Genomic DNA, 72,089 nt, shown 5'->3' on the forward strand with positions numbered 1-72,089 from the left:
TATGTTTCTCCATTCTCTATTTTATTTCTATTTTTGTTCTATTTTTCTATTTATGCAAATTTGTTTAAATTTGGTTTTCAAACCTAATCACTTTTAAAAATTCCGAAAATAGTTATGGGCACTAAATGAATTATTCTAGAGGCCCTCAACTAATTCCAAAATTGTTGGAGCATTTAAAAATATTTAGAGTATTTAGATGCCCCAATTCAAATACAATATGAGTTAATTCAAAAATCCAGAATGGCCTAGAAATATGTGCATCATTTTTTGGAAGAGGTTCTAGACCAATTCAAAAATGATGGGCATTTATGAAGGGCATTTTGGGTTCATTGAAAATATTTTTATTTTGATCCTAGTTGCATTTCATTTGGTGCTAGGGTTTGGACATCCCCATTTCAGGTTTAAGAAGATTTAAACATGATGCAACAACCAAGACTAGACCACAACTAGGCTGAAGCTAGGGCTGTGACAACTCGCCCCCACTAAACAAGAATCTCGTCCCGAGATTCAAGCGTAGGATAAAAGGAAGAGGGGACTCGAACTATCACAAACTTCATGATCCAACTACCTTTCCCGAAGATGTTGATCCATAGATCATCAAAACTCTTCATACCAGCCTAAGGCAATTCACAACAATCATTTGGCGGAGTAAGTAGGGATGGCATACCTAGACTAGAATGGATGATGTGGACTACCTTGTTGAAGACAATGCAATTGCGCGTGCTCTCAAGAACTTGAGCATTTCCATATTCATCAAGGTTCTACCAACACCCGTGCCGAGGATCCTGGCAACTCATCTTACTACCATGATGAATAGTGATGGTCAATGCAGATACAAAGGAGGACAACACTTTCTCAGATTTCACCTTAGCGATGCCAAGGGAACGAAATCGGGATGTTCGACCGAGAGACATTTAGCACTCCGCTTCTAATGTTCTCCTTGATGTGCTAGCGTAATCCATTTATAGATATGGTTTGGTATCTAGAACATCAAGTAAAAGGTCGGACTTTGGGAGCACAAGAATCCATAAGGAATAACTACTGGAGTAAATCCTATGAAATCCTTATGGGGAGGTGGCCAACTTCCTCAATCAAGATATTACAATGATAGGTCTTCCGGCTGGGTGTGTTGGCCACGACACCCACCTTACCGGTTTAGAAAGACCAACATTATAATTCCTGGGAAAAGGTCCAACCATCATATCTGCCTGAGATTCAGATCTGGTTGGTGTCAGGATATTCCAGACTCATCAAGTCTAAAGAGAAAAACGAAAGTTTGCAACACAAGTCGACGAGATAACGTTGCGAGACTCTCGGGAGATGAACTACGATAGCAAGCTCCAAAACATGAGCAGGTTTTGCTACACACCCGCGAACACACTGTCCTAGACAAAGCGTGACCACATGGCAGTCTTATACTAAAACACTACCAAAGTTCAGGTGAGGAACCATCATCGCGGATAACGAAGTCCTTGCATAAGTCATATGATTAGCTCTTATGAAGGAACTTCTTCTGCTTGAACAAATCAGTTAGTGGCTTGGTGTGCTAGGGATACATATGGAATGAAGGTTGCGAGCCTGTCAAACCATAGCATACTTGGCACATGCAGGACTGACTTGGGATGGTACCAGAGGAAATAAAAACAATCTTTCTCGAACTCACGGTGGCAACTTGCACCAAATGCACATGAATTCGAGGAAGTCACTTCTTCCATCCAAGCATAAGCTTCATGAACGGAACACGAAGGCATTGCTTGCAAAATTTTCAACACTAGGTTGATGTTCAACATGAATCATGGGGGAGACAAAATGCTACTGATGGGCTCAACAACAACTCATCGGAATTTCCATATCACTGGACTTCCACCATCATGTGAACACGGTGATAGCATTGGTCAGACCAAAATATGTAATGGTGTATGCTCGAAGGATCAACCACGAGTAAGACAACATTACGAACATCGTTGGTTCTGATTTGACTAGACGATAGCCCATACTCAAGTCAAGTTTTGACAAGACAACGGATCTAACAACTGATCACGAGGACCAAATCGATGGAGATATCATCTTCCTTCAACACACACACAAAAGATATTCCTTTGGAATGAACTAGGTCAGATAAAACTTTATCTTCCAACTCCCCAAATTGTTGTTTAGCTCAACCGACTAGTTCAGGGTACCAACACAGAATCTTGGAGAATGGTTGGTTCGGAGGAAAACCAACATGATCACGAACTCAACATAGCGGTCAGGTGACAACCTGGTAACACTTCCGAGAAGATATTCGGAAAATCACAAACCACCTATATGTTACTAAGCTCGAGAACAATCTTGCTTTTTCAAGGCAAGACGATGTGATCAAAAGAGCAAGGGATTGATACAATCCTAACTCATTTATCGAGGAGTGCACCAGGGAAAATGGACTAGGTCGCACATCACGATTATTGTCCATTAACTACCAAGTAGCGGAGTTGCTAGGAGTATTGATTTCACACATCACGATTCACTTGCCGGCATTCCGGTTGCAACAACACAGGACCGAGGAATGAATAATGATGGAGAGAAGTATCACTGCGTCAAAAATTCATGAGAGATGGTGCAATTCTCATGACAATCCTGACATAAAGGGGGTAATACTCCGAGGTAGAACAGAACAAAAGCTAGATTGGCATTTTGATCTGCGAAGTACAATTGCTTTGACCCAATCCTAGATATGGATGAGGTACTGGAGTTATTTTCTCCTAGTCATTCTGAAATAGAATGGCTTGACGGACCACTAGAGTAATAGGCATCGATAGACACGATTGCCAACTACTCCTTACTATCAATTGATAGATGAAGGTCGGAATATAACTGAAGGGGGACAACTCAAAGACCATATGATTTTTTTCTGAGTTGTGGATTCATGGATTAGCATGTCGAACAGGTTCAACATATTTCTTCCAGATAACCCATGCAGAAAGGAAGGACTAGCAGAACCACAATTTTGGAATGAAAAACTCATCAAGAGCACTCTTGTTGTGATCATTGGTTCAAAGATCTTCTGCCATAATGGTTCATGGTATTGGAAGAATGATATACCACGGACCTTAGAGGCTATCACAAGGTTACTAATATCTTAAGGGAACTAGCAAATACTAACAACATGAAGTAGGGTGAATCTCGGGTTCAAAACCCAGGAGTAGAATACCTACTACTAAATGGCATCACAGGATGCTTTCGAGAATAATGGCCAGAATCATCATACCGGGAACATAAAACATGGCTAGATTACTAGGTGATACTCTAGACACCTAGGGTCATAATAATAGCTCCAACACATATGTCGAGGAAACAGAGTACCTCAACTCACCAATTAGTGCGATTAATCTGTCCCAAATGGACATCAGGAACATGGAAAGGATTTGCAAATGCATCAGAATTTTTAGAAAACCTGGGATGACTCGGACATCATAACGGTTGTAAATGCTCAAAATGATTTGAGACATCCTGCAAAAATGGTGGCATAACCACTCAACATCACAATATCAAGGTTCTGAGGCTAGCTATGAACATATGGAAGTAGTAGGAACTGAACTGAGGTTTGAACTCAACAATCCTAGGCAACTACGGTTTAGTAACACGTCATCCTGAGAGATAGAAGAGAAGCATAGTTCTTAACGCCGTAGAAAAGATAAGATGACTCAGATCAGAAGGTCATGAGGATAAGGAGTAAAAAGAGCCTTACGTTCCCATCCACAATCAATTCCCTTATATAACTAAAGCATTTCTAGACACGACTTCGACCAGCTTGGCTTGGTAATCCAACAGACAGTCAGGCTCTGATACCAAAGGTGTCAGGACCCCGATTCCAAGTCACATCGATCTAGCCGGTAACACCTCATATCACTTTGTGGCCTCACGCACGGTAATCCCACGGGTGTCGCCTTACCATGGTCCGGGACCGTTGGCACCTTTTGGCTCACTATATGATAGTGTCGCTAGCATCCATATGACAGAGAACCCGGGCCGACATGGCTAGTCGTGAACCCAAAGCAGCACTAACCTATGGGGACAAGCATACATGAATCACATCGAGCATGTCGGTCAGTAGCGTGTGAATCCGGGCTGTAGCACTGGGCTAACAGGACTCCGGGAACCCGGGATGTAGCAGGCTAGGCAGGACTCCGGATGTCACCGCATGACATTTCCCCGAAGGGACAGACACAGGAACAAAGTGAATCACATGCCAGCCAGTCAAGTGCTCCGGAGCAGTAGTGCTGGGCTAGCAAGACTCCGGTGAACCGGGCTGTAGCGGACTACTATGTCTCATGGAAGCACCGGACTACATTTCCCCGTAAGGGAGGCTACAAAGGATAAACAACTAGGTTGTCGGATCCCACACATACCAAGCATTTCAATCATACACACAATATGCTCGATATGTGTAAATACAACATGTCATCACAACATAACTCTACGTCTCAAGTATTTATTCATTAGGCTCTGAGGAGCGAGATATTACAAACATGGGTCTCATGACCCAACATTCAGAGCATACAAGTCAAAGCACATGCGGAAGCTTAACTTGTCTGAGTACAGACAACTACAAATGAAGAAGGCTCAGAAGCCTGACTATCTACAAGACCCTCCCAAGGGTACAAGATCGCAGCTTAGGTAACAAGCTAAACGTCGAAGTCCACGCGGAACTACTAGCGAGGCTGAAGTCTCTCTGCAAAAAACATAAATTAAGCAAATGTGAGTACAAAAGTACTCAGCAAGACTTACATCAGAACTAACTACATATGCATCGGTATCAACAAAGGGGTAGTGGAGTTTAACTGCAGCAAGCCAGCTTTGACTCAGTGGCTAACCTGAACTACGACTGCAAGCAACTCTTTTGAGGTGGTGCACACGAGTCCACAAATTCACCATACCAATACACCACTATGAATCCACTCCCGTTAGCTTACGAGAGCGCCATCCATAGCACTCACGCTTATCTTACGCATTTTAGAGTATCCACTTTCACTTGTCTATGAACTATGCAAAGGGTCCAAGTTTCCATATCCGAGGAATCCAGCTATTCGAGTAGATAATGATAACCTTGCAGGGGTGTACTTCTTCACACACGCTCTCGCCACTTACCACCATGTACACATCGTGTATCTCGGCAACCTTCAAGCGGAAGCCTGGCGAGGGAGTTGGCCACGACCTAACTAACCAACAAGTCTCTAGTCCAGGTTTATCGCCTATTCGGATTCCATCTGCAAGGAGATCCGGCCGGGTTGTCTCTCAAGGCCCCAAATGATGTGAGCAGGGTTCCCAAGCCCACCATCCGGGTGCCACTTGGTACACCGTGCCACTGTGCCTAGTCTGTCCCAAGCCCACCTGTATGGGGTGCCACTTGGTAGACTACTAACACTACCTACAAACACCAGAAACTAGTTGCAACTCCTGGACAGAGATCAGGTTGATTAATAAGTCGAGAGGGGCACTTAAGCATTCCAATGTGTGGTAGTAACTGTTCATGGATCACCAAACACAGAACTCAGTTCCTGAGGACGGCTGCAATGAGACAACCCACCATGTACTCCTACATGGCCTCTCACCGCTACCTTTACCAAATCGTGTTCACACATTTAGCTCACACATAGTAGGACATGTTCAACACCATTCCAATTCATCCCCGATGAATCAGACCTAACTCAACCGTAAGCAGTAGCAGGCATGACAAACAAGCATGAATGAGTAGGCACATCAGGGCTCAAACAACTCCTACTCATGCTAGTGGGTTTCATCTATTTACTGTGGCAATGACAGGTCATGCAGAGGAAAAGGGGTTCAGCTACCGCGGCATGTAACAGTTGAAATGTTGTTGTCCTAATGCAGTAAAAGAGAGCAGGAGCGAGAGAGTGGGATTGTATCGGAATGAACAAGGGGGTTTTGCTTGCCTGGAACTTCTGAAGATAGTATAGCTCTTCATCGGTGTCATTGATCACATCGTCAAAACCACGTCTATCGAGAGGGGACAAATATTGGCAAACAGGAAAAGACACAATCAATGCAATGAACAATATGATGCATGATCAAGACATGGCAAAATGAGTGTGTTGGCCTAATGCAACTATAACCGGGGTGGTTCGAGTCATTTGAACCAAAGGTTCAACTTCAAACTCAAACTATGAATTTAAATAGTGCCTTATCATGTTTTGCACTAAACAGCAAGGTTAAGTTGCTTAAACATGCATGAAACCAGTACAGATGGATAGATTGGATTTTTCTGATCATTTTTCATATATAAATCTTTGTATTTGGAGTTATAGATTAATTTCTATGATCTTTACAAGTTTTAAACATTTTTTGGAATTTCTAATTATTTAGAATTAAACTAATTCCAGAAAATGAATTACTGCGTCAGCACTACATCAACATGATGTAAGCGAGTCAACGGGCAGCCTAGGTCAAACTGACCAGTGGGTCCCGCGTGTCAGTGATACAGGGTTAAAATGTTAGTTTTAGCACTAACTAAAATTACTGCGGCGCTGCGCCCACATGTCAGCGGCTGTGGGGGTTAGTTAACACCTAATCTAAACCAGCCACGTAAGCTAAACGGTGATTAGCTGCCAATGCTAAGCAGGACGCGGCGACGCTCCTCGTCCGGCCATCTCCGGCGACGAGAGCTTGCGCGGCTGGGCTCTACGGAAGCAGCGCGTCGAGGCGCGTCGGGTGGTGCAAGTGGCACATCACAAGGCTGCCTAAATCAACGCTGGTGACCACAAGGTCGGTGGCCGGAGCTACGGGCGTGCTCAGTTTGGCGCTACTGGGCATCTCTGGGCGGGATGGTGGTGTCAGCAGGTTGCTAGGGACATGCTGGGCATGGTAGCGTGCTCGGGCACGAGCGCATGAGCTCTAGCCATGGCGGCGACACGGCCGGCGGCAATGGATTCTTGGGTTCGACAGAAACGATAGTTACGTGGTGAAATCGAGCACAGGGAGACAGAGGGACAGCTTAGGAGCTCACAGCGAAGCCGTAGAAGGTCCCAACGGCGACGGGGAAGGCCTGACGACGGCATACGGCGGTGACGATCTCCGGTATCCGAAGGTTGAAGACGACATCGAGGACGATGCTGCAGTGCACCCCGGGACGGTTGACTCGGTGTAGAGGACGATGGAGATGAGGCGGAGCTCTCGGGCAAGGTGGGAAGGCAAAGGGGAGGTGGAGGCTGCGGCTACGGCGAACGGCGGCGATGGCGGTTCTCGGTCTCGCTTGGGGCCGAGAGACAGAGGAGGGGAGGAGGTCCAGGGAGAGAGGGGAAGTGAGAGGGGGTCGAGGGGGATCGCATGGCGACGTGCAGGACGTCGGGGACGCAGACAGGCTGGCAGGAGGTGGCGCACGCGCGCGTGGCTAGCACGCGCTCGGCGTCCTCCTAGCAGGAGCTTGAGGACGGTGGCGCTGGTGGGCTGGGCCAACAGTGCCAGGCCAGGTAGCTGGACTGCCAGGTGGGCTCTATTGGGCTGCTCAGAAGCTGGGCTGACTACAGTAGCAGGCCGCCAGGTACGTTTCTCCTTTCTCTATTTTATTTCTATTTTTGTTCTGTTTTTCTATTTATGCAAATTTGTTTAAATTTGGTTTTCAAACCAAATCCCTTTTAAAACTTCTGAAAATAGTTATGGGCACTAAATGAATTATTCCAGAGGCCCTCAACTAATTCCAAAATTGTTGGAGCATTTAAAAATATTTATAGTATTTAGATGCCCCAATTCAAATACAATATGAGTTAATTCAAAAATCCAGAATGGCCTAGAAATATGTGCATCATTTTTTGGAAGAGGTTCTAGACCAATTCAAAAATGATGGGCACTTATGAAGGGCATTTTGGGTTCATTGAAAATATTTTTATTTTGATCCTAGTTGCATTTCATTTGGTGCTAGGATTTGGACATCCCCATTTCAGGTTTAAGAAGATTTAAACATGATGCAACAACCAAGAGTAGACCACAATAAGGCTGAAGCTAGGGCTGTGACAGTTGCCTTGTTTATTAACAGAAAACAGGGTGAAAACTATCACATGAGGCCAGTAAAAACAAGGCACACTGGGTTCAGCGTCATCGTCACTATAGCTGTGCGCGCGTGAGAGAAGTCTACATATCGAGGGGGCTACCGAGCGAGGCACCGAGACACAATGTTTGAGAGAGAAACCAATTGACAGATTATGATCAGATCGAGTTGTCACCCTTCTGCTGTCATTGTTGGGGGGGGGGGGAGGGAGAGAAAGACGTATCGAGAGTGTGCGCGGTAGGCACAGAGGCACAACTAGCGAGTGTGTGTGTGTGTGTGTGTGTGTTTGAAAGAGGAGTAGATAGATTATTATCAAGATCGATGTGCCACCCTACTCCTTCGGTGCCGGGTAGTGTGTGTGTATGTTCCAGAGAGAAGCCAGTCGATAGATTAGTATCAAGATCGAGGTGTCACCCTACTCCTTCGGTGTTGGGAAGTGTGGGTGTGTGTGTGGGGGGGGGGCAGTGACACTCACATATCTCTACTCTTATAAAAAGTAGAGTTGGTGATGATGGTGTTCCTGCCATCCTGCAATATAGGCCATCCAATTTATATCCAACGGACAGGAAGGAAACCATGGCAGTTTTGCAAAAATATACCCACACCCCTCTCCGCATTGGCAAATAAGGCATTCCCTCGTTCATCCTTTTCTCCCACAAGATAAACTTCTCATACAAATGCATCTTGATGTTCCGTGCAACGCATGGGCATCTTGCTAGAAGGGAGAAGGAGTTTGTGTGACACATATCTAGCTATATTAAGGGATAGGTAGATAGCATATGTGTGAGAGACATTAGTGGCTGTGGGTGGGCGGAATTAAAGGGGTGGGCGTGTTAGACATAGAGAGCATGTGTGTTTCTGTGTGAGAGACTTGTAGGACGGGGTAGAAATACAAATTTAATCCTGACGGAGGGAGAGAAATACACGAAGTGCGCGTGTGTGATTCCGATGCCCACATGGAAATGAGATATGTATGCGTGTGAGAGAGATTGCAGAATTCATTCACGTATCACTATCTAGCGATCGTGGACGTGCATCTCTTGAACATAAGTCAATATCTACTTCGTATCGTGGCCAAAGGTACAATATCGATTCAACGCTATAAAGATTGGACACTCACATATCACATTTTTTCTATTTAAATAAGCCTTTTTAGTTGTGCATGCCAAAGTTACAGTGATGTTTCTTCAAACAACCAATGTAGCTATCATGAACATGCACCATTGTTACTCTCGCATTCAAATTCATTAGTCTTGGATGATTTAAGTTTCTATTTTGAAGTAATATATGTAATATTCATATATGAATTCAACGGGTACGCAATTTATGAAATGGAGGTTATGTAATCATATGAGGTAACACTTTTAAGTAGCTGACTACAATATCCATTTCTTTTTGTGCGCCTCTACACTAACACGTCAATGCATTATGTTTAAAGTAAATAACCAATGGCACTAAATTATCTATTTAAATGAGAAATACATAGGCTGAGCGTTTGATCCTTTTTTGTGAACGCGCCACTACACCCGTACGATTGGCCGCGCCCGTGTGAACGTCCAAGTTATCGGCGCATCATCCCGAGTTATTTTATTTTTTCTGGGGTGGACTTCACACCAATTATTAACTGCTGACGCGTGCCCCGTGTACATAGTCTAGCATGACCTTCCTGCTAGCACGGTCCAAAATTAGTTGAAACTGGATACGAACGATCCCGCGGGCGGCAAAATCTCCCGCCTCCTTCTAAAATTTCCGCCATCTTAGTCTTTAGCATGCGAAATCCCCCTTTTGTCCTTGGTACACGGAGACCGACAGTTACCATACCGCCCTCATCTACATGATAGGTCGGGGATGCTTTGGTAACTTCCGGTTCCCCCACTCATGGCACCACCATTTCCTCTCCCCCTCCCACAAAAATGACTAACTCCACAGCACCAGAGCATCTTACATCACGTCGTCCGTACTTCATCGCCCTTTCTCCCCTCCCCTCTCGAGACCCTAGACTGCTCATCCACCGGCGTACCATAGCCCATTCGCTGCCAGCGGCGTCCACCTCGCCGGATCTGCTTCTACGGCCGCATCTACCCCTCCCACCTCCCCTAGAAATAAGTAGACTGCTCATCCACCACTGTACCATAGCCCATTCAGTGCCGGCCTTGTCCACAGCGCCGAATCTGCTTCGCCGGTACTCTCGTCAACCGCCGCGCATCTGCAGCGGCTCATTCGTACTCCCCACCGGAGACGCTTCGTCCACACCCCCAGAGCCGCCCCACCGACGCCCCCGTCGACGGCCTCTGATCCTCTTCACCGACACCTTCCTCAACCCTACCGGAGCTGCTTCGCCGACACCTTCCTCAACCCTACCGGAGTAGCTTCGCTTATACCATTCTCAACCCTACCGGGGCCGCTTTGCCAACTCACAAGTCCACGGCCTCAGATCCGCTTCCTCGCACCCTCATCCAACCTACCGGAGCAGCTTCTGATGCCCCATGCACGGCCGCAGATCCGCATCATCGACACCACCCTTAACCCAACCACTAGAGCAGCTTCTGACGCCCCGTCCACGGCCGCAGATCCGCATCGTCGACACCATCCTTAACCCAACCACCGAAGCAGCTTCTCCTACGCCCTCATCCACGGCCATAGATCCGCTTCACCCACACCGTTGTCCACCCTACCGGAGCCGCTCCACAAACACCCTACTTGACAGTTCTAGATCTCCTTACCGGACCCCGACAGCCAGCGCAGCGTCATCACCCTTGACGTTTCTAACCTGATTCCCTCAGTCTGGAGAGATGCCAAGCACCCGCCACGGCCTAGGTACTTGTCACCTTTAAACCCGTCCAGCATCACCTGCCCGATGTACTTCAAATATACTAACCGGTCGCTGTTACCTGTTATGTAGCTGGCAAAAAAACTACAAGGAAGATGTTTCTTCTGGATCTAACAGCTTGGCCAACCAAGATCCTGGACTGAGGCATTGCTATGATCTTGTAAGCGCGTCTCTCTCTCTTGCATTATTCTGTGCCTGCCAGCGTGCTTTGCTAGGATTTTCGATCAGTAATCCCTTTGTGCGGACAATGATTTCTACTACTGGCTGCTAAATTAGATATGTAGATGTCATACATGATACTACCTCGTACCTCCGTTCCTAAATATAAGTCTTTCTAGAGATTCCACTATAGGCTACATACGGAGCAAAATGAGTGAATCTACACTCGAAAATGCATCTATATACATCTGTATGTGGTCCATACTGGAATCTCTACAAAGACATATATTTAGGAACAGGGGCAGTACATTACACAAAATCATAGGTGGCATGTAGGAATTCCAGTGCACTACATTAGGCTCCCTTAGAGTGCCTGCTAGTCCAGCATACAGAGTCATGTCTAGTTTATGGTATGCACACAATCGTTAATTGGTGGTTTAAATATGCGCAAGGGATATGCAATGTAGTATCATGTAGAGATGTCTGAAATTAGCCGCGTCAACTTGTAGATAGGGTTACACAATGAAAAAGTACAAGATGTAGTGCACCAGTGGCGACGGCTCGCTGGAGGAACCCTAGTGCTGCAGGCAGGGGATCGAGTTAGAGGGAAAGGGGAGAGGAGATGCAAGCGGGTAGGGCAATGAATGCTTGCGTGTTTGTTTTTACTTGAGGGTCAAGTGTGACACGGGCGTCAGCAATTGCATTTTGAGTGTAATATAGGCAGACAACAGAGTCATTTCACTATTCCCCTTCCCTTCAATTTTTAGTGAGGTTCTACCTGAAACACCCCCCTCCAAAGCGAAATTAGTTAAGCCCAAGCCCATAACTCAAAAATGACTTCTTTACATCTTTTATGGCTTATTTTGACAATATGCCCTGAAAAGGCAGAATCAAACTGGCCCTTAACCTGCAATTCAATTGTGCGTGCAATGATGAATCACTCCTGCCTGCTATCTGTACATTTAGGCATCATCATACATGACATAACCTAATACATGTGCATTTCATTGTAGAATCTGGAATATGCAATGTTTATGTTAGTTCATACGTTGCACATGATGTTTAAATGCCCCTTAAATCTGGTCAGTCAAGTGATGGTCTTTAAGCCTCCTTCTTTGCTTCTTTTCTTGATATGTAAGATTTGCTCACACGTCTGTTCAATTGCTTGTTTGCATCAGCCAGCCATACTAGGACTATTTGCTTTGATTACTTGCTATTCTTGACCTAACACTCCAACAGAGCTTGTCAACGATTTAAACACTAAGGGCTACTGTAGTGGGGCCTTGTCTAACTCATAGGTGACATAAAGGTTTGGCTGTACACTACAGTAGGCAAGTATGTTAGGAAAGTATGCATATTAATCTTCCAAGGAGACGAGTAACTAGTTGACATAATCATGTGGTGTTGTTTTGTTATAATCTCATCCTTTTGTGTTCACAGAATGGAAAATATGCATATTTATCTTCCAAGGAGACGAGTAACTAGTTTGTGTCACCTTGCAGAGGGGGTGCAATGAAGATAAGATTGAGGATTTCCATGTACAAGATGTTAGGAAGGAGTCTTGCAAGAGAAGTAGGAGCTGCGTTGAGCCTCTTCAACCTGCTAAGGTAAGTCACTGTATGCAACTCAACAGTTCAATTCCTTGTTTGTTTCAGGCATAGTTAATTTTCTCTTTTCAATTGCTTTATTTGTCCTCAGTTAATGAGATGCCCAAATAATCATGCGTGATGTTCGGTACTTGTATCACTATTAGTTGACATAATTAAAGGCCTTACCATTTAATTACTCTGCCGAAGTGTGCCTGAAGCTTTGAAGTGTTTTAACCAACTATTATTGCATGAGGCTCACAATCTAGTTTAAACTACGCTAATGATTGCATAGTTTTTCCTGCTGTAGTATGTTTGTATGAACACTACAAGAAATATGTCAACTAGTGACCTTCTGTCAGTGACCCTGGAAGAAATGGTCATAGATCTATGACCATTTCAGACCAATTGGTCAAAAGCTGTTCGGGGGGCTCCAAACCCTAAACCATTGTGACCATTTTGGTTAGAAAGGTCGTAATTTCCTTACATGAAATGGTCATAAAGCAAATAGCGCTAGTCCGCTGCCTTATTTCTAGTTGTTAACGACCAATATAGATGGTCATAGCCTTGTAAATTGTGGTGGGTTGCTATGACTAGGCGCCACCTCATCAGCTTTGCCTATGTGTCATGTCCATGTGGCAGTTTTTGCCCCAAGTTGTGAAGCAACCTATGTTTCTGTCATTCCCAAAATTCCCAAAAAAATATCATAAATTCTTTGGGTCATATCTTCGTCAAATATGTAAAAACCTTCCTTGCCTAGTTCAAAAAATATTCATTTTCCTATTCTGTTCAGAACAACAGTTTGTGAAGGAAGTACCACTTTGGCATGTCCAAATAGTATCCATTTTCTACAGTGCTTTCCTATGCCCAAATAACCATCCTCCACCAAATGCCATCTCAATCCATTCATTATTTTGAGCCGAGCTTCAACATTCGTATTTATGTCCAGTGTGGTAGTTTGCAAAGCAAGTACCACCTAGGCTCCTCCTTTTGAGCTGAAAATTTGTGAAGACAGTCTTCTTAGTAACTGATCATCCTCAGCTAAAACTCACGCCTATTAGCCATGTACATTTTCCGTACCGCTAATCAAACACTTGGCTACTAATTCATGTTTGAGCATCGATCGGTCTCCTCATGAGAATCTTATGTTGTAATTTTCTTTCTAGCACCTACCCGGGAGTTCCCAACCCACTAGACATGCCTAGGCTGCCCAGAACACATGGCAACGCCACGGTCACACGGTGACCGCGCGGCGGGCATGCGAGTTTACGTGCTCTAGAGTTGGGGGCCTCGGCCACCGCCCAAACCTCGACGTATCTCCACCAAACTATGTATTTATTATTAAATAGGTACTTATGTAACTATAAATGATTTTTGGAAAAAATAAATAGTAAACTATGAGGCAGCTGCAGTTCAAATTTGACCCGCTTCCTACTGAATCGGCGGGAATGTGTCTTTTTCACCATAGGTGGATCAAAACTTTTGACACCAAACCATTTTGTCAATTGTGCATTAAATATGGCCTAGTATTTTAGAAAATTGATTTGGTCCAATTTTGCAACAAATATATGGTAGGTCCTTCACAAAAAAAACTCATTTCGGGCACTCGGAAAATGGAAAATGTATTTTCATTGCAAAGAAAATGAAAACTTTCTTAGGCAACATTGTTTGGAATTCCAAGATGCACCCTTGTGCATAATATGAGATCATTTGAACAAACTATGCCAAGAATGTGGGCATAAGATTGATCATTTGGCTTGAAAGCCATGAATCTTCACGTATGATAGCTCATTTCTGAGAACACTTTTTTAAAATAATTGCCGTATTGCAAGTTTGTTATTTTTCCTGGGAACTTGGCCACATATAATGACACAATGCGAAGGTTTCCCAATTATTTGATTTTTTTCGAATTTTTTATGCTCGTTTCAAAATGCGGTTAAAACGGCGGGAATGACCGTTCCTAGCTAGTGGTTGAATCTTGGAATTGTTTTATGTTTCTATGATTAAATAGATACTTATGTACCTAGAAATGATTTTTGGAAAAAATAAAGAGCAAACTACAAGGCAGCTATAGTTCAAATTTGACCCGCTTCTAGCTGAATAGACAAAAAATTGTCTTTTTCACGAGATGTGGATCAAAACTTTTTACACCCAACCATTTGGTCAATTGTGCATTAAATATGGCCTAGTATTTTAGAAAAATGATTTGGTCCAATTTTGCAACAATTATTTGGTAGGTCCTTCACAGAAAAACCTCATTTGGGGCAATCGAAAAATCGAAAATGGTATTTTCGTGCACAGAAAATGAAAACTTCCTTAGGAAACATTGTTTGCCAAGATGCACCCTTTTGCACAATATGAGATCATTTGAACAAACTATGCCAAGAATGTGGCCATAAGATTGATCATTTGGCTTGATAGCCACACATGATAGCTCATTTCTCAGAACACTTTTTTAAAATAATTACCGTATTGCAAGTTTGTTATTTTTCCTGGGAAACCACATATAATGACACAATGCGAAGGTTTCCCAATTATTTGATTGTTTTTGAATTTTTTATGCCCGTTTCAAAATGCGGTCAAAACAGCGGGAATGACCATTCCTAGCTAGTGGTTGAATCTTGGAATTTTTTGGTGTTTCTATGATTAAATAGATACTTATGTACGTAGAAATTATTTTTGGAAAAAATAAAGAGCAAACTACGAGGTAGCTAGAGTTCAAATTTGACCCGCTTCGTAGCGAATCAGCGGGAATTTGTCTTTTTCACCAGGGGATCAAAACTTTTGACACCCAACTATTTTGTCAATTGTGCATTAAATATGGCCTAGTATTTTATAAAATTGATCAGGTCCAATTTTGCAACAAATATATGGTAGGTCTTTCACAAAAAAAACTCATTTTGGGCACTCGAAAAAATGGAAAATGAATTTTCCGTGCCAAGAAAATGAAAACTTCCTTAGGCAACATTGTTTGTCATTCCAAGATGCACCCTTGTGCACGATATGAGTTCATTTGAACAAACTATGCCATGAATATGGCCATAAGATCGATCATTTGGCTTGAAAGCCATGAATCTTCACACATGATAGCTCATTTCTGAGAACACTTTTTTAAAATAATTGCCGTATAACATGTTTATTATTTTTCTTGGTAACTTGATCACATATAACGACACAATGCGAAGATTTTCCAATTTTTTGTTTTTTTTTTGAATTTTTTATGCCCTTTTCAAAATGCGTCAAAATGGCGGGCATGACCGTTCCTAGCTAGTGGTTGAATCTTGGAAAACTTTTGGTGTTTTTCTAATTAAATAGATACTTTTGTACCTAAAATGATTTTTGGGAAAAATAAAGAGCAAACTATGAGGCAGCTGCAGTTTAAATTTGACCCGCTTCCAACTGAATTGACAGAAATTTAACTTTTTCACGAGAGGTGGACCAAAGCTTTGGACACCCAACCATTTGGTTAATTGTGCATTAAATATGTCCTAATATTTTAGAAAATTGATTTGGTCCAATTTTACAACAATTATTTGGTTGATTCTTCACAAAAGAACTCATTTTGGGCACTCAAAAAATGGAAAATGATTTTTTCGTCAAAAGAAAATGAAAACTTCCTTAGGCAACATTGTTTGTCATTCCTATACGCACCGTTTCTTCCTTGTCACATACGATGACACAATGCAAAGGTTTTTCATCTCGAGGAGGTGCTAGAACTGGCGAATGCTACAACTAAAGCACGTAGGGGTGATGCCGAAGGTGAGGCGGTAAACTACGGTTGTGCGCGACAGCGCAACGATGGGAGGGTCAACGATGTGTTCTATCTAAGGGAGAATAAGGAAGATGGGGAAGAAAGTATAACATGGGAGGTGAATCAAATGGTTAGAGATGAAAAAATCATAGGGTCATGAGGCGATCGGCCGAAATTTAGGCCGATTGACCGGCACCTATCAGCCGCCTTTTGGAAAATGGCGTGATCCAAATTTGCAACACAGATTTGTAGGCATTTAAAAAACCCGGAGATTTTTGAGTCCAAATTTTGGATATTCGAGGGCGAGACAGTCGGCCAATGAGAAGCGAGGAACCACCTCCACGCGGATCACCAAGCTGGACACGATCTAAGCCGTCCACCACACACCCATCCAACGGTGGATCTTCTGAAATACCAAAACCCTAATCCACCCACCCACCCACCCACCCTTTCTTTCTCGAGATCGGATCGAGGCCGCCCCGCCTACTCTCCCTCGTCTCCGCCATCCCCATCCACCACCGCCGCCACCATCCCGATCCACCACCGCTGCCCCCACCAACCCCATCCACCACCGCTGCCCCCACCCACCGACGACCTCGTCCCCGTCACACCCCTCATCTCGTCTTCATGGCGCGACCATGGCATCCCCCCTCCTCCTTCTCTGCTAGGGTTAGGATTTCCGCCTTACCATCCCCCGATCTGGTAGCCGTCGGCTGCTCCGGTCGCTTCGCTCCTCCTCCTCCACGCCCACCTCGTCCGCGTCCTCCCGCCGATGGTGGCGATATCTGCGCGGACCGCCCTAGCGCTGACGGAGTGCACGGCGCGCCCCAACTTAGACATGAGCCTCGGGCGGTCGGCGCAACACACCGACGCCCTGACGCGCTTGGCATCCCAGCGCTCCTCCTTCATGCCCACCTCGTCGCTCTCCCCTGGCACGGCCACGTCCGCCACCATGCAGCCGTCCGCATCTTCCCACAGCACCCGCACGTGCCTCACCACCTCGCTGAGCTCACCTGGGAGGCCGACGGGAGGAAGCTGCGCAGCGTGGCGAGGTGGGTGTTGATGCACTGCCACTGCTTTGGCTCTGCCTCGCTGTGGCTCCACCACCGGCGCAACCTTCCCCTCTGCGGCCGCCGCGGCGCCGTCCTCCCGAGATCCCGACCATGGTGAGCCTCCCCCTCATGCCTCTCCCCTACCCCCTCCAGATTTTTCTCTTAATTTTTGTGTCTCTCTGCAGGTACCCCGGACGCGAGGGTGGAGCGTTGACCGGAGTTAGGAGATGTGGTTGGACAAGCGCGACGAGGATCGACAGTAGGTCAGCAGACACCGCTCCTGCTATATATGCTAAGCTGCTGCTAATGTTTGTGCGATGGTGCCGGCCTAGAGCATCATATCCAATAGCTACTGCCTGTAGATGTGCTTGTTGTGGTGTCATGTGCTTCTCCTGAACCTGTTGTACGCTTAGCTGATTAAACATGCAGTTTTTTTAGTATTTTGGTCTGACGGCTTCAACGTTTCTTTTTTTGGCTCAAGTGCTTAACTGATGAGCTTATGTTGAACTTTAGTTTCCTCTGGTCCGAGATGTGCATGTCTTTGGCTCATGTGTGGATAGTGATTTATCAATGAGCTCGAGACCATAATAGTGTAGACTGGCGCTGGTTTTGTTTAATCTGGACAGTGTTGTGTTTAAGACTGTTAGTCCAGGGTCTGTGTAGTTGTAGAATGGAGCTATTTGATGTCAGAACATTTCATTTACAAGGTCAAATTTATACTCTCTATATGCTGATCAGTTTGTTACTTAATGTTCATGCAGTATCAGCGACAACAAGAAGGCCTGGAAGACCGAACACTACAGGAATGTGCAGTCGCTGCCAAGCTTTCTGATATTATTAGCCTACCAGATAATTTCTGATATTGCCTTTTGGTGATTACAGGGCACTGAAGATAAAGCTTACAAAAAGAAATAAAGATGGCCATATTCTCACATACTCCTGGATTTCATTTACATCAACTTCGCAAGAGAGGGGTACTCCTTTTTAGTAGTCTCATCTCAGTTTAAAGTAAATTAAATGAAAGGAGTACTCCTTTTTAGTTGTCTCAGTTTAAAGTAAATGAAAGGAGTACTTGCTCCCTGTACTAGTTACTTCTACTACTTATTTTTAGTTGTTTAGTACTACTCTGTAGATCTGTGATACTAGTCTTGTCGCTTGTATAATTTTGTTTATTAGTGTAACCTGAACCATGGAGTAGTACCCTATTTGCATATGTGTGATTATGTGTGTTCTGTAGTCTCTAGCTCCAGTACATGTGAACTATATGTTGTGGTGTAAATCATTTTCATTCTATCTTATAAACGTGTTTCTTCAATAGCTATTTCTGTTCAAGTCTTGTTGTCACTGATGTTAGCATTTAGTTTGTCTCAAGTAAAAAAATACTGAAAATACAGTGTACAAATCAGCCCAAATATGTGAGCCTCGGTTCTGAAAACTAAAGAGTTCATATATTGGTAGATAGACTGTGATTTAGGATATGCTAAACAGAAAGCTTTATAAGATGGAACTCTCAATATCATGACTTCACTTTGTCCTTTAATTTAATATGGTTAGAACTACCATGGTTTTTTAAGTAGTTGGGGCATTAAGAAACAGTATGCTGGATGTTTGGCCTTGCATCCGTCCTTCCATGAATTCATGCTTGTGCATTGCTAGTTATTGCTTTTTTGCAGGTCTTCTTCTTCCTCGATCTGATGCAGCAGCAATAATTCGAGGTCATGGTCATGGAGCAGCAGCCATATATTTTTCTTCTTATTCTTCCCTGAGATGACATGAGATGAGGTTTGTTTTCCTCAAGGTCAAGGTGCAGCAGCTCGATTTGATTTGATGTGATTGGATTCAGTTTCCTCATGCCTCTCTGTTTGCATTGCAGGCTCTGTTGGTCGGTCTTCAATTCTTCATGCTGCTGCTGCTACTGCTACATGAGGACCCTCTTCAATTCTGCATCCGTTGTGGCCGCCGCAGCTTCCACCTCTACCCGGCTGCATCCACAAGTGTAAGCTCCCCCTCCCTCCGTCCTAGATCTCTAGGTCTGTTTCTGTCATGCGCCATGTTCTTGATGTTGCGCGACCTCATGTGGATGCCACGAACGGCGCTGCTCCTGCGTGCAGATTTGATTCGCCGCATTAGTATGCGGTTGTTGTCTCGCCGTGGTTGTTCAAACTGAGATGTACCCAGTTGATTCGTCATCTCGGGTCATAAATTTTTCTGCATTCCCTGTTGTTGTAGCTTGTTGGATGCATAGTTTGATCTCCCAATGGGAATTATTAGTGAATGGTGATGTATGTGGTCACGAGAATGGTGATGTAGTAGCTGGTATGCTTGATGCGTGTATGTTCATCTCTTTACTGTTTGGCTAGAACCATAAATCCTGATGCGCAAGATGATCATGGTCTGGTTTGTTAGATCTATTCTGCTGGTGCTTAAAATTTGACATGCCTGGATTCTAAAACAAATTTTACATCATTCTATGTTGTAGCCAAACACTTGCTCTGTATTTTATATTAAAACCATGGTATTGTGTACCTGCCAACTACGAGTAAATTACTACAGTTTTAATACTTTGTTTTTTTTGATACTTTGCTATTTGATTTACTTTTATTCTGTCCCTAAACATTTTGTTCTACAATGTGCAGATGCTGGCATTTCATTGAAGACAAATAAGATGGATGAAGCATAGTTTTACCTCATTGAGCTAGTTTTGGGAGTAACGAACTCCTTATAGCAGAACTTGTACGTGTGCTAGTTCTGGGAGCTGATCCTATTTGTGTGTTATATGATGTAGCAGAACTTGTAGGGCTCCTGTGATAGACTTGGGATACTTGGTGTATGTGTGTTATCTAATTGTAAACTTGATGCTGATCACATTTTTATGTATGTTATATGATGTAGCAGATTGCTTCCTGCTGTTATTTCAAATATTGTGTCTGTTTTCTGTATTTGCATATTGAAATATGAAAGAACATGACCTTGACAGTAGGGTCCCACAAACTAGAACGTCACATTTGGGACCCACTTACCAGAATTTGACAATTGGCATGCATTAAAAAAGAGAAACAAAGGCTATGGCCCAAAGATAAAAATGCTATAATGTTGGGCTAGGCCCATGAAATCGACCAAAAATTGACACGAAAAAATATATAGAAAGGCTGAATTAATGGGCTCGGCCCATATAAACACCGAATTGGACTGGGTTGATTCTTGTGCCACATCAGATTGCCATGTAGGATGCCTACGTGGCCTGGGGAGGCTGCTAGTGACCAAAACAAAATAGTAGGCATATTTTGGTCATAAACGTTCACGACCTTCTCACAGCGAAGGTCGTTAATTTCAGTTTACGACCGCCAGCTTTTGACCTTCTGTTTTTGGTCAAAAAAGGTCGCAAATGAAAAACAATGACCTTTCAGTGACCAATAGTCAAGGTCACAAGTTGGCATATTTCTTGTAGTGGAAACCCTCTGTTGTTCATTATGCTCCCTAAGACTTTAATTGAGGCACAGAATGGCCAACTGCTTGCTTACTTATACGCAACGTGCTGTCTAAATTTGTAACTTGTCTGTGTTTTCGATTGGGCCTCAACATCATGCTCCTCTGGTGAGCTAAGAGGGATTTCTGTATGCAGGCTGCACAGACTATCTTTTTTATAATTTTTAAAATATCACCTTCTTATGCTTCACGACGTGTAACATTTTTTTAAAGTGACGTGTAACATTATTGGTAGTCCAGTTTTGCCATGTAGTACAAAATAGTGTCTTGTTCGCTTCACTGTTGTAACTATATTTTTGCCCTAGTCATGTGTACTTACAGAAACATTTCAGGATGAAGTGACATCAACACAAAGATCTGCGAGCAGTGTGGCATGGCCGTTACCGAATGATTATGGATTGGAATTGGAATGTGCTAATGTTCTCGAGCATCAAATAGAGGTGGCAAGACAACGTGTACATGATTGTCAACGTATAATCAACAAGTTGAGACTGGACATGCAGGTATTAGATGCAGGAGTCAAAAAAATGAAACAAGACACTGAGGTAACCATGAACGAATTGGATATTTTGCAGACTAAAATATGTGCTATCTGAATCCGGCCAATCCTATTTTCTGAAGAGATTATAGTTCAAATGGAGTTAAAGTTGATGCGCGTCCATGATGTATGAGTTGTATTTGCCTAGTGTATGTAATTTGCTGTTTGTGTATGCTTTATTATCACCTGTGCCGAACCATAATGCCTAGTGGGTATAATCGGTTGTAATTTCTTTATTGTACAGTGTAGGATTATTCTACCTTTCTATGCCTTGATCTCTTTGTTGTAATAGTGTAGGATTTTTAGAGGTGATAGTATTGAGTAGGATAATTATTTGAATATGGTATATCGTTCAAACGGGGGCCAATTCGCCCGACCATGGCCCTTCACGGGCCGTCGGATCCATGGGCCTTCTACGTCTCGTAGGATCCATGGGCCTTCTACATCTCGTAGGATCCATGGGCCTTGTACGTCTCGTAGGATCCATGGGCCGCCGGCTCATTTATGGGTCTTGTACGGGCCTTTAATGGGCCGTAGATGGGCCTTTAATGGAAATCGTACGTTTTATGGGCTAACCATAACGGGCCACTAATAGGCCGTATTTGGTGATGCTATGAAAATGGCCCAACAGACTAACATTCCACAAACGAGCCGACTGTAACGACGGGCTGAATTTGGCCCACAAACAGAAAATGACAGTAACGTGCCGTAAGTAATCGAATGCTGCAAATGAGCCCAAGAATAAATGGGCCCTTAGAAGGCCGAAAGTTAACTTGGGCTGGAAACGGCCCAATGGAATAACGGGCCGTTAATGGGTATAAAGTGATACACTGTTCATTACAGGCCAGTTTCACCACGGGCCGCTAATGGGCCAAGAGTTACAAAGGGCCTCATATGGGCCGAAAGACGTCATGGGCTATACATGGGCCAGAAGTGAAAACGGGCTGGAATCATATTGGACGGCCAGATGACGCTACTGGGCCTAATTCAGATAGGGCGTAACGGGCCTTGGGTTAGTGGTTTGTAAATGTGCTATATGCGAACAGGTCGTTAACAGGCTTTCCATGGGTCGGCCCGCCAGCTTTTGAACAAGTCAAATGGGCTGGCCTTTTCACAGGAATGGGCCACTGTTGGGCCGTGCCATGTGTCGACGTATCATAGGCGCCTTTTGTCCAGTGAGTGGATGACATCTGTCCCAACGATGAGCCGACACGTGTTTCCTCTAGCCAATGATGATTTTACACGTGGAAAATCCCCATTGGTCGGGGGTGTTAACGGGTTATCGGATCCAAAACCCGACCCGATAGCTTAACGGCGTTCTATTACGGTGGATGCGATGTGTCGGTCACCCTTGACGAAAGCACTTCTGTGATGCGCAATTTATTGTCATGGAAGTGGACACTTCTGTGATGATAATTTTGGTAATGTCATGGAACACTTCTACGACAGCACAGGTATGACTATCTTGATTCTGTCATAAATTTGTCATGGATGTACATGTATGTCAAAAAAGTGACCTACTGTGACAAACACGTATCATCACAGAAGTGTATTTTTTTGTAGTGGTGGCTCAAGTCATCGGCATCTGGTGGTTGCACATAAGTGCCCTGGAAGTTGTCGAGGAATGCGGCTTCCAGATCCTCCCAACAGCCAATGGATTCTACTGGCAGGCTGTTGAGCCAGTGCCGAGCTGGTCCTTTGAGTTTGAGTGGGAGGTATTTGATGGCGTGTAGATCGTCACCGCAGGCCATGTGGATGTGCAGGAGGAAGTCCTCGATCCATACCGTAGGATCTGTTGTGCCATCGTATGATTAGATATTTATGGGTTTGAAACCCTCTGGCATTTGGTGATCCATTACTTCGTCTATGAAGCATAGGGGGTGTGTGGCGCCTCTGTACTTGGCTATGTCGCGATGAAGCTCAAATGAGTCTTGTCCGCTGTGTTCGGCCCGGCCGGATTTACTTTTACTGTATCCGGCGTGACGGTTATCGTCTCGTGTAGTGGCGCACCCTCGTGATTCGTAGATCAATCTTGCGTGTTTTGCTTTGTCCTCCAATACGTCTCACAGGTCTAGCGTGTTTCCCCGTGCCTTGACATTTTTATTTGAGTGGCGTCGGGGTGCGGGCTGAGCTTTTGGCTAAAATGCCTCTCTGTCGCGGCCACGAGGTGGCCGATCAGCCGCGTCCTACGCTGGAGATGTAGGTTTTAATGCTTCCTCCTCCAGTCGGGGTAGCACCTGCGCTTTGGGTAACTCTTGGAGGGGCGTTCGAGTTCATATTCCTCGGCCGTGACGACTCAGTCCATCTGTCAGCTAGCAAATCTTGATCAGCTTGAAGCTGTTGTTGCTTTTTCTTAAGTCTATTTGCCGTGGCAATAAGCCGGCACTTGAAGCGCTCTTGCTCGACGGGATCCTCAGGCATGACAAATTCGTCACCGTCGAGGCTTACCTCGTCTTCGGAGGGAGGCATGTAATTATCATCCTCCGCCTCTCCATATGCCGCTCTCTTGGGAGGGCTGGCTTCTCCATCCTCCTGCTCTAAATCTTGCTGGAGGGGATTGTTTTCATCTCCGGCACTGTCCGGAGTGCTATTATCTCCTGTGCCGGTATCACCTCTTTTGCTTTGGCGAGACTTAGAGCAGCGCCGCTGACGTCGGCGCTTGGGTTGCTTCTTGGAGGGGTCATCCTCCGCTGTCCCATCGTCATTGCCTTCTTTGGGTGTGTCCACCATGTATATATCATATGATGAGGTGGTTGTCCAGTGCCCTGTGGGCAGTGGTTCCTGTTCGTCTCCTGCATCGTCGTCCATACCATCAATGTCTTTGGAGTGAAAGTTGAGCGTGTCGGTCAAATCATCGACAGTGGCTACTAAGTGGGTGGTGGGTGGGCGGTGAATTTCTTCGTCATCCGCATCCCAATCCTGCCGGACATAGTTCAGCTAGGACTCTCCTGACAAGGAGAGAGACCTTAATGAGTTCAGTATGTCGCCGAAGGGCGAGTGCTGAAAGATATCCACGGAGGTGAACTCCATGATCGGCGCCCAGTCGGATTCGATAGGCATGGGCGCATGAGGTTCGGAGTCCGTGGCCGGGGAAGAATCCGGCAGTTCGGCGTCACAGCTCTCGTGAAGGGTAAGGTCGATACTCGGCTCGATCGCCGCTGAGGATACGGCCTCCGTGGCGGGATCTATCCACCTGTCCATGGCTGGCGCAATTGGCTCCGAATTAAGGGTCGGAGCGGTTGTCGGTGCGGTCTCCTGAACACTGTCCGACGGTAGAGCTAAATCATGCTCATCGTGACTGTGCGGCACACTCGGCAGGGGCTCGAATCCGTCGAAGATCAAGTCTCCGCAGATGTCGTCCGTGTAGTTTAAGCTTCCAACCCTGACCTGGTGGCCAGGGGCGTAACTCTCGATCTGCTCCAGATGGCCAAGCGAGTTGGCCCACAGTGTGAAGCCGCCGAATACAAAGATCTGTCCGGGGAGAAAAGTCTCACCCTGGAATGCATCGCTATTGATGATCTAAGGAGCCATCAAGCCTAACGATGACGACACGGAGGAACTCTCAATGAAAGCACCAATGTCGGTGTCAAAACCGGTGGATCTCGGGTAGGGGGTCCCGAACTGTGCGTCTAGGCGGATGGTAACAGGAGGCAGGGGACACAATGTTTACCCAGGTTCGGGCCCTCTTGATGGAGGTAAAACCTTATGTCCTGCTTGATTGTTCTTGATGATATGAGTATTACAAGAGTTAATCTACCATGAGATCAGAGAGGCTAAACCCTAGAAGCTAGCCTATGGTATGATTGTATGTTGTCCAACGGACTAAAACCCTCCGGTTTATATAGACACCAGAGGGGGCTAGGGTTACACAGAGTCAGTTACAAGGAAGGAGATCTACATAACCGTATTGCCAAGCTTGCCTTCCACGCCAAGGAGAGTCCCATCCGGACATGGGACGAAGTCTTCAATCTTGTATCTTCATAGTCCAACAGTCCGGCCAAAGGATATAGTGCGGCTATCCGGATACCCCCTAATCCAGGACTCCCTCAACCACTACTTCTACTACCATCGTGGATCGACTACTTCCTCTACTTCCCTCGACAAACTCGAACCGCCCCGGAAATGCACACTTCGAAGGTATAACCAAGAGACGATGCCGTGGACCGTATGCATGTGTGCTGTATGAGATGCTCGTGTTTGCACTGTTTCTGAGATGTGGTTGCACGTTCCTCCTCGTTTTGCTGTCGATCCATGGGAACCCGGTATCCGAGATCACCCACCATCCTTGCATGACATGCCCCCGTCACATTTCCTTTTGCACCCGTATCTCCATGAGCTACCGGAACCGATATGTTGTCGTGGCATCATTTTCGGATTCGTTGCCTCGGCACCCCTTTCGTTTCCGCCACGATGAAAAATGCTTCATAACATGCTCTTATCAACATTTTCATAAATATTGCATAGAACTTGCAAATGTCATCCGCATCATGATAACCACATCAAGAATGTTTAAATTGTTTTTTGCTTCAATTGCTAAATGACATGTGGGGATTTACCGGAATGGTTATTTGTTGTTTCCGGCCTCACTTAAAATTGCCTAAAATGTGTAGTTTACTTTTGCCTCACTTCTTGCCATGTTTAATAACATTTAAAGTTGTTGGGTATATGCAGCTCGTTGCATATTGAGCTCCACTTAATTTGTAGTGTTATTTGTTGCACTTTGCCATGCCATGAATCATTAAACCATACATGCATTATCCTTGGTTGTGCATCATTCCATGTTTATGCTTGTGTGTTTACCATGTTGCTTTCTTCTTTCCGGTTTGCTTCTCTCGTTAGCTTCGGTTTCGCTCCGGAGTTGTGAGGATTCGTTCGACTATGTTGGGTCGTCTACTTCTTGGATTCGTTCTTCTTCCTTGCGGGATCTTAGGCAAGATGACCATACCCTCGATATCACTTCTATCTTTGCTTGCAAGTTGTTCGTTCTATCGTTATGTCGCACTACCTAACACTTGTTTATCATGCCTCCCATATTGCCATGTCATGCCTCTAACCCACCTTCCTAGCAAACCGTTGTTTGGCTATGTTTCCGCTTTTGCTCAGCCCCTCTTATAGCGTTCCTAGTTGCAGGTGAAGTTGAAGTTTGTTCCATGATGGAACATGGATATGATGGGATATCATATTATCTCTTATTTAATTAATGCATCTATATAATTGGTAAAGGGTGGAAGGCTCGGCCTTATGCCTGGTGTTTTGTTCCACTCTTGCCGCACTAGTTTCTGTCATACCCGTGTTATGTTCCTTGATTTTGCGTTCCTAACGTGGTTGAGGTTATGGGACCCCCTTGACAGTTCGCTTTGAATAAAACTCGTCAATCAAGGCCCAACCTTGGTTTTAACATTTGCCACCTAAGCCTTTTTCCCTTGGGTTATGCAGACTCAATGGTCATCTTTATTTTAACCCCCCCCGGCCAGTGCTCCTCTAAGTGTTGGTCCAAACTAGAGCCCTTTCTAGCGCCACCTCGGGAAACTTGAGGGCTGATTTTAGTTGTATGGATTGCTCATCCAGTATGCCCTGAGAATGACATATGTGCAGCTCCTATCGGGATTGGTCGGCACATTCGGGCGGCTTTGCTGGTCTTATTTTACCATTGTCGAAATGTCTTGTAACCGGGATTCCGAGTCCGATCAGGTTGTTCTGGGAGAAGGAATATCCTTCATTGACCATGAGAGCTTGTGATGGGCCAAGTTGGGACACCCCTGCATGGTATAAACTTTCGAGAGCCGTGCCCGCGGTTATGTGGCAGATGGGAATTTGTTAATATCCGATTGTAGATAACTCGACACTTGACTTCATGAAAATGAATCAACTGCATGTGTAGTCGTGATGGTCTCTTTTCGGCGGAGTCTGGAAAGTGAACACGGTCTTGTGTTATGCTTGAATGTAAGTAGTTTTAGGATCACTTCTTTATCATTTCTAGCTTCACGACCGTTGCGTAGCTTCTCATTTGACTCTTATTTGCATAGGTTACCCACCATATTTTGCTTAGGCGCTTGCTGTAGCTCCACTTTGGCACCCCGGCTCAGAACGGCCAGTTTACCATGCATTGCCAGCCCAGAGACCATGTCTTCTGGCAACACACAACAACTTGGTATAGAAATGACCGCTTTATTGATGCTAGCGGAACAGAGTTTACATTACAACAACTGTCGAGGCCAAGCGGCACACCCGGTGCATCTGAACAATATGTACATTATTTAGTGAACATAAAGGGGCATCGATCCGAACAACTACGTGGCAGCGGAATAACGTCGTGGCGGAAGCTCCATATCAGAGGGACACCAATGTGGACACGATCTAGACCCGAACAACGCTCCTCTCCAACGATACTTTCCTGAAATCTGGCATGACATGCCAGGTCAGTACATTGAATGTACTTGCAAGCTCAAAACAGGCATAATCATAATGGCAAACAATATCATGATATTTAACCAATTATTAATAATGCAACACTATATGTCAAACATGCTGTGATCATGCTCGAACATCCCTCGGGACAGCTTACCAACTGTGATCATCCCTGGAACACAAAGAAACCACCAACGTGGTCCTTTACCAGAACAACTCGTGATCCTTATGACGATCACAACCACGACTATCATCTGATCCCAAATGCCTCGATGGAATTTCTGCCATCCATCACCAATGCAAATTTCATAGCTTAGGGTGCATTTTTTTCTTAAATGTTGACTCATGGTGGGACCTATTACGAGGTGTCCGTGACCGTGGACTCGGCTATCGATAGATTATACACTCTGCAGAGGTAGCACACTGTACCCACAACACGGAACCCATGTCCCCGCGCTCCCATTCGGGTGGACCAACGGCATTTCGACAAAACCCTTCCATTGCCACATCACTCTCCCGGCCACTCCTACCCAATACCCAACGGGCTAGTCCTGGGTGGCCCTGTGTCTACCAAACACACCCCGACCACCGTCGTTGCCAAAACAATCCCACTTAGGGACTCGGTACCATAAACTCAACAACGGGCACACAAGATTATGCCTGCTTACCGGGCCAGGGTAAGCACGATAAAACCTTCCCTAGTTGGAGGCACCGACCAGAGGCCATGTCAATGGACCAAATCAAGGCCTTCCCAAAAAGGCAAATGTGGTTGCACTGGGAAAGAAACTCGATTCAGCGAAACCATGACCCAGTCAACGGTATATTCAAGTTGAGTTATATTCAGTGAAACCATGATCCATAAACACATCAAGCACAAACATCAACAACTCATATTACTTTACTGCTCAAAATGACTCACAACTTAACCAAAATATTCTACAACAAGTTTTATTAATTTCTCACAGAAGAAAGTAACTCCGATAAATTTCTCATATGCTTAACAAAAAGATTTCACTGTCAGCAACTCTTAATTTCTTTATCAACTAAGTTTGGTTCAAACATTCTGTAAGACAAGTAAAATGACAAAACAAGTATTTAACAGAATATTTTCTAGCAAATTTTTATCAAATTATGTATGCAAGAACAAAGCTTTAAACAATTACTAACATGCCTAACAAAATCATTTCTAACATCACCACAAATAAATCTTAACTTGCTTTACCCACTAAACTAGCTTCAATCATTCTACAAATCAGGCATAATAACTAACAAATATTTATCAGAATACAAATACACAATAATTATTTAAATGCATGGATTAATCATTTCATTCAAGTAAGAAAATCACAAATATTGAAATGACACCATCAAAATGTTGTTGTGGCTTGCCTTAGTGCAGATGAGGTTCACAAGCCTTCTAGTGATGCTCAAGACAAGCCTTGCCTTCTGAAAATAAATTTAAACACAAAAAGCAAATATCAAGAACACTTCTGAAATTCACCAGAAATTCAAAACAGCTCAGAAAAATCTCATCTTTGGTGAGATGCTAGATTTCTTTTCAAAGAACACAATGAAAAAGAATCAATTCGTTTGGACTTATGGTTGCAGAGTTATAACTGTTTGAAGTTCTCTGGAATATAAATGATTTTGAATTTAGATAAACAGCTGAGGGGGGTGACGTCGAAGGCGTAAAACCTTAGTGCGCCACCACTCGTACAGCTTCTGGCACGTATAGAGTGGCTGACTAGCGGGCCCCGCTAGTCATGTGGGGGAAGGAGGAGAAAGAAACAGAGAAGGCCGTGGCTTCACCGGAGCTCTCGCCGGCAACGAGGGCTTCTTGGCCAAAACGAGAGGGAGGGATTTAGAGAGGGGATGATAGCGCACCTGCCTGTACCCGTAGCGTGGCTAGGGGTGGTCAGACAGCGTTGGAAACAAGCTCGCAAGCGGAGGCAGAACGCGGAGGTCGCCGGAGTTGAGGAAGACGGCGAATGGAGGCCACTCCAGGGGATCCAAGCGGGCGAGACGACCTCACCGGAGAGAGGCGGAAGCCCTGGAGGGGTTTCCCTAGCCTGGGAGAGGCTTGAGCTCGGGGAAGGCGGCCCGAGGCCTGCCCGGCCGGGCTACGGCTTCCTACGCAATCATGGAGTGTGTGGGAGTGCTGGATGGTGCTCGAGGAGGCTGGGGGTGGCCCTATTTATAGGCGAGCAGCGAGGGGGTTTCGGGCTCCACCGGTGGACACTTGTCCACGGCGCCCGGCGACGAGCGGCGTCAGTGAGAGGGGGAGAAGGCGATGCAGGTCATGCCGCAACTATGGGCGAACGGAGACGAGCACAGGGTCGAGAGGAAGGCGACGAGCACAGTGCGCTCCGCACTGTTGGGCTAGCCGGACCTTGCCTGTGCTCGCTGCGGCGAGCTCCGGCATCGGCGAGGGCCAGAGGGAGCTTAAGGGCTTAGAGACGAAGATGGTGGTGCGGTTTGGCATGCTCGGGCAGGCGAGGGAAGCGAGCACGCGCGAACAAAGGGCTCGACGGCACTCAGAGCGCGTCGACACGCATGCCTACACCCCTGGACGAACATGGTCACCGTGTGAACTATGACATCAGGCCGACCTAAGCATAAACTTCATGTCTGGCATGTTGTTCGTGGTAGTTTTGAGTGTTACCACGATTTGGTTTGGATCCAGGTGCAGTAGAGAGGATTTTACAAGCCAGGTAAGTTTCTGATCAGTAACTTTGAACAGTTATTGTGGTCAAACGGCTGGGAGATTGAGGCTGTGCTTTGGAGGCTAGTTATAAGTTACTAAGGTAAAGAGGCACAAGAAAGTTCAGGTCAAATGGAGCAAGTAAAATGGTAGTTGCTGTAGAAACCACTATTTCTGTCAAGAACAGAAAATATTTTCTGTAGCAAAAATATTCCAAAAAGTGATGAAATATTTTTGCTCAGGAAGGTGCCCTAGGGTTCACAAAATATTTGTGAATTATCTCAGATTTTTGTGAGCCATAAAAATTAGGGTTGCTTTGAAGCAAACTGATCTGGCTAGGGTTTCTGAGAGAAAATGAATTGTAGCGACCAGACCTAAAGGCACCTTACTCGTCGTCTGAAAAGTCTGCAACATGAACGTTGCAGCCCGAAACGGGTCAGCACATGGAATATGCTGGCATGGTAACACATAGAGAACAATGGAAGAATAAAGCTATACTACATGCATATTTGGCTGGTGGAAAGCTCTATGGTTACAGTTTTGCGTAATGCCAATTTTTCCCTACTACAAAGCAATAAATTTTATTTAACTATCATGGTGGTTGTTAAACATTGAGAGTGTAGACACCCTCTCAATCCCAATTAAGCATCAACATTAAAACCCAACAATATTAATTAAAGTAACATGATGAGATTCACATGATAATCCAAGTACTAGATACTCAAGTTGTCCATAATCGGGGACATGGCTAACCATGATTAGTTTATACACTCTGCAGAGGTTTGCGCACTTTTCCCCACAAGACTCGATCTCCTCCGTTGGGATTCTCACACTACATGATGTTTGAGAAACGGATGACCGAGACATAGTCTTTCAGAAGTGCTAGCACCTTACGAACGGGTAGACCGTACCAACCTACATCCCCTACATCTGCTAGTCTACCACTGTAAGAGTTCGCACGACTTAGTCAACTATGATACAACCCATAGTAGATTGTGGCCGCACACGGAAGTTTCTAGTATGAACAATCTCATGATCCCTTTGAGCCTAGGTGGCGGTCCAAAAGAAAACAGGCAATCGCTGGAATACCCAGGTGCCTCAATCCACCCGATGTGTGTTTAAGTTGCCACCTTAGATAAACAATTAATTTAACAATCTCACATCTATCATGGATACACTCACCCAATCCACGTCTACTAGCATAGCTTGGCAATATAAGCAAACGTAGAAGTAACTCCCAAAGGTTTGATAATGAAACAGGTAATAGGTACTACCTCATCTACTTCCCAAAACCCACAATTTAATTTGATCCTAATCATGCATTTGTTTGAGGATTGATCTAATGCAATAAAACTGGGTAGTAGGAGGTATGATCAAAGTGTTAATTGCCTTGCTGATGATCCACGAAACCTAGCGATTCGAAGTAGCAAGCGGCGCAATCCGGGTACTCTATCGCAAACAAACAAGCATACAATAAGTACTCATCTAATGCACGGGTAAAACTCAAATAAGAGATCAAACCAGAAAGTTCAACTTAAGAACTCCGGTTGGCAAAAAGAATCAAATCGAACGAAGCAACGAAAAACAAACGGCGAAAGAAACAAACTTCATTTACTATTCTGGATCTAGGTCAAATTTTACAGAAGAAAAAACTTATTTGAGTTGGTTAAACAGAAAGAGGGTTTCGAGACGAAACTCCAGGCGCTTGACTCGCCTGATTCCGATAAACGAGCGAAAAGTTATACTAGAACGAAAATCGGATCAGAAATAATCGTGGAAAATCCGAGAAAAAGAAAAACGACGAACAGATTAACGAACGAACGTTCGTTTTCTGTAACTAAACGATGAATGTGTCCGCTAAAACGAACGAATGAGCGAATGCTCGCTAAATAAACTAAACCGAAGAAAACGATCTAACTAAAAAAACGGATCTAAAAAACAATCGAAAACCGGCGAAAAAACCGAACGGTTTTCCGGGAAAAACCGGCGGCGGCGGCTCCAGCGGCGGTGGCTACGGCACGGCTAGGGTTAGGGTTTGGCACACAAATTTGTCCACGGAATCGGAGGGTAGCGAATTTGTCCTTGGAGAAGTCAGGGGCCTGCTTTGCCGTCTAGCCCTTGGCGCATCTTTGTAGCTTGGCGTCAGCTGGTTGGGCCTTGCGGATCTCCATCTCAAGTGTGGGGGTAACTTCCAAAATATTAGCGAGGCCAGCATCCACGATGACCAAGTTGAGATGAGCGATCTCCTCTTGAAGTTCGGTAGGCAATGATTCCAATATGGCATTTAAGCTGACAGGCTTTCGACTGAGGGCATCGGCAACGACGTTGGCCTTGCCTGGATGGTAATTTATTCCAAGGTCATAATCCTTGACCAACTCTAACCATCTTCGCTGACGGAGATTTAAATCTGGCTGAGTAAAGATGTACTTGAGACTTTTGTGGTCGGTAAAAATTTGGCACCTTTTTCCAATGAGGTAGTGTCTCCAAATTTTTAATGCATGAACCACCGCAGCCAATTCCAAATCATGAGTAGGATAATTTCCTTCATGGGGTCGTAGCTACCGCGATGCATATGCTACTACCTTGCTGTCTTGCATAAGCACGCAACCAATACCTTGTTTGGAGGCATCGCAGTACACATCAAAACTGCGATAAATGTTTGGAAGAGTCAATACAGGTGCGGTTATCAGAAGTATCTTCAGTTCATTAAAACTCTTCTCACAATCCTCTTTCCACTTAAACCTCTTATCCTTTTTGAGCAGCTCCGTCATGGGTTTAGCAACTTTGGAAAACCCTTCAATAAAACGACGATAATATCCCGCTAATCCGAGGAAACTCTGGATCTGCGTCACAGTCGTGGGTGGTATCCAATCGAGCACATCCTTTACTTTGCTTGGGTCCATGGCTATACCTTCGGCGGTTAGTGCCTGTCCGAGAAACCCAACTTTCTTGAGCCAAAATTCACATTTACTGAACTTGGCATATAGCTGATGGTCGCGGAGCCGTTGTAGCACTGCTCGGAGGTGATCCTTGTGCTCTTCTTAACCCTTGGAGTAAATGAGGATGTCATCGATGAAGACTACCACGAATTTGTCGAGGAAGTCCATGAATACTTTGTTCATCATATGCATGAAGAAAGCAGGGGCATTGGTGAGACCAAAGGACATCACAGTATATTCGTGAAGACCGTACCGAGTAGTGAATGCGGTCTTAGGAATATCCTCCTTTTTAATCTTGAGCTGATGATATTTGGTCCGTAAATCGATTTTAGAGAATACTTTAGCCCAACCGAGAACAGATCATCAATCCTTGGCAGCGGATATTTATTTTTGATGGTGACCTCATTTAGCTAGCGGTAATCTATGCACATACGGAGACAACCATCCTTTTTGTCCACGAAAATAGCAGGTGATCCCCATGGTGAAGAGCTGGGACGAATATAACCTTTCTGGAGTAATTCGTCAAGCTATTTCTTTAGCTCCACTAATTCTGATGAGGGCATCCGGTAATACTTCTTGTATAGCGGTGCGGTTCCGGGCACATGATCTATTGCAAACTCCAGTTCCCGATCTGGTGGCATGCCTGGCAGTTCTTCCGGAAATACATCAGGGTACTCACTGACCACGGGAATAAATTCCAATTCAGCCACAATGGTGCAAACTTATTCTGGCTTGGGTATATTCTTGCGAGCGTAGAATTTGGTAAGCTGCCCATTCAGACTGGTCAAAGTGACTTCTCGGGTTGTGCAGTTTATGCAAACTTGATATCGGGTCAACCAATTCATACCCAATATAATATCCAACTTTTCATACTCAATGATTATAAGAGATGTTGGAATGTAGGCCCCGTTGATATTGATCTCTAGATCACGGCAGACCAGATTGCTCTTGATTATAGATCCCGGGGTTTGTACCAACATATTTTTGCCCAAAATCATGCAAGGAAAATTGTTTTGGGCAGAAAAACTCTGAGAAATAAAAGAATGGGAAGCCCCAGAGTCAAATAAAATTACGATAGGTATGTCATTAATAGAAAAAACATACCAATGGTGACTTCTGGCTTTACTTGGGCTTCATCGGCAGAGATATGATGCACGTGCCCAGTGAAGTTTTGCTGGGTTGGCCATGGCTCCGTAAAGTTGACTTGTGGCCTGCTTAGGGCATTCACCTTGTTGTTCTTGGGGCACTGTCGGGCATAATGTCCATTCTGCCCGCAGTTGAAGCAAGAATTATTGCACTGAAGCTCCTCATGTGTTGGGTTGGTCACAACATTCTTGACTTGAGTGGTGGTCTTGTTAACATTCTGCTGCCAATTTGGCTTGAATTCCACCTAAGTCTGCTGCCAAGTACGAGCCTTTTGCACTAGTTGCCCTTCCTTCTTTGGCTCAAACTTACGCTTGTTGTCATTGTTACAGGCCTATTATCTGCTATAAGCTTGTGCTCCCGTTCAGCAATGAAAGCCTTGTTCACCAGAGTTTGGAAGTCTGGGAAATCAAGCATACTGAGAGTACGTCGGAGTTGCGGATTTAGACCTCCCAGAAATCTGTCAATCTTCCTTTCTTCGGTGGCCATGTCATAAAGAGAGTAACGGGCCAGATGATTGAAATTTTGCAAATATTCTGCGACAGACTGATTTCCTTGGACGAGTGCGAGAAATTCACGCTGCTTAGTCTTCATAACTCTAGTAGGGATATGATATTTTCGGAATTGATCCTTAAACTTTTCCCAGGTGATTTCTTCATCAACCGGCCACACGGCCTTTGTATTTTCCCACCATATGGTAGTTGCGCCCTCAAGATAATGAGTTGCAAAGGGAACTTTATCATTTCCTTCAGTACAAGCAATCTCAAGCTTTTTCTCCATTGTGTGCAACCAATCGTCTGCATCCAATGGGTCAACAATCTGACTGAAGCTGGGTGGATTGGTCATCTGAAAATCTGACAGCTTTGAGTGACGACCATTCTGATTTCCATTCTGTCCAACCATAGCTTGCACACTTCTCAATATTTCGATCAGATCATTGTTCCTTTTCTCTTCAAACATACGCAGAATTTGCTCGGTGGAGGGAGGATTAGGCGGTGGAGGTGGTGGTGGAACGTACGGCTCGGGAGAATGTCCTGCCTGTCGTGCGGAACGACGAACAAGAGTTCCCTCATGAACGTTGCTACTGCTGCCTCCACACGTCATCCTGTTGTGGATTTTTTCCAAGACAACACAATCGAGATGAGAAACACCTAAGAATAAAATTGGGGAAAAGCCAGCGACAAATCTCGGAAGAAAGCAGAAGAGTGAAGAAAAATACGGCGAATAAATTCTCGACATAATTATACATAGACTCATACATGAAAGAAAACAACATGACTGGTTCACTACTCTCATACATGCAACGAAACATCATGACTCGTACGACTACATCCGTACATCATCCAGACAACTGCGAATACTCAAAGATACTACTGCTCTGCTGGTGCTGCGGCATCCTCCCCTGAAATGGTCTCGGATCCCGAACTGATGTGGTTAACGGAAACCTCCGGGTTAAAGGTAACATGACGGCGCTACCTCGAGGGCTCTTCCTCAGGGGCAGGGGTAGGATGAAGCATCGGGGCTACAGGAGTAGCGAGAAGTGAGACCCACTCGGCAGGAGTACTGAGAGGGTTCACGGCCGAGACGCCTGTGCTACTCGGAGGAGTAATCGGCGAAATAGGGGAGCTAGAGCTGACTGGAGCATAAGGGGTAAATCCCAGAGAAGACAGAGTAGTGGCGGATCTAGAAGTGACCAAAGTAGCGGCTAAAGCGGTACGGGTACGAGTCAGCTCTCGAGCCAGCTCGTGGATCATAAGATAGCTATCAGTGACATAATGAGCAAGGTGGCTAGCAACACTATCAGACTTCGGATCAATGAGAGGGAAACGGAAACGACCGAGAAGTGCGAGTAGTGCAGGCGTAATAGAAACCTGGGTGGTTCTGCATTCGGACCTCATTGTAGCGAAGCTCGACAAGGACATCGAATGCAGCAAACTGGACAGCCTGAGAAGTGGTGCAGGCGTAACCGCTCCGAGAAGTGCGAGTGTAAGAGCTGGAATTGGAACTAGTGCGCAGAGTGACCACTGTGTGATACTCATACACTGAATCAGCTGGATGCTCCCGGTACACACGATAAACTGGGTTGTCTCTGATAGGGTACAACTGACGCCACACGTTGTGATGGAGGTGGGGTGACGTGTACGACATCAGCTGCAACTGGCATGGATACAAAACTGGAGCCATCTACACCCACAAACATTAGTAGGTTAGCATAAAAATATATAAACCGAATGCAAGCAACGCAACAATTAGCACAAATTACTACCAGCACTCAACTTAAACTCGTATCTAACGTCCAGTTAACACATTGCAGTCTAGCGTGGCCTACAGTCAGCGCGGCTCTGATACCAAGCGTTGTGGCACCCCGGCTCAGAACGACCGGTTTACCATGCATTGCCAGCCCAAAGACCATATCTTCTGGCAACACACAACATCTTGGTATACAAACTACCGCTTTATTGATGCTAGCGGAACAGAGTATACATTACAATAGCTGTCGAGGCCAAGCAGCACACCCGGTGCGGCTGAACAATATGTACATTATTTAGTGAACATAAAGGGGCCTCAATCCGAACAACTACGTGGCAGCGGAATAACATCGTGGCGGAAGCTCCACATCACAGGGACACCGATGTGGACACGATCTAGACTCGAATAGCCCTCCTCTCCAACGATACTTTCCTGAAATTTGGCATAACACGCCAGGTCAGTACATTGAATGTACTTGCAAGCTCAGAACATGCATAATCATAATGGCAAACAATATCATGATATTTAACCAATTATTAATAATGCAACACTATATGTCAAACATGATGTGATCATGCTCGAACATCCCTCAGGACAGCTTACCAACTGTGATCATCCCAGGATCACAAACAGACCACCAACATGGTCCTTTACCAGAACAACTCGTGATCCTTACGGTGATCACAACCATGACCATCATCTGATCCCAAATGCCTCGATGGCCTTTCTGCCATCCATCACCAATGCAAAGTTCATAGCTTAGGGTGCAAGTTTTATTAAACGTTGACTCATGGTGGGACCTACTACGAGGTGTCTGTGACCGCGGACTCGGCTATCGATAGATTATACACTCTGCAGAGGTAGCACACTGTACCCACACCACCGAACCCATGGCCTCACGCACCCATTCGGGTGGACCAACGACAGTTTGACAAAACCCTTCCATTGCCACAGCACTCTCCCGGCCACTCCGACCCAATACCCAACGGGCTAGTCCTGGGTGGCCCCGTGTCTACCAAAGACACCCCAACCACCGTCATGGCCAAAACAATCCCACTCGGGGACTCATTACCATAAACTCAACAACGGGCACTCAAGATTATGCCTGCTTACTGGGCTAGGGCAAGCACGACAAAACCATCCCTAGTTGGAGGCACCGACCAGAGGCCATGTCATTGGACCGAATCAAGGCCTTCCCAAAAAGGAAAATGTGGTTGCACTGGGAAAGAAACTCGATTCAGCGGCACCATGACCCAGTCAACGGTACATTCAAGTTGAGTTATATTCAGGTTCAACTTTAAAATGAAAATAACCAGTGTCATAGCATGCCATGAAATGCAAAACTACACATGCATCACATAATAATAATAATGACCGATGTCATCCATAAACACACCAAGCAGAAACATCAACAACTCATATTACTTTACTGCTCAAAATGACTCACAACTTAACCAAAATATTCTGCAACAATTTTTATTAATTTCTCACGCAAGAAAGTAACTACGATAAATTTCTCATATGCTTAACAAAAAGATTTCACCATCAGCAACTCTTAATTCCTTTATCAACTAAGTTGGGTTCAAACATTCTGCAAGTCAAGTAAAATGACTAAAAACGTATTTAACAGAATATTTTCTAGAATTTTTTTTATCAAATTACATATGCAAGAACAAAGCTTTAAACAATTACTAACATGCATAACAAAATCATTTCTAACATCACCACAAATAAATCTTAACTTGCTTTACCCACTAAACTAGTTTCAATCATTCTATAAATCAGGCATAATAACTAACAAATATTTATCAGAATACAAATACACAATAATTATTTAAATGCATGGCTTAATCATTTCATTCAAGTATGAAAATCACAGATATTGAAATGACACCATGAAAATGTTGATGTGGCTTGCCTTAGTGCAAATGAGGTTCACAAGCCTTCTGGTGATCCTCAAGACAAGCCTCACCTTCTGGAAATAAATTTAAACACAAAAAAGCAAATATCAATAACACTTCTGAAATTCACCAGAAATTTTAAACAGCTCAGAAAAATCTCATCTTTGGTGAGCTGCTAGATTTCTTTTCAAAGAACACAATGCAAAAAGAATCAATTCATTTGGACTTATGGTTGCAGAGTTATAACAGTTTGAAGTTCTCCGGAATATAAATGATTTTGAATTTAAATAAACAACTGAGGGGGGGTGACGTCGAAGGCGTAAAACCTCAGGGCGCCACCACTCATACCGCTTCGCGCGTACAGAGTGGCTGACTAGCGGGCCCCGCTAGTCAGGTGTGGGAAGGGGGAGAAAGAAACAGAGAAGGCCGCGGCTTCGCCGGAGCTCTCGCCGGTGACGAGGGCTTCTTGTCCAAAACGAGAGGGAGGGATTTTGAGAGGGGATGATGGCGCACCTGCCCGTACGCGTAGCGTGGCTAGGGGTGGTCAGACAGCGTCAGGAACAAGCTCGCAAGCGGAGGCAGAATGCGGAGGTCGCCAGAGTTGAGGAAGACGATGAACGGAGGCCACTCCAGGGGCTCCAAGTGGGCGAGACGGCAAACCGGAGAGAGGCGGAAGCCCTGGAGGGGTTGCCCTGGCCTGGGAGAGGCTAGAGCTTCCGCCGCGACCAGAGGGGATCGCCGGCGAGCTCGAGCTCGGGGACGGCGGCCCGAGGCCTGCCCGACCGGGCTACGGCTTCCTATGCAATCGTGGAGTGTGTGGGAGTGCTGGATGGTGCTTGAGGAGGCTGGGGGTGTCCCTATTTATAGGCGAGCGGCGAGGGGGTTTCGGGCTCTGCCGGTGGACACCTGTCCGTGGCGCCCGGCGGCGAGCATCGTCAATGAGAGGGGGAGAAGGCGACGCAGGTCACACGGCAACTGTGGACGGACGGATACGAGCACAGGGTCGAGAGGAAGGCGACGAGCACAGTGCGCTCTGCACTGTTGGGCTGGTCGAACCTTGCCCGTGCTCGCTTCAGCGAGCTCGGGCGTCGGCGAGCGCCAGAGAGAGGTTAATGGCTTAGAGACGAAGATGGTGGCATGGTTTGGCACGCTTGAGCAGGCGAGGAAAGCGAGCATGCGCGAACGTATAGCTCGGCGGCACTCAGAGCGCGTCAACACGCATGCCAACACCCCTGGACGAACGTGGTCACCGCATGAACTATGACATCAGGCCGATCTATTCATAAACTTCATGCCTGGCATGTTGTTCGTGGTAGTTTTGAGTGTTACCACGATTTGGTTTGGATCCAGGTGCAGTAGAGAGGATTTTAAAAGCCAGGTAAGTTTCTGATCAGTAACTTTGAACAGTTACTATGGTCAAACGGCTGGGAGATTGAGGCTGTGCTTTGGAAGCTAGTTTTAAGTTACTAAGGTAAAGAGGCACAAGAAAGTTCAGGTCAAATAGAGCAAGTAAATGGTAGTTGATGTAGGAACCACCATTTTTGTCCAGAATAGAAAATATTTTCTATAGCAAAAATATTCCATAAAGTGATGAAATATCTTTGCTCAAGAAGGTGCCCTAGGGTTCACAAAATATTTGTGAATTATCTCAGATTTTTGTGAGCCATAAAAATTAGGGTTGCTTTGAAGCAAACTGATCTGGTTAGGGTTTCTGAGAGAATGAATATTTTTCATTTAAGAAAAATATTCCAAAGATTATTTTGGGGTGGATCAGAAGAGAAATGATGATTTAGGAGGGAAGTGAAGCACTTGGGTGAAAGCCAAGGATGCCCAAGTGGTTAAGTCCATATAAAAGAATTCAAGAACTCCAAGTTTCAGAAAATTTTTAAATGAAAGTCAAGCAAATAAGAGAGGGCAAAAACCAGGCTGTTACATCCACCTCATTACCTTATCCTACCCAGAAGCTTAAATAGTCTTGATCTCGCGGGTGTGAGATTGCTGAGTCCTCGTGACTCACGGATACTTCCAAACAGTTGTAGGTGCCGATGATACCAGTGCAGGTGACGCAACCAAGCTCAAGTGGGAGCTTGATGAAGATCTTGGTCGTTGTTCTGTGTCTTTTCCGGTTGATCCGTAGTGGTGCCCAGTTGGGACGTTCGGAGATCTAGCATTTGGGGTTTATCTTCCTTTTCTATTGGATTTGACCATAGTCGGTCTTTGAGTGTATTTGGATGATGTATGAATTATTTATGTATTGTGTGACGTGGCAAGTGTAAGCCAACTCTTTATCCCTTTCTTATTCAATACATGGGATTGTGTGAAATTACCCCTCTTGCGACAAAACCACCATGCGGTTATGCCTCTAAGTCGTGCCTCGACACATGGGAGATACAGCCGCATCGTGGGTGTTACAGCAGAACATTTGAGTTATTTGATACAGCGAGACTAGGCTTTTCGCTTCCATTTGAGGAGGTGTAATGGATCTCATCGAACTTTGTTAGTAGTTCCTTCTTCATGAATGAGATGAGGCAAAGCTTTTGCCTCCGTTTTAAAACAAAAAATCACATCAAGAGGAATTTCTTTTATAGAGCCAATAATGGAGTGAAGTCCATGCGTGCAACGCCACAAGCTATAGAGTAGTAGAGTACTAGCACTTTACATACATAGCCATATTGCATAGTTCCCAATGCCGCGCCGGGCTTTTCCGGCTCCTCGTGCTTAATTGGGAGGCGCTTGTTTAAATATTCTACTAGCTGATGAGGAAGCTGCAAGTGAGGTGCAGCTAGGGCGAGCACGCAAGCCACGAGATGATGGGAAGGAAAACCTGTTCACGTGGCTGGGATATCTAGTGCACCCAGATTGTGGTGCGACACGTCCGTTCGACTTCAAAACTCAAACTACCCGTGTACAATATTGGCTTGCAGCGAAGTTAGTATTTTAAAAAAATGCCGACGTGCGTTCGGCCGGGATCGAACCCACAAAACGAGGTATACACTCCGGCGACCACTAGTAGTACTCATTGGAGTACAGCACAACCTAGAATCCCCTTTTGTCGTAGTAGTACATTGTTCCTTACAAGAAACCACTAATAATGCCAAGAAACTACTACCGCTTGCATACGTGGCAGACTTAAGAAAAGACTACCTTATCAACCATTGTCCATGCCCTTACCAACCAGCCCTACCAAGAAACAACTACTCTACAAAGTGCCGTTATAGGCACGTTTCAACCCATGTCGCCCCTTAAGTCAACGAATTCTATTCGACCGGCAAGTTAGGCGTTATGACTTGTGGGACCTACATGTCAGTCTGCACAAAAATCCCCGAGTGACCTCCTACCTCCGGCCCGTCCACCTAGTCATCCTCGGCCATGGGATGCAGCTACCGCCGCCAGCAGAAGGCAAGGTTAAAACCGCCGGCGGTGCGGAGCCCATCTTGCGGCAGCCCGGATGCCAGCTCCGTCCGACGCTCGCGGCTGCTAGCTAGCCAAGATAGCTCCGTCCAGTTGCTTCTCTGCAAGGTTTGCTAGCTAGATTGGCGCGGTGGCTTGCTCGCGCGCGCCTCGCTAAGGCCAGCCATTTGGCTCGAGCGAAGGCCAACGCGGTGGCTTGCTCGCGCGCGCCTCGCTAAGGCCAGCCATTTGGCTCGAGCGAAGGCCAACGCAGTGGCTTGCTCGCGCGTGAGTTACGCTCGGGCCAGCCAACCAACTCGTGCAGAGGCCAGCGCGGTGTCCGGCCCGTTCGGTGGAGCGGCGGCCAAATTCCTCATCACCGGCGCCATCGACAAACACCCATCAGTATTGTTTTAAGTAATGTTTGTCGGATCACGGGTTCTGACAAAACCCTTAAGGTTCGAACTCTGGCGTGCGCACGAAGACTGCCCCCCTACCGATCCACGTCCTAGTTTTGCTAAGATCTTACGAACTAACTCGACAAACTTGCAACACAAAGGACACAAGATTTCTATTGGTTTGGGCCACCGTTGTGGTGTAATACCCTACTCTAGTGTGGTGGTGGTGGATTGCCTCTCGGTCTGAGGATGAACAATACAGGGGGAAGAATAGCCTCCTGAGGTTGAGGTGTTCTTGTGCTTGGTGGGTGTGATTGTGGGGATGAACTAGTTCTAGTCTAAGATGAGCTCGCCCCCTAGCTACGGTGGTGGCTAGTTCTAGTTATAGTGGACTTGGTCCTCTTCCCAAATATTGAGTGGGAAGGGAGCCAACAACAGCCAATTTGAAAGGGGACAACTAGTACAGCTTATCCTGACAAAAGTGGTCTTCGCCTGCAAAAGGCTCTGGTGGTGACACCGCCTTGGGCTCCATGGTGACCTCCGTCTTGCCGTCCTGCTGGTCTTGGTCTCGTTTCACCGATATGGAAACCTTTTCTTGATGCCTCGGTACTCCGCGCCTGCGCTTGCCCCCTTAGCACCAAAGAGGAAACAAGGACATTGTGCGCGCTGGCGCCCGCCTAGCGCCCCTGGTCTCGATCGTCATGGCTCACATCACGGGAACCTCGCGAGGTTTGCCTTGCCTTGATTTCTCCGCCCCTCGCGAGCCCGCCTGGCGAGGCCGCTCCTGAGGAGGTCTTGCGTCATCCGCCTTGTGAGGCTTGGCCCCTCGCGAAGGTCTTGAATGCCTTGTTGATGAAGATGGACTGTACAGGCCTACTAGCAAAGCCACGCCGTGGGCCGCAGGCAGGCAAGTCTGGGACCCCTGTTCCCAGAAAGCTGACAGTAGGCCCCCGTACTAAGGCGCGCTCGGGCTTGGCTTCGAGGCGAAGCCAAAGGTCAAGTGCAGAGCGCCACGGGCCCCAATAGCATGCGGCCTTGGTCGATGCGTGATGGTTGATTGGACGTGGGAGTCTCTGCTTCCCCATGCTGCCTCGGAAACTGCCCGACATGACAAGTCCTTGCGACATGCAAGGAAAACCATCATTACCTGTGATTGTGGGGGTGCCGGCTGGCCTTCTCCTGGTATAAATGGGAGGGGGTGGAGCACCCGTCGCCTATTTCTTCCTCTGCCTCTCCCGCTTCTTCTCCTTCCTTGCTCCACTCCTGCTTCGAATGGCGCCATCGAGGAGGTTCACTACCGCAGAGAAGGGGAAGGCCACACGCGAAGGGCCTGGCTCTCCGGTGCCCAAGCGTGGACGCGCCGTCCCCACAAGCACACCGCGACCCCCATCGCAGCCCCGCGCAGCCGTGGTGGTGCCGCTTCGCGGGGCAGGGGTCGCTCTGGTCGTGGCGGTCTCGTTGATGAAGGGAGACGTGTCGTGGTCGCGTGGCCTCCCCGGCCGCGCTTCCACTCGGCGGAGATGCTGCCGGAGTTCGTTGTCTGGTCGGAGAACCCTGCCGGGAACTGGCTCCAGCTCCTGCGCTTCTTCATCGACGAGCTGTCGGCCTCAGGTCTAGACGGGCTTTGGCTACTGTCAGACGGCTGCTGCAGTAGGGCTTGATGGGTCGCGGTCGAGGTCTCCGCCGCGGGCAATATAGCTCTGGCCCACGGTTGGCAGACGTTCGCCCGCGCGCGTGGCCTGGGCAGGCGATACACCCTCCACTTCAAGTACGACGGCGACGTGACCCTCTATGTGAGGGTGTTTGGGGAAGATGGTCGCCGCACCGGGTGCTGCCCTGAGGTGAACGACAGCGAGGAGGTGCTCGGCCTTGGTGACGGTCGTGACAATGATGAGGGCGAACCTGCCCTTGGTGCCGACCGCGTCTTGTCCGACTATGGCAGCTCTTCCCCCAGTGCAGCTCCAGCAGTGGTGGCTACGACCATCCACCATGCCGCCGTGCCCGCTTCAAAGACGAGGGCGGGCCATCTCGTCACCGTGCCTCTGTGAAGCACGAGGAGGGGTCCAGCTGAGCTCGGGAAGGCGCTGGGGCACTACAAGAAATATGTCAACTGGTGACCTTGACTATTGGTCACTGAAAGGTCATTGTTTTTCATTTGCGACCTTTTTGTGACCAAAAACAGAAGGTCAAAAGCTGGCAGTCGTAAACTGAAATTAACGACCTTCTCTGTGAGAAGGTCATAGACGTTTACGACCAAAATATGCCTACTGGTTTGTTTTGGTCACTAGCAACCTCCCCAGGCCACGTAGGCATCCAGCATGGCAAGCTGATGTGGCACAAGATTCAGCCTGGTCCAATTCGGCGTTCTACATGGGCCTAGCCCAACAATTCGGCCTTTCTATATATATTTTTTCCTATGCTTTTATTAGCTACATGGGCCTGGCCCAAGAATTCGGCCTTTTTATTTTCTAGGCCATGGCCTTTTTATTTTATTTTTTCCAAAAGACGAGCCCACTAGTGAGATGGGACCCAGTTGTCAGGTTTTAACAAGTGGGTCCCAGTTGTCACTGTTATATTCTTCAGATCTCAATTTTCTAGTAAATAAATAACAATATTTAAATCCAAACAGAGAGAAAACAAAATGCTTCAAACAGAGCATGATTAATCAGGAAAAATATGGTTCACATCACGAATATAATCATAAAGAGCCAAACTTGGCACATTATTACAATCAAACTTGTTCATCCTGGTAACACAATAAGGATGGTTCATCCTGGTAACACATTATTACAGAAAAATATGGTTCACATCAAGTTTAGAATAAAAAAATGTTCACATCAGTAACACAACTATCACAGTATAACTAGCTCCAATGCTTCTCCCAACTTGTTCATCCTGGACCTCACGACAAAACATGAATGAAGGCCAGCATATGCAAGTTATCAAGAAAAATGGTTAGAACAAGAAAAATGCGACATTTTTACCATTTAAGCATAGAAGAACAGGGTCAACAACATTTCGATCTTTGAAAATGAACTAGGATTTCAATCTTTGAACAGCAAAAAATTGATACAGTAGATCATTTGCGGTTTAAAACAACCCCTAAGGAGAGACATGTTGACACATTCATTTGGCAACATCTGTAGAATTTGAACCTCATAAACATGCAATGTGGAATTTGTATCCAAAGAAGTATACATACTTATCAGGTTTAATTAGCACATAAACATGCAATGTGGAATTTGTATCTCAAAGAAGTATACATACTTATCAGGTTTAATTAGCACACAGAAGCCAAATGCTAGTAGCTCATGATTAGTAAACAAGACAGGATTCAACAAAGTAAACAAGAAGGTGGCTACAGTGCAAAACTAAGCTCATCACACAGAATAAAATGATATTAAAATTAAGCTCAGCATAAGCATATGAGTTTTTTTGGCACCACCAGGTCAAACATAGCAACTCCAATGTGAACAGTTTCAGCATTATTGCCATATGTTTCCTTGGAATCATACTACACAGAGAAGGGTTCAACCTTAAGTCTGAACTAGCCTTAAATGGTGGAGTACAAATTTCCTTCTGTACTAGTGGACGTTGATGGTGTTCCCTTCTTTTACAAAGGAGGACCCCACATGCAGTGGCTACATAAACAAGAAGTGTCAGCTTAAGTTGCAACTAGGAACAGAAACACTTGCAAAAATTCAGGCACTTGGGGTTTGGCAGGAGTACTACCTTGTGGATGTCGCCCATGATGTTTGAGAGGAACAAGAGCGCTTCGGTCAGGTTATCTATAATATTCCATGCAGAAAAAACATGGCATATTCAGTACTAATTCAGTCAACCAAAAGAGATGTGCTGAAGTTCGTATGATGTAACTGAACATTACGTTGGCCGAAAGATTTAGAAGATGGTGATGGCGATGATGATCCCTAGGTGAGAAGCTGGGAGGTGTAGTTGTTGATGGCACCAACGACGCAGTGGACCTTGACGCCCTCCTTGTCCTTGCAGTCCCCTGAGACAACACACAAACCATTATGCTACAGTCAGTCTCAGTCCAACAAAACAGAGTGTTGGTTAATTGCTATGTACTGTTGTAGTAGTAGCTACAGACGTTGTCGGGGTCGTCCATGAAGTGGAGCGGCGCCGACTAGTAGCACCTGAACCTGACCTTATCGGCCCAGGAGCAGAGGCTGCTCAGGTTGCCGGCGGCGCCCGACGACAGCAGCTCGTTCACTGCCTTCGCCGCTGCGTCGCTCAGCCGGCCTTCCAAGGGAGCAGCATGGTGCATCGTGGTGCCTTCATCTGGAGTCGCAAGTCGGAGTTGTGGGCTGCTGCTTTGCTTCCCCATATAGCACAATCAGGTTCTCCTAAGATAGCGATCTGAAAACACAAAACATGATTAGGGAGTTGGTACATAAGAAAAGGAATTCATGCACGAATGACATATACAACTAAAAAACAATCAGGCATCACATATTATTTGAATTTCGTATTAGATGGCTGCACGGTAAGTGTTTCTTCATATAAAATAACTAGAATTAGCACCCAACAGGATCCATTCCATGTGCAGGATCCTTTGTATGTGGTTGCCTTTTTTGTTGCTTTATCACATATTCTGGCAGTAAAAAAGAACTTCATTGTCTGAATCTAATATTCAACTAGCCCGAACTTGAACAACAGATTGGGCATAGCGTACTAATCAAGGAGAGACCTGGCATGCACTGACCAAGTCCTACAGCGTTTTTCAACATACAGAAATTTCTTTATGTCCAAAGAAGCCCTAAATCATTTCACCTCGTAATTAATTCTTTTTTTGTTGGGAAAAATAAATATTTTGCAGGGCCACTTCTTAACTCCCGTTTCATCAGATGCAGTGAGAGTGTCTAAACTTGATGACCATTTTCAGACCTGTCCTTGAACTAAAGCGTATATTTAGTTGGTCTAGAAAAAGACCACGCCCAGATTTTGTAGATACAAAGTACCTCGCCACTATGGTGTGAAGTCACAGGTTGGCATGGTGTGAGAAGTATGCTATGGCGGCACACGGCACGTGAACCTTCAGTTCACTATTTCAGTTCTCAGTGAGGACATGCCTCTAATGCACTAGACAAAAGATAGGCCGTTGACAAATTTAGCCTGTAATGGCAACCAACACACACTTCTGCGGCCTATTTGGGGAGATAAAAATTCGTTTGCGAACTCTCAGTGTGAGCAGCACACAAAATTGTAGGTGAACTACACATTCACGTGTATAAAGAAGAGGAGCCACTGAATTTTAATCATGAACAGTTAAACAAAATTGTAGGTTGACAACACACATAATCTTATGAAGTTTCTCCAGTGACTGAAAATTGAATTCTATATGTAGGAAAAAACCAAGGCATTGCAATCATTCTCAATAAGTACACAACAATGTATCCTTACAAAAACATCCTAATATGGATCATGGCTGCTGCCTACCATGGTAAATGCTGGACTCTCTCTAATGGTCTAAATCACGCCAGGAAGGTTACTTTATCATCACTACCTCGCCTACACACTGGAATTGAATTCCACATAGAAGCGTATCACTAGTTCACCGCATCAGATGCAGAACTACACTACATCCACGGATCTCTCACAGATCAGACAAGACAAGCACAAAAGGGGGGAGAGAGAGAGAGACGAAAATTACCTGTGTACTCTTCCTTGCCGGAGACAATCCAGCTCCCTTGGAAGCCCTCATCGAAGGACTCGTGGAACAACTGCAAAACACAAGCAAACTGTCACAAATCTCACCCCCACAACCCAAAAACAAGCGGCAAAGAACCAGCTACCGAATCCGACGCGCGGGAGTGGGAGCGGGATGGCGGCGCCGAGGGCGGAGAGGTTGAGGGTGTCCTTGCCGTCGCTCATGGCCGCTGGAGACTCGGGCTCCTTCCTCCTGCGCGGGCGGCTGCGGGGGAAGGCTGGGTGAGAAACCCTAGCGTTGGCGACGCGTTGGATGGGGTTGGGCTGCTGAGATGAGCATGAACTCGTTGCTGGTCCGAGTGCAGGTGCACAATGGGGCACCGGCGGGTGCGCCTGGGCGAGCGCGGGGCGCGGGGTGGCGAAGCGAGAGGCGAGGTTGGAGAGGTGATACTGGAGGAAGGAGGAGGGGACTGCGGTGGATCTGGCCGGCGACAGTGTTCGGAGGGCAGGGGGAGGGGGTCGAGGCCGGCGGCGAGGGCCGGTGGGTGGCGGCGAGGGGAGGGGATGGGAGGGATCTGGATCGGGGAGCGCTAGGGTTCACTGCGCGGGGGAGAGAGCAGATCACGGTGGGTTTTTTTACGGGTAGCTCGCAGTGGGTGGGAGGGAGGACGATGAGGAGCCCGATGAGGAGCAGGTCAGGGCAGCGGCGCGTCGAGATCTAGAGGGAGGGAGTGGGTTGGGGGCGACTACGCATCGAGATCCAGAGGGAGGGAGAGGGTGAGAGCGCTAGGGTTCGCTACGCGTGGAGAGAGAGAGGAGTGGTGTGCGGTAGGTTTTTTTAAGGGGTAGATCGCGGTGGGTGGGTGAGAGGGTGAGCTGCGGGCCGTTGGATCCCGGAGCATCCAACGGTGATTTATCCGCGATCCGCGTGAGAGGCCCCTGGACCAATCAGAACACAGTATACATATATGATATTTTGACCATTTAAATTGGTCATAATTGACTAAAAGTAAGGTGCTAAATCATGTTAACTACTTTATTAATTATGACCTGAAATTTTTTTAAAAAAATTCTCATTATGTCAGCAAATTTGACTAGAGTTTTAAGGAATAATCACAAATTGAAATACGACAAATATTTTTCAAAAAAGTTATGAGAAATGAGTTTTTTTAAATCATTTTTTATTTTTCGAGTGTCCAAAATGAGTTCTTTTGTGAAGGACCTATAATATATTTGTTGCAAAATTGGACCAAATTAATTTTCTAAAATACTAGAACATATTTATTGCACAATTGACCAAATGGTTGGGTGTAAAAAGTTTTGATCCACCTCCCATGAAAAAGACAAATTTCCGTCGATTCAGTTATAAGCGGGTCAAATTTGAAATGTAGCTACCTCGTAGTTTGCTCTTTATTTTTTCCAAAAATCATTTCTAGGTACATAAGTATCTATTTAATCAGAGAAACACCAAAAAGATTCCAAGATTCAACCACTAGCTAGGAATGGTCATTCCCGCCGTTTTGACCGCATTTTGAAACGGGCATAAAAAATTCAAAAAATTCAAAAAAAAATGGAAACCTTCGCATTGTGTCTTTATATGTGGCCAAGTTCGCAGGAAAAATAACAAACTTGTAATACGGCAATTATTTTAAAAAAGTGTTTTCAGAAATGAGCTATCACGTATGGAGATCAATGGCTTTTCAATCCAAATGATCAATCTTATGGCCACATTCATGGAATAGTTTGTTCAAATGATCTCATATTATGCACAAGGGTGCATATTGGAATGGCAAACAATGTTGCCTAAGGAACTTTTCATTTTCTTTGGACGAAATAACCATTTTCCATTTTTTGAGTGCCCAAAAGGAGGTTTTTTTTGTGAAGGACCTATAATATATTTGTTGCAAAATTGTACCAAATCAATTTTCTAAAATACTAGGACATATTTAATGCACAATTGACCAAATGGTTGGGTGTAAAAAGTTTTTATCCACCTCTCGTGAAAAAGACAAATTTCCGCTGATTCAGTAGGAAGTGGGTCAAATTTGAACTGCAGCTGCCTCATAGTTTGCTGTTTATTTTTTCAAAAAATCATTTCTAGATACATAAGTATCTATTTAATCAGAGAAATATCAAAAGTTTTCCAAGATTCAACCACTAGCTAGGAACGGTCAAACCCGCCGTTTTGACCACATTTCGAAACGGGCATAAAAAATTCAAAAAAATACCAAAAATTTGGGAAACCTTCGCATTGTGTCATTATATGTGACCAAGTTTCTAGGAAAAATAATAAACTTGTAATACGGCAATTATTTTAAAAAAATGTTCTCAGAAATGAGTTATCATGCGTGAAGATTCATGGCTTTCAAGCCAAATGATCAATCTTATGGCCACATTCATGGCATAGTTTGTTCAAATGATCTTATATTATGCACAAGGGTGCATATTGGAATGGAAAACAATGATGCCTAAGGGACTTATTATTTTCTTTGCACGGAAAATTCATTTTCCATTTTCCGAGTGCCCGAACTGACTTCTTTTTGTTAAGGACCTACCATATATTTGTTGCAAAATTGGACCAAATCAATTTTCTAAAATACTAGGCCATATTTGATTCACAATTGACCAAATGGTTGGGTGTCAAAAGCCTTGATCCACCTCTGTTGAAAAAGACAAATTCCCGCCGATTTAGTAGGAAGCGGGTCAAATTTGAACTGCAGCTGCCTCATAGTTTGCTCTTTATTTTTTCAAAAAATAATTTCTAGATACATAAGTATCTATTTAATTAGAGAAACATCAAAAGTTTTCCAAGATTCAACCACTAGCTAGTAACGGTCAAACCCCGCCGTTTTGACCGCATTTTGAAACGGGCATAAAAAATTCAAAAAAAATCAAAAAGTTGGGAAACCTTCGCATTAGGTCATTATATGTGACCAAGTTTCCAGGAAAAATTATAAACTTGTAATACGGCAATTATTTTAAAAGTGTTCTCAGAAATGAGCTATCATGCGTTAAGATTCATGGCTTTCAAGCCAAATGATCAATCTTATGGCCACATTCATGGCATAGTTTGTTCAAATGATCTCATATTATGCAGAAGGGTGCATACTGGAATGGAAAACAATGTTGCCTAAGGGACTTTTTATTTTCTTTGCACGGAAAATTCATTTTCCATTTTCCGAGTGCCCGAATTGAGTTCTTTTTGTGAAGGACCTACCATATATTTGTTGCAAAATTGGACCAAATCTTTTTTATAAAATATTAGGCCATATTTAATGCATAATTGACAAAATGGTTTGGTGTCAAAAGTTTTGATCCACCACTTGTGAAAAAGACAAATTTCTACGGATTTAATAGGAAGCGGGTCAATTTTGAACTGCATCTACCTTATTGTTTGCTCTTTATTTTTTCCAAAAATCATTTCTAGTTACATAAGTATCTATTTAATCACAAATACATGGTTTGGTGCCGATACGTCGATGTTTGGATGTGGCCCAGGGCCCCAACTGCAAAGCGCGTAAACTCGCATGCCCGCCGCATGGTCACCGCGTGACCTTGGCGTTGTCATGTGTTCTGGGAGGCCTAGGCATGTCTAGTGGGTTGGGCACTCCCCCGGTAGGTGCTACGAAGAAAATTACAACAGAAGAATCTCACGAGGAGACTAACCTGTGCTCAAAGATGAATTAGCAGCCAAGTGTTTGATTAGCGGTACGGGAAATGCACATGGCCAATGCGCGTGAGTTTTGGTTGAGGATGATCATCTACTAAGGAGAATGTCTTCACAAGTTTTTATCTCAAAAGGAGGATGCTAGGTGGTACTTGCTTTGCAAAGTACCACGCTGGAGAAAAATATGAATGTTGAAGCTGGGCTCAAAATAATGAATGGATTGAGCTGAAATTTGGTGGAGGATGGTTATTTGGGAATAGGAAAGCATTGTAGAAAATTGATACCATTTGGACATGCCAAAGTAGTACTTACCTCACAATGCTCTTCTATGGACAGAAACTTGGGAAAACTAGTGGGAGAGATTGGATGAATGAAATGAGCTCAAAATTGGTGTAGGTAAGTTACATAGGTTTGGTCATGTGCTGGTAAATTTTCAGATCATTTGGGTAAGCCTAGCTAGTACTTACTTCACAAAGCTTCCCTCGAGGTAGAAACTTTGGAAATTTCATGAGAAAGATTTACTAGGAAAATTGAGCTAAATATTATCATGTGGCAATGATTTGGGTATGGAAGAGTGTCAGGACCCCGATCCTAAGTCACACCGATCTAGCATGTAACACATCATATCACTTTGTGGCCTCACGCACGGTATTCCCACGGGTGCCACCTTACCTGGCCCGGGACCGTTTGCGCCTTTTGGCTCACGTATATGATAGTGTCGCTAGCATCCATATGACAAAGAACCCGGGCTGACATGGCTAGTCGTGAACCCAAAGTGGCACTAACTTACAGGGACAGGCATCCATGACCCAGCATCGAACGTGTCGGTCATCAGCGAGTGAATCCAGGCTGTAGCACTGGGCTAGCAGGACTCCGGTGAACCAGGCTGTAGCGGGCTAACAGGACTCCGGTATTCATCGCGTGACATTTCCCCAAAGGGACAGACACATGAACGAAGAAGGACACATGCCGGCCAGCCTAAGTGTTCCGGAGCAGTAGCAAGCTACCATGGCTCGGTGGAAACACTAGGAGACATTTCCCGGTAAGAGAGGCTACTAAAGATAAACAACTAGATAGTCAGATCCCACACATACCAAGCATTTCAATATCATACACACAATATGCTCGATATGTGCAAATACAACATGGCATCACAACATGACTCTACGACTCAAGTATTTTATTCAATAGGCTCCGGGGAGCGAGATATTACAAACATAGGTCTCATGACCCAAGATTCAGAGCATACAAGTCAAAACACAAACGGAAGCTAATATGTCTGAGTACAGACATCTACAAATGAAAGAGGCTGAGAAGCCTGACTATCTACCAGATCCTACCGAGGGCACAAGATCGTAGCTGAGGTAACAAGCTAAACGTCGAAGTCCACGTGGAACTACTAGTGAGACTGAAGTCTCTCTGCAAAAACATAAATTAAGCAACGTGAGTACAAATGTATCCATCAAGACTTACATCAGAACTAACTACATATGCATCATTATCAACAAAGGGGATGGTGGGGTTTGACTGCAGCAAGCCAGCTTTGACTCGGTGGCTATCCTAAACTACGACTGCAAGTAACTCTTTTGAGGTGGCGCACACGAGTCCACATATTCACCATATCAATACCCCACTATGGATCCGCTCCCGTCTCCCTACGAGAACGCCATCCATAGCACTCATGCTTATCTTGCGTATTTTAGAGTATCCACTTTCACTTGTCTATGAACTATGCAAGGGGTCCAAGTTTCCATATCCGAGGAATCCGGCTATTCGAATAGATAGTGATAACCCTGCAGGGGTGTACTTCTTCACACACGCTCTCGCCACTTATCGCCCTGTACACGTCATGTACCTCGGCAACCTTCAAGCGGAAGCTGGGCGAGGGAGTCGGCCATGACCTGACTAACCAAACAAGTCTCTCGTCCGGGTTTATCGCCTATTCGGGTTCCATCCGCAAGGAGATCCGGCCGGGGTGTCACTCACGGCCCCAAACGATGTGTGCAGGGTTCCCAAGTCCACCATCCGGGTGCCACTTGGTACACCGGGCCACTGTGCCTAGTCTGTCCCAAGCCCACCTGTACCGGGTGCCACTTGGTAGACTACTAACACTACCTACAAACACCAGAAACTAGTTGCAACTCCTGGACAGAGATCATGTTGATTAATAAGTCGAGAGGGGTCGAGTTACCGGAACCCAATGTGTGGTAGTAACTGGTCATGGATCACCAACACAGAACTCAGTTCCTGAAGACGGCTGCAATGAGACAACCCACCATGTACTCCTACATGGCCTCTCACCGCTACCTTTACCAAATCGTGTTCACACACTTAGCTCTCAATGGTAGGGCATGTTCACACACCTCTGACTCATCCCCGATGAATCAGACCTGACTCAACTCTAAGCAGTAGCAGGCATGGCAAACAAGCATGAATGAGTAGGCACAACAGGGCTCAAACAACTCCTACTCATGCTAGTGGGTTTCATCTATTTACTGTGGCAATGACAGGTCATGCAAAGGATAAAGGGGTTCAGCTACCGCAGCAAGCAACAGATGAATCGGTGTTGTCCTAATGCATTAAAAGAGAGCAGGAGCGAGAGAGTAGGATTGTATCGGAATGAACAAGGGGTTTTTGCTTGCCTGGCACTTCTGAAGATGATATAGCTCTTCATCGGTGTCATCGATCTCATCGTCGGTGCAATGCACAATATGATGCATGATCATGACATGGCAATATGCTGTTGATTGGGCTAATGCAACTAGCAACAAGTTAAATGGAGTTGGTTTGAATCCAGGATTCAAATTCAAACTCCATATGTGAGGGTTTAAATGCCATTTATAAGATTTGTGCTAAACAGCAGCTATAAGTTGTTCTAACATGCATGAAAATGGTACAGATGGATAGATTGGGTTTTTCTGATCATTTTTCATATATAAATTATTTCATTCTGAGCTACGGTTGAATTTATATGATTTTTAGAAGTTTTAAATATTTTCTGAAAATAATAAATCATTTAAGATTTATTTAAATTCCAGAAAGGAATTATTGCGTCAGCATGACCTCATAGTGACGTCAGCAGGTCAACAGGTCACTGTCCGGTCAAACCTGACAGTGGGTCCCGCGTGTCAGTGTAATTAGTCTAACTAATTTTTAGTTAACACTAATCCTAACCTAATTAACAGGCCGGCCCCACCTGTCATGGACACAGGGGGGGGTCGCACCGTGGTCAAAGTGGGTCAAACCCGCCGGCGGCTTGACGCCGGCGAGGCCAGCCGCGGTGGCGAGCCTCGGGTTTTGCCCTCAGGGCTCGGTTTGGCACGCGGAGCACAGCTTCGGGATGCGGACGCTCGTCCGCATCCAACTGTGGTGGTGGCGCGGCCGAGGAGTGGGCGGAGTGGTGCCGGCGACGAGCTCGGCGGCGGCCGAAGCTCGGGTGCAAGTGGGGATGGGGCTGCGGTGCGCAAACGAGCGCGGCGAGGTGCCACGGAGGCTCTACGCGATGCGGGGAGCGCGTTGGGTGCATGCCCGGGACCAAATGGTCACCGGAGCATCACCGGCGACGAGTGCGGGCGGCGGCGCGTGCGGTTGGATGTGGTGCGGCAGCTACGGCGTGCGAGGGAGGGAGCGGAGAGGGGGAGCAGGAGCAGGAGCTCACGGCGGTTGCGACGAGGCGAACGGCGAGCTCGGGGAAGCATCGGGGCGAGCGGGGCGGCGAGGCGATCTCCGGCGGCCGAGGAGGAGAAAAGCATCGGGGCGGCGCTTCGGGGCCCTTCCGGTCGTGTGGCTCGGTGAGGAGGTAGGGACCGAGGTGGCGGAGCTCGAGGATAGCTCGGGGCGGCTCGGGGATGGCCGTGGCCGCGGTGGTGCATGTCGGCGGCGGTGGGCATGCTCGGCCATGGGGAGAGAAAGCAGAGGAGCAAGGGGGAGAGAGAACCAGAGAGTGAGAGAGCGTCGGGGGTCGCGTGGCGTCGCGGAGGGAGTCCAAGGCGATGAGGGGGCAGCAGGAGGTGGAAGAAGCAGGTGGTGCTCGGGCGCGGGCGCGTCGACACGCCTCTGCCTACTGGCAGAGGCTGAAGACGGTGGGGAGCTGGGCTGGGCCTCAGCCGCATTGCTGGGCCAGGTGGGGCGCTAGGTGGGCTGCAGGTAGGTGGCCCAGGTAGGCTTCCTCTCTCTCTTGTTTTCCTATTACTTTCTGTTTTCTAGTTTTTGCTATTTGTTTTGATTTAGTAATAATACCAAACCATTTCATAAAATCCTGGAAACAATTATGGCTGCTTTCTGAATTATTTCAGTGACCCTTAACAATTTCCAACATTTATTTGAACATTTAAATTATTTATAGTATTTAAATGCCCAAAGTCAAATACAATAGGATTTAATTCAAAAATCCAGAATGGCCTAAAAATATGTGCATCATTTTTGGCAGAGGTTTTCACCTTTAACAAGAATAATGAACTTTTCTAAAGGGTATTGTGGGTTCATTGGAAATATTTTTATTTTGATCCTAATTGCATTTTATTTAGTGCTAGGGTTTGTCATCCCCATTTCAAGTTTAAAAGAAATTTAGACATGATGCAGCAACCAAGCTAGCCCAAGTGCATAGCAAGGCCAGGGATGTGACAACTCACCCCCACTAAACAAAAATCTCGTCCCGAGATTCAATCGTAGGGTAAGGTGAAGGGGGAACGCAAACTAGCACAATCTTCACGATCCAGGTTGCACTTCAACTGAACGTTGATTCGTTCACCATCATTGTCTCGAAGTCTTGCTCTGAGAACTCCAACTATCATGACAACGAGAGGAAGGAAAGACCCTAAAAGAATCGTTCTTCTCGAAGGTCGAACAACTCAGGATTAACTCACGGAATGAGACATAGCAGCATCTCTTGAGCTGAGAGACGAAGCACACCTCTAGCGGAAAGGAGTGGAACAAATGACGGAGGTTTACCAGGTAGACTACAATTCCACACTTAACAGGGTGGTAAACGGTTGTCAGCGCAGCGAGGAGTTGAGTTGCCATGATACCACAACGAGGCACCTTAGGGATGGTGACTCGTAGATATATCCCCTTAAGTGGCAAAAAGAATTACCTTTGATTCAGAGATCATTGACACTCTTTAAACCAGCCTAAGGCAATTCTCGAGCGATCGTTTGGAGGGGGTCGGTAGAATGGCATACTCGGACTTGGATGATGTGGATTACCTTGTTGAAGACAACGTAATGGATGAATTTGCTTACCACCGGAAATGGAAGAGACCCATGGTAGAATGGGACATTGGTGGTGCAAGCTGGGAACAAAATGCAAATGCTGGGAATGATTCTGGTAACTGGGGAAGAACCCAGCAATAGAGAGTGAATTCACTGTTTGAAAAGATCATAGCATTGCCGAGGAAACTGAGAGCATCCCAATTAGTGTCGATGATAACACCTAGCGCTTGTGCGTGCTCTCAAGAACTTGAGCATTTCCATAATCATCAAGATTTTACCAATATCCGTGTCAAGGATCCTGGCAACACAACTTGCTACCATGATGAATGATGATGGATGATGCAGATGCAAAGGAAGATAACACTTTCTCAGATTTTTCATTAGCGAGGCTAAGGAAACAAAACCTGGATGATCGACCGAGAGACATTTAGCACTCCGCTTCTAATGTTCTCCTTGATGTACTAGCGTATCCCATTCCTTGAAATGGTCTGGTATCTAGAACATCAAGTAAGGGTCGGACTTCGGAAACACAAAAATCATAAGGCATAACTAGGGAGTAAATCCTACGAAGTCCTTATGGGGAGGTGGCCAACTTCCTCAAACAAGATACTACAATAATAGGTCTTTCGGCTGGGTGTGTTGGCCACGACATCCACTTTACCGGTTATCGAGGGACCAATATTATAGTTCTTGGGAAATGTTCCAACCATCATATCTGCCTGAGATTCAGATCTGGTTGGTGTCAGGATATTCCAGACTCATCGAGTCTAGGAAGAAAAATGAAAGTTTGCAACACAAATCGACGAAATGACGTTGCGAGATTCTCGGGAAATGAACTACGATAGCAAGCTCCAAAACATGAGCTGGTTCTGCTACACATGTGTGAACACGCTGCCTCAGACAAACATGATCACATGGTAGTCTTACAATAAAACACTCCCGAGTTCTGGTAGGGAACCATCATTGAGGATATAGGAATCTTGTGCATGAACTAGTATTTGCACAACAACTCCTTTTCCTTGAACAAATCAATCAGTGGCTTGGTGTGCTAGGGATACATAGGGAATGAAGATGATCAGTCTATCAGACCATAGAATACTTCGCACATGCATGACTGACCTGGGATGATTCCAGAGGAGCAAAAACAAACTTTCTCGAATTCACGACGGCAACTTACATCAAATGCACGTGAATCAAAGGAAGTCACTTCTTTCATCCAAACATATACTTCATAAACGGGGCATGAAGAAAATGCTTACACAAGTTTCCAACACTAGCTTAATGTTCAACAAAATCATGGAGGAGATAAGGATGTTGTCAATGGGCTCAACAACAATTCATCCAGGTTTCCTTTTAAAAGGAATTCCATAGTTAAGTGAACACGGTGATAGCATTGGTCAGACCAAAGAATATAATGGTGTATGCTCGAGGAAAAACCACGAGTAAGACAACATTACGAATATCGTTGGTTCTGATTTGATTTGACGATAGCCCATACTCAATCAAAGGTTTGGGTAAGATAATAGATCCAACAATTGATCACAAGGACCAATTGATGAATATATCATCTTTATTCAACACACACACACACACACAAAAAGATATCCCTTAACATGAACTAAGTCGGACAAGCTTTTATCTTCCAACTCTCCAAGTTGTTGTTTAGCTTGACCAACTAGCTCAGGGGTATCCCACACAGATTCTTGGAGAAGGGGTGGTTTACAGGAAACCATCTTGATCACGAACTCAACATAGTGGTCAGGTGGCAACCTGGTAATACTTCCGAGAAGATATTCGGAAAATTACAAGCCACCGATATGTTACTAAGCTCGAGAACAATCTTGCTTTTCAGGGCAAGACGATATGATCAAAGAGCGAGGGATTGACGAAATCCTAACTCACCGATCGAAAAGTGCACCAACAATAAGGACTAGGTAGCACAATCTATCTTAGAATGATGATTCAAGAACCAACACACTAAGAATGAAATTATTGTCCTTTAACTACCAAGCAACACGGTTGCTAGGAGTATTGACTTCACACATCATAGTTCACTTGTCGGCATTCCGGTTGCGACAACATGAAATCGAGGAATGAATAATGATGGCGAGAGTATCACTAAATCAAGAATTCATAGGATGGTGTGCCATTCCCATGATAATCTTAATATAAAGATGGTAACACTCCAGGGTGGAACAGAACAAAAACTGGATTAGTATTTGATCTGCGGAGTACAACTGCTTTGACCCAATCCTGAATATGGATGAGGTACTGGAGTTTGTTTCTCCTAGTCATCCTGAATGGAATGGCTTGACGGACCACAAGAGTAATAGGCATCGATAAACGAATGCACACATACTCTTGACTATCAATTGATAGACGAGGGTCGGAAGACAACTAAGAGGGACAACTCAAAGAACATATAATTTTCTGAGTTATGGATGCATAGATTAGTATGTCGAACCAAGTTCAACATGTTTCTTCCGGATAAGCCATGCAGAGAGGTAGGACTGGCAGAGTCATGATTTATGAATGGAGAACTCCTCAAGAGTACTCTAATTGTGATCTATTGATCCAATAAACATCTGCCATAAGCGGTTCATAGTATTTGGAAGAAGGAGATACCACGGACCTCGAGGACTATCGCAAAGTTACTAATATCCTAAAGGAACTAGCAAACACTATCAACATGAAGTAAGTAGAGTGAATCTCGGGTTCAGAACCCAGGAGTAGAATGCCTACTACTAAGTGGCATCACGGGATGCTTTTGGGAATGATGGCCAGAATCATCACACCGGGATCACAAAACATGGCTAAATTACTAGATGATCCCCTAAGACACCTAGGGTCATAATACTAGCTCCAACATATATGTCAAGGCAATAAAGTACCTCAACTCACTGATTTGTGTGATTAATCTGACCAAAGGCACATCGGAAACAGGAGGAAGGGATTTGCAAATGCATCCGACTATTTAGAAACCTGGGATGACTCGGACAGCATAACGGCTGTAAATGCTCAAAAGATTGGAGACATGCTACAAAAATGGTGGCATAGCCACTCAGAAGCACAATATCAAGGTTCCGAGATCAGTAGTTAGCATACAGAGGTAGAAACTGAATTGAGGCTTGAAACTATCAATCCTATAAGTCTCTAACATAGTAACTCGTCATCCTAGTAGATAGATGAGAAGCCTAGTTCTTAATCCCCGTAGAAGAGAAGAGGTTGACTCAGATCAGAAGGCCACGAGGTATAAGGAGTAAAAAGAGCCTTACGTTCCCATCCCACAATCAATTCCCTTATATAACTAAAGAATTTCTAGACTCAACTTCGACCAGTTTCGCTTGGTAATCCTACAGGCAGTCAAGCTCTGATACCAACGCTGTCAGGACCCCGATCCTAAGTCACACCGATCTAGCATGTAACACATCATATCACTTTGCGGCCTCACGCACGGTATTCCCACGTGTGCCACCTTACCTGGCCCGGGACCGTTTGCGCCTTTTGGCTCATGTATATGATAGTGTCGCTAGTATCCATATGACAAAGAACCCGGGCTGACATGGCTAGTCCTGAACCCAAAGTGGCACTAACTTACAGGGACAGGCATCCATGACCCAGCATCGAACGTGTCGGTCATCAGCGAGTGAATCCAGGCTGTAGCACTGGGCTAGCAGGACTACGGTGAACCGGGCTGTAGCGGGCTAACAGGACTCCGGTATTCATCGCGTGACATTTCCCTGAAGGGACAGACACAGGAACGAAGAAGGACACATGCCGGCCAGTCTAAGTGTTCCGGAGCAGTAGCAAGCTACCATGGCTCGGTGGAAACACTAGGAGACATTTCCCGGTAAGAGAGGCTACTAAAGATAAACAACTAGATAGTCAGATGCCACACATACCAAGCATTTCAATATCATACACACAATATGCTCGATATGTGCAAATACAACATGGCATCACAACATGACTCTACGACTCAAGTATTTTATTCAATAGGCTCCGGGGAGCGAGATATTACAAACATAGGTCTCATGACCCAACATTCAGAGCATACAAGTCAAAACACAAACGGAAGCTAATATGTCTGAGTACAGACATCTACAAATGAAAGAGGCTGAGAAGCCTGACTATCTACCAGATCCTGCCGAGGGCACAAGATCGTAGCTGAGGTAACAAGCTAAACGTCGAAGTCCACGTGGAACTACTAGTGAGACTGAAGTCTCTCTGCAAAAACATAAATTAAGCAACGTGAGTACAAATGTACCCAGCAAGACTTACATCAGAACTAACTACATATGCATCATTATCAACAAAGGGGATGGTGGGGTTTGACTGCAGCAAGCCAGCTTTGACTCGGTGGCTATCCTAAACTACGACTGCAAGTAACTCTTTTGAGGTGGCGCACACGAGTCCACATATTCACCATATCAATACCCCACTATGGATCCGCTCCCGTCTCCCTACGAGAACGCCATCCATAGCACTCACGCTTATCTTGCGTATTTTAGAGTATCCACTTTCACTTGTCTATGAACTATGCAAGGGGTCCAAGTTTCCATATCCGAGGAATCCGGCTATTCGAATAGATAGTGATAACCCTGCAGGGGTGTACTTCTTCACACACGCTCTCGCCACTTATCGCCCTGTACACGTCATGTACCTCGGCAACCTTCAAGCGGAAGCCAGGCGAGGGAGTCGGCCACGACCTGACTAACCAAACAAGTCTCTCGTCCAGGTTTATCGCCTATTCGGGTTCCATCCGCAAGGAGATCCGGCCGGGGTGTCGCTCACGGCCCCAAATGATGTGTGCAGGGTTCCCAAGTCCACCATCCGGGTGCCACTTGGTACACCGAGCCACTGTGCCTAGTCTGTCCCAAGCCCACCTGTACCGGGTGCCACTTGGTAGACTACTAACACTACCTACAAACACCAGAAACTAGTTGCAACTCCTGGACAGAGATCATGTTGATTAATAAGTCGAGAGGGGTCGAGTTACCGGAACCCAATGTGTGCTAGTAATTGGTCATGGATCACCAACACAGAACTCAGTTCCTGAAGACGGCTGCAATGAGACAACCCACCATGTACTCCTACATGGCCTCTCACCGCTACCTTTACCAAATCGTGTTCACACACTTAGCTCTCAATGGTAGGGCATGTTCAAACACCTCTGATTCATCCCCGATGAATCAGACCTGACTCAACTCTAAGCAGTAGCAGGCATGGCAAACAAGCATGAATGAGTAGGCACAATAGGGCTCAAACAACTCCTACTCATGCTAGTGGGTTTCATCTATTTACTGTGGCAATGACATGTCATGCAAAGGATAAAGGGGTTCAGCTACCGCAGCAAGTAACAGATGAATCGGTGTTGTCCTAATGCATTAAAAGAGAGCAGGAGCGAGAGAGTAGGATTGTATCGGAATGAACAAGGGGGTTTTGCTTGCCTGGCACTTCTGAAGATGATATAGCTCTTCATCGATGTCATCGATCTCATCGTCGGAACATCGTCTACTGAGAGGGGACAAATACTGACAAACAAGGAAGAAACACAATCAATGCAATGCACAATATGATGCATGATCATGACATGGCAATATGCTGTTGATTGGGCTAATGCAACTAGCAATAAGTTAAATGGAGTTGGTTTGGATCCAGGATTCAAATTCAAACTCCATATGTGAGGGTTTAAATGCCATTTATAAGATTTGTGCTAAACAGCAGCTATAAGTTGTTCTAACATGCATGAAAATGGTACAGATGGATAGATTGGATTTTTCTGATCATTTTTCATATATAAATTATTTCATTCTGAGCTACGGTTGAATTTATATGATTTTTAGAAGTTTTAAACATTTCCTAAAAATAATAAATCATTTAAGATTTATTTAAATTCCAGAAAGGAATTATTGCGTCAGCATGACCTCATAGTGACGTCAGCAGGTCAACAGGTCACTGTCCGGTCAAACCTGATAGTGGGTCCCGCGTGTCAGTGTAATTAGTCTAACTAATTTTTAGTTAACACTAATCCTAACCTAATTAACAGGCCGGCCCCACCTGTCAAGGACACAGGGGGGGGTCCCGCCGTGGTCAAAGTGGGTCAAACCCACCGGCGGCTTGACGCCGGCGAGGCCAGACGCGGTGGCGAGCCTCGGGTTTTGCCCTCAGGGCTCGGTTTGGCGCGCGGAGCACAGCTTCGGGATGCGAACGCTCGTCCGCATCCAACTGTGGTGGTGGCGCGACCGAGGAGTGGCCGGAGTGGTGCCGGCGACAAGCTCGGCGGCGGCCGGAGCTTGGGTGCAAGTGGGGATGGGGCTGCGGTGCGCAAACGAGCGCGGCGAGGTGCCACGGAGGCTCTACGCGATGCGGGGAGCGCATTGGGCGCATGCCCGGGACCAAATGGTCACCGGAGCATCACCGGCGACGAGTGCGGGCGGCGGCGCGTGCGGTTGGATGTGGTGCGGCAGCTACGGCGTGCGAGAGAGGGAGCGGAGAGGGGGAGCAGGAGCAGGAGCTCACGGCGGTTGCGACGAGGCGAACAGCGAGCTCGGGGAAGCATTGGGGCGAGCGGGGCGGCGAGGCGGATCTCCGGCGGCCGAGGAGGAGAAAAGCATCGGGGCGGCGCTTCGGGGCCCTTCCGGTCGTGTGGCTCGGTGAGGAGGTAGGGAGCGAGGTGGCGGAGCTCGAGGATAGCTCGGGGCGGCTCGGGGATGGCCGTGGCCGCGGTGGTGCACGTCGGCGGCGGTGGGCATGCTCGGCCATGGGGAGAGAAAGCAGAGGAGCAAGGGGGAGAGAGAACCAGAGAGTGAGAGAGCGTCGGGGGTCGCGTGGCGTCGTGGAGGGAGTCCAGGGCGATGAGGGGGCAGCAGGAGGTGGAAGCAGGAGGTGGTGCTCGGGCGCGGGCGCGTCGGCACGCCTCTGCCTACTGGCAGAGGTTGAAGACGGTGGGGAGCTGGGCTGGGCCTCAGCCGCATTGCTGGGCCAGGTGGGGCGCTAGGTGGGCTGCAGGTAGGTGGCCCAGGTAGGCTTCCTCTCTCTCTTGTTTTCCTATTACTTTCTGTTTTCTAGTTTTTGCTATTTGTTTTGATTTAGTAATAATACCAAACCATTTCATAAAATCCTGGAAACAATTATAGGTGCTTTCTGAATTATTTCAGTGACCCTTAACAATTTCCAACATTTATTTGAACATTTAAATTATTTATAGTATTTAAATGCCCAAAGTCAAATACAATAGGATTTAATTCAAAAATGCAGAATGGCCTAAAAATATGTGCATCATTTTTGGCAGAGGTTTTCACCTTTAACAAGAATAATGAACTTTTCTAAAGGGCATTCTGGGTTCATTGAAAATATTTTTATTTTGATCCTAATTGCATTTTATTTAGTGCTAGGGTTTGTCATCCCCATTTCAAGTTTAAAAGAAATTTAGACATGATGCAGCAACCAAGCTAGCCCAAGTGCATAGCAAGGCCAGGGATGTGACAAAGAGTGCCCAGAAAGTTTGAGGGTAATAGGAGGGGTCTAGATAACACTTGCTTTGCAACGTGCCGATCTGGCCATAAAATATAAATTGAACCTGGGCTCACATAGATGATTTGACTGAGCTGCAATTTGGAGTAGGCTGATAATTTGGGCATAGGAAGGAACTGTATAAATTTCATGTCATTTCGATATATAAAAAAGGTACTTCCTTCACAATGCTTCTAGGTGGACAAAAACTTTGGAAATTTGCCGAGGAAGTTTGCTAGGCAAATGGAGCTGAATTTTGTCATGCGGTAATGATTTGGATAGGAAATAGTGCCCAAAAATTCCGAGGGCAATCAAGAATATATAAATAGCACTTCCTTCATAAAGTGTTGTTGTGAACAGAATAGGAAAATGAATATTGTTGAATTAGTTTTGAACTAGGCAAGGAAGGATTTTTACATATTTGATGAAGATATGACCCAAAGAATTTATGAGATTTTTTTGGGAATTTTGGGAATGACAGAAATATAGGTTGCTTCACAACCTAGGGCAAAAATTGACACATGGACATGACACATAGGCAAAACTGATGAGGTGGAGTCAAGTCATACCAATCCACCACAATTTACAAGGTTATGACAATCTATATTGGTCATGATCAGATAGAAATAAGGCAGGGGACTAGTGCTGTCTGCTTTATGACCATTTCGTGTAAGGAAATTACGACCTTTCTGACCAAAATGGTCGCAATGGTTTAGGGTTTGGAGCCCCCCGAACAACTTTTGACCAATTGGTCTCAAATGGTCATAGATCTATGACCAATTCTTCCAGGGTCACTGACAGAAGGTCACTAGTTGACATATTTCTTGTAGTGGGGCCTGCCCCTGTGGGCCGCTGTAGGCGTCGCTTTTATTTTGTTCTTCTTTTCCTTCTTGCATTAGAAAGACACCAGAATGGGCCCCGGATGGACGTGTGCCGAACTATGATCTTAATTGTTATGTTATGTTTGCCATTCCTGTGCTATGTCGCGACATCGTTGTTTTATGTAGGGATAACTTAACTCGACATGTTTTGAGTGGCCTCCTCCTCACGGGGCGCTTGCTTCCTAGTACCCGTCGAGGCCTCCTTGACCTGATATGCGCTTAGGAACTACAAAAATTTTGTCAAGATGTTTATCCTTCACCCAGGGCTTGGTCATAGGCGCCGCTGGCCTTGACCCGGCGCTTCGCTCGCGATACCCATGGGGCACGGATTAGGAGAGGTGCGCCAGCTTGCGGGCTCGAACAAGGGCACCTCGCGAAAAGACAGAAAGAGGAAGCTCACGAAGATACCTGTTCAGCCCCCTCGCGAGGGACGCGAGGGAGAGTACAGGTCGACCAAAGTGGCGAAGGCAGAAAGCGATAAAACAGGACCAGCAAGAGACACCAAAAAGCAAATTTCAATTAAAAGAGGGGTGAGCCAACTTTGAAAAGCAAATGAAAAGCCGCGTCCAGCACCTAGTCTAGTCTTCAATGTCCTCTCACTAGCGCGGAGCTAAGTGGTGCCACTCGGCGTGGCAGGGAGCCCTTGAGGCCCAAGGGCGGCACTCCGGAGGCTCCGGGGCGTGTACAGCCACACTCATTATTACGTGAGAGTGTCATGGGTGGTGATTCTTCACAGGCACGGGGCCGTGCTTCACAGGCGCTGGGCCTTTCTTCACAAGAACCGGGCCTTCTTCATAGGCACTGGGCCTTTCTTCACAGGCACCGGGCCTTCTTCACAGGCACTGGGCCTTTCTTCACAGGTGTTGGATATTCCAGGCGTTCTAGATGGGTATCCCGTCCTGCGTCTTCAGGCGCGCGACGCCAGGCCTGGAGACGTGGACGACCTTGAACGGGCCCTCCCACATGGGTGAGAGCTTATGCAGCCCCTCCCTAGAGAGCACCCACCTTAGGACGAGGTCACCCACCTCAAGAGTCCTAGAGCGGACACTGCGACAGTACCCTGCTGGTATCTTCCCGCCCGTAGTGCAGCTTCGCGGCGATGTTCCACCCCCAGCACGAGGTCCATGCCCCGCGTGGCATCCTGCTACATCTCATCAAGCACCAGGACCCATCCGGAGCGATGCTTGACCTCGTGAGGGAGGACTGCTTCTGCTCCATAGACGAGGAAGAACGGGGTTTTGCCCGTTGGCTTGGTGGCGGTGGTGCGGATCGACCATAGCACGGACTAGAGCTCGTCATGCCAGCCCCTGCCGCAGGCTTCGAGCTTCTGGTCCTGGTCTTGAGGCCCCTCAGGACCTCCGCGTTGGCGTGTTCGGCCTGGCAATTGCTCCTGGGGTGTGCTATCGAGGCATAGTAGATCTGTGTTCCAAGGTTAGCACAATATGACTTGAAGAGATTACAAGTGAACTGCGAGCGGTTATCGCTGATGATGCGGTTGGGGCGCCAAAACGGCTCATGAGGTACTTGATGAACTTGACCACAGAGCCAGCTGGGATGGCGTGGACGGCTTCAACCTCCGGCCACTTAGTGAACTTGTCGATGGTGAAGTAGAGGTATTGATAGCCCCCAGGCGCCTGAGGAAACGGGCCCAGAATATCCAGCCCCCAGACTGCTAACGGCCACGAGAGTGGAATGGTCTGGAGGCCCTGAGCTGGATGATGGATCTTCTTGGCGTGGAATTGGCAGGCCTCGCAGGACTTCACCAGCTCAGCTGTGTTGTTGAGCGCCGTAGGCCAGTAGAATCCACTTTGGAATGCCTTGCCGACGAGGGTTCGCGACGATGATTGGTGCCTGCAATCCCCGCCATGTATGTTGGCTATCGGCTCTTTCCCCTGTTCCCTGGAGATACAACGCAGTGAAACATCATTTGGTCGCTTCCTGTATAACTCACCATCCCGGATGCAGTATGCTGTGGCCTGACGGGCCACACGCTCCGCGTCCTCCTCCTTCTCCGACAATGTCCCTTGCATCAGGTATTCCTTGAATTCCTTGGTCCAGCATCCCTCTTGGGGCTCGAGCGCTAGGAGTAGGCGCGCTCCCGAGGTCGGGCCACAGGCCGGGGCTCCTGTGGCAGGCGGCTATGGGAGTTCCTCCCGAGGCTGAGCTATTCTTGAAAGTGGTGGCGTTGCTGATGGCTTGAAGAGCCGCTATTCGACGACGCCAGGCTCCTGGGGCTGTCGCTTTGATGCTCTTCTGGCGATGTCGTCAGCTTCCCTTTTGGTGCCACGGGCACGTGTTGCAACTCCAAGCCTAGAAATTGCTTCTCCATCTTGCGCACCTCCGCGAGGTATGCTTCCATGTGCTCGTCCTTTGGCTCGTATACCTTGTTGGAGAAGTTGACGAGGAGCTGTGAGTCGCCCCTGATAGTGAGACGCTTCACCCCCAGCACCGCCGCTGCCTTCAGGCTAGCCATGAGGCCTTCGTATTCTGCAATGTTGTTGGAGACCTTCTCGCCCTGCTAGAAGCAGAGCTGCACAGTGTAGTAGAGCTTTTCCTGAGTGGGAGAGATGAGCACTGCTCCAGCCCCCGCGCCCTAGCGTGCGAAGGCACCATCGAAATACATGACCCAACCGTCAGGCACCTGGCTTCCCGGCGAGAGGGACCGGTCTTCGCCTACTTCAAGCACCGGGGTGTCTATCCATTCTGCCACGAAATTAGCGAGCGCGGCTCCCTTGATGACCCTGGTAGTACTGAACTCCAACTGGAATGCTTGCAACTTGATGTTCCATTCAGCAACTCTTTCGGCAGAGTTGGGGCTCCTGCGCACTCTCTCCAATGGGTAATCTGAGACGACCTTGATGGGGTGGCCCTGGAAGTAGTGTCTCAGCTTTCGCGAGGCCACCAGGAGCGCGAGTAGGAGCTTCTGAGGCATGGGGTACCGTGGTCTTGCATCCCGCAACACCGTGCTAACGAAGTATACCGGGTGCTCGACGAGGGTAGGCGCGCTGATGAGGCTTGCGCCCTCCTGGAGTTGGGGTGCCTCCTGAGGCGAGGGAACCCCTAATGCTTGAGCGCTAGTCAGGGCCTTCGTGGGTTTGGGGGCGTCGTCCTGCTGAGCTTGATCCTATGCCGCTGCTGTTGCGGCCCTTGTGGCGCCCTTCTGGTCTTGCATTGTCTCGTCTAGAGGCGTGGCACGGCACGATGCGCCCTTGGTTTGGTGTTCTTTCTGAACCGCCACCAGAGCCGCGCTGGCTGAGTATGGGGTGGCGGCAAGATAGAGCACTAGGGGCTCGCGAGGTCGCGGTGCCACCATCACTGGAGGGCTGGTCAGGTATCTCTTCAGGTCTTGAAAAGCTTGGTCGGCCTCTGGGGTCCACTCGAACGGGCCCTTCTTTTTCATCAACTTGAAGAAGGGTAGGGCACGCTCTCCCAGCTTGGAGATGAAGTGCCCCAATGCAGTCACCCGACCAGCCAACTTTTGCATTTCCTTGAGGGTGTGCGGTGGACTCATGTCTTCAATGGCCTTGACCTTCTCTGGGTTGGCCTCGATTCCCCTGTGGACACCAGGAAACCCAGCAGCTTGCCGGAAGGGATGCCAAACACGCATTTCTCCGGGTTGAGCCGCAAGTCCACCTGGCAGAGGATTTCACAGGTCTCCTCCAGGTCTTGGATCAAGGTCCCCGCCTCCTGAGACTTCACCATGATGCCGTCGACGTAGGCTTTAGCGTTTCTCCCGAGCTGCTGCCCTAAGGCGATGTGCATGAGCCGCTGGAAGGTTGCACCCGCGTTGCGCAGACCGAACTGCATGCAAGTGTAGCAGTACACCCCCACACGGGGTCAGGAAGGCCGTGTTCTCCACATCTTCTACCGCCATCTTGATCTAGTGATATCCTGAGAATGCATCCTGGAAGCATAGCAAGTCGCACTCGGTGGTGGAGTCGACGATCTGGTCGATGCGTGGAAGCGGGAACGGATCTTGGGGGCAGGCCTTGTTGAGGTTGGTGAAGTCCACGCACATCCGCTCCTTCATGCCATTCTTGGGGACGACGATGGGGTTTGCAAGCCACTCGGGGTACTGAACCTCGCGAACGACACCCGCAGCCTCCAACTTGCGGGTTTCTCGGATGATGAAAGCTTGCTTCTCCGTGGACTGCCGCCTCGCCTTCTGCTTCACGGGGCGTACATTGGGGCACACCTTCAGGTGGTGCTCTACTACCTCTCTTGGGACCCCTACCAGCCAATCAGGCTCCTAGGCGAACACTCCCTTGTTTGCACGCAAAAAATTCACTAGCGCCTCCTCCTGACCGGGCTCAAGGTTGGCGCCTATGGTAAAGGTTGCCCCTGAGGACCCGTCCTCCTCGACCGACACTTGCTTGGTTTCTCCCTTGTCCTGAGTGAAAAACTGCTTCTTTTTGGTTGGTGCTGTCGGTGTTCTGGGAATGGGGGTCCCCAGACTTGCCTGCCTGCGGCCCACGGCGTGGCCAAGCAGCAGTCCGTACGGCCCATCCTCACCAACAAAGCATCCAATACCCTCGCGAGGGGCCAAGCCTCGCGAGGCGAACAACGCAAGACCTCCTCTGGAGTGGCCTAGCTAGGCAGGCTCGTGAGGAGTGGAGATATCAAGGCGACGCGAACCTCACGAGACTCTCGTGACGTGAGCCATGGCGATCGACACCAGGCGGGCGCCAGGCCGGCGCCAGCACGCGCAGCGTCCTTGTTTCTCCTTTGGTGCAAAGGAGGCAAGCGCAGCCGCGGAGTACCGAGGCCTCAGGCAAAGGTTGCCATTTCAGTGCAACAAGACCAAGACCATGGACTACAAGACGGAGGTCATCGTGGAGCCCGAGACGGTGTCACCACCAGAGCCTTTCACAGGCGAAGACAGCTGTTGTCAGGATAGCTTGTACTAGCTGTCCCCCTTCAAACTAGCCCGCCATTGTTGGCTCCCTTCCCGCTCAATATTTGGGAAGAGGACCAGGGCCTCTATAAATAGGACAAGCCACCACCATAGTGGGGGGGATTGGATCTCGTCTGGTCTTAGCTTGAGGGAATCTACACACCACAAGTTCATACGCACAAGAACACCTCAACCTCAGGAGGTTGTTCTTCCCCTTGTATTGTTCATCATTAGCCCAAGAGGCAATCCACCACCACCACACTGGAGTAGGTAATTACACTACAACAATGGCCCGAACTAGTATAAACCCCGTGTCTTTCTGTGTTGCGAGTTCGTCGAGTTCGTCCGTAAGACCTTAGCGAGCTAGAGCGTAGATCGGTAGGAGGGAAAGACTTCACGCGCACCCCAGTGTTCGAACCTTAAGGGTTTGCTGGAACCCCACATCCAACATTTGGCGCGCCAGGTAGGGGTGCGCCGTAGCTTCCCTTCCATCAGTTCGTCGCTCCGTCGCTCCGTCGCTCCGTCGTGGACGCTCGCCGTGCTCGAGCCAAGCGTCGGGCTGCCCTTGCTGCCCGCGTCGCTCAAACGGCTCCGTCGGTGGGCCGGCTCGTCGTTCTCCGTCTCCCGCCGCCAACGCTGCCACCAGCCCGGTGGGGAACGAGCAGCAGGCGTCCTTGCAACATCCTTCAGTGCGGCAGGACGGCTGCACCGCTACTCCGTCATTCACCCCTGTTGGTTCTTCGTCTCACGCGCACCGTGCTCCCATGGAGGCACGGGCCGCGCTCATCGTGGCGAACGAGCTCCTGCGTTACCGCCCCGTCGACGACCTCTACGAGGAGTGGCTCGACCGCGTCGCCGAACTCATCTGTGTCGCAGGGGGCTCTCCGACGCCATCCCACTCTCTGCCTCCTTCTCAACCAGCCGCGGGCGACGGGGCTCATGGCATGGCTCCACCGCCTCGACCCCAAATGTAACGCCCTGTATGTAAGCTGCCATATTTGTATTCCAACTCTTGCCATTTTCGGCACTAAGTTAAGATATTCCTCGTTGTTGGGTTCCATCTTCGTTTTGCATTTTGTATTGTCATGCATCTCATAGCATGTCATCATGTGCGTCGCATTTGCATACATGTTCGTCTCATGCATCCGAGCATTTTCCCCGTTGTCCGTTTTGCATTCCAGCACTCCTATGTCCTCCGGTGTCCCCTTTTGCCTCTTTTCGTGTGCGGGTGTTAAATGTTCTCGGATTGGACTGAGACTTGCCAAGCGGCCTTGGTTCACTACCGGTAGAACGCCTGTCAAGTTTCGTGCCATTTGGACTTCGTTTGATACTCCAACGGTTAACCGAGGAACCGTAAAGGCCTCGTGCGTGTTGCAGCCCAACACCTTTCCAAAGTGGCCCAAAACCCAACTAAACCCCCTCCATCATCTCGATCATTCGATCACGATCGCGTGGCCGAAAACCGTGCTCAATTTGGAGTCTCCTAGCTCCTTCTATGTATAAATAGACATCTCCACCCAAAATCCCGGATCTTTTCCACCCTAACCCTAGCTACTCTTCCCCCGCCGCCGCCCGGACCAACCAGGGGCTGCCAAGTGGTGCGCCTGTGCCCACTTCGTCGCCGGCCCGCTCGGCCCATCACGGGCCCTCGAGGGTCCGGTCACCTCCCCGCCGCCCGA

At 46.8% G+C, this 72,089-nt stretch overlaps 2 pseudogenes; both read right to left on the bottom strand.

Moving 5' to 3' along the window:
* Positions 1 to 17,051: 17,051 nt before the first annotated feature.
* Positions 17,052 to 44,564, bottom strand: LOC123101317 (transcription factor AIG1-like; annotated as a pseudogene).
* Positions 44,565 to 46,109: 1,545 nt separating this feature from the next.
* On the bottom strand, positions 46,110 to 46,861 carry LOC123101318 (endonuclease 2-like; annotated as a pseudogene).
* Positions 46,862 to 72,089: the final 25,228 nt, after the last annotated feature.

Source organism: Triticum aestivum, chromosome 5A (assembly GCF_018294505.1).
Source record: "Triticum aestivum cultivar Chinese Spring chromosome 5A, IWGSC CS RefSeq v2.1, whole genome shotgun sequence".
Lineage (NCBI taxonomy): Eukaryota > Viridiplantae > Streptophyta > Magnoliopsida > Poales > Poaceae > Triticum > Triticum aestivum.